Raw genomic sequence first — 72089 nt, 5'->3', positions numbered from 1 at the left:
TTCGAACCTTTGATGGATTGAGGGGAAAGTGACTTTAATTTTTGATCTCATAATATACTAGTTAAAAAAACAAAACAAAAAAAACCCTGTTTTTAGCCTTTCAGTTGACAAGTCTCTATGTTGTTGGGTGGGAAGGAGTTGACAGGCATGTGGAGGCTGCACACACATTTGTAAAACTGTCTTCCAATTATAACAACTTTATTTTGACTGACAATAGCAAAGACACTGGTTTGATTCAACAAGATATTTTGTTTGAGGCTTACCGTACGACAGCCAAAGTGGTTGGTTCTAAATAATGAAGGTTCTGAATTGCTAAAGGGCCACTTATTCAAATTTTATTTGAATCGTGACAAGTTTCGAGATATTAAAATTTCTAATTGTGATTTATCTGAAAGGTAACCAAATCAAGATAGGAGGAGAGAATGCGTAAAGAATTTGAATCTTCCCCATGGCTTTTGTAAAAGTTTGGAGTTCAAATATTTTAGCAATCGTTCAGTTATCCTTTTCGGGAGTGTGAGTAATTCTTAACTAGATTGCTAAAACCGCATGTAAATGGCTTGACTAAGGTCTTTGATTTGTATTGAATTCGTGTATTTTAACTAAAGTCCAATACCATAACATAGGTAAAGCTAGGTAAATTTAGATCATCCAAGTAAACAATCAAATATCTAATAATTTATTCTTGCTTTAATTATCTCATATTTATGCTTAGCTTCAAAATAGTCTTTTACTTTTCAAAAATAATGTTCTAATGTAAAAACCAAATGGAAATTATTTGCTGATAACCACACCTACTCACTGAATAAGGTTGTAAGGAAAGCTCTATTGTTCACCTATAGACATTGTGCTTGATGTCAGCGAAGTTTCTAAGTAAAACAAACGGCTATTTACAAACACAAATCTACAAGATGCACGGTTTACATTAAAAAGCAAAAGAAGCCTAAATTTAGCCTCAGCATTTTTAATACACATTGAAATTGAAGGTTTGTAAAAACCAAACTACAGTCCTTTCATGAAAACCAATCATTTATTCTATATTTTTCCCGGCTGATAAAAAAATCATAGCTATTCTCCAAAATAACCATAATCCACTATGTGGCAACTGAAAGTTTCAAGGGGAAGATTGATCCAGTATTCTCACTGCTGCAGAGAGGAAGAAGTGACTTGGATACCAGACAAACTAACAAGAAGACAGATTCTGGTGTAAGAGACCATGTGTCACTTGACATCAGTATTTCAGAGGAGATGCTGTGTCTTCGATAGAATAATTCAATGAGACTTGATCTCATGACAAAATATCTTGCTAACTTACTTATACTAAAGATATTTGCTGTAAAATTTTAAGCTGAAAAGCTTCCTAAGTCGATATAGGTGACCTAATCAAACTGTTCAAGTTTATTCTATTCTATTATTCTCTCTCTTTCTCTCTCTCTCTTTTTTTTCCCTCTGAGACCAGGCTTCAAAAAATAATGGAATATAAGGCTAATTATAATTACAGAATAACAATGCCAATTATATCTCTCAACTGGAAGACACTCTATTTCCTTTTCATTTGTTAAATTTTACAAAAGAACAAACTTGTATAGCTTCAATGATACTTGAATGAACAGTAATTGAATTTCATGCTCCATCAGCCAGTCAAATTTAAGGATATTACCAATTATTGTCCCAGAGCACAAAGCATGGATTTCATTATATTCAACATAGAACAATGTCCTTTAGCGATGCTAACCTTCTGAGCTTTGAGAAACGGCATAAGGACAATTGCCTTTTAGAATACAGCAAGTCTTCTGATGTTTCATCTAACAGTAGCCTTTGGTAAAATTAAACTCCACCCCAACATTCATCCTTCCGACACTGAAAAAGTTCAGATAAATACCGGTGTATTTTCTGCATTAGCTGTAACTTGAAGATAAAATAGTTTATGCTCTAACCCTCTGACCTTCCAGGCACCCTCTTGTGCTTACTTGCTCACTCGTGCGCGTGCTCTTTCTCTCTCTCTCTCCCCAGAGTGTGTGTTAGAGGTCCCTTCAGCTTTGGTCTATTTCTTGGTTCTCATGATAAGAAAAAATGATTACTGGGATGCCTGGGTGGCTCAGTATGTTAAACATCTGCCTTCAGCTCAGGTCATGATTCCAGGGTCCTGGGATTGAGCCCCCCACATTGGGCTCCTTGCTCTGCAGGGAGCCTACTTCTCTCTCCTCCTCTGCCTGCCCCTCCTGCCATTCATGCTCTCTCTTTCTCTCCCTCTCTCTGTCAGATAAATAGATAAAATCTTTGAAAAGAAGAGAAAAGAAAAGAGAAAAATCACGATCTTCGCTCTTACAAAGAGCCTGCTGGATATCCCACTGTAGAGCAGGGAGGGCACAGTCAAGGTCAGAGGGAAATGAAGGCTCCCCAACTGGAGGACACTAACTGGAATTTATAGGCCGGCTCTGACAGGTAAAACAGTTTAAATGACAAAGGGGTGCCAAAAATGCCCCTTCCCCATCCGAAGTTTCTATAACTGAATACTCATAAGACATGGGGTAAGGTGTGTCTTTGAACCCAGTAAATGCAAATAGTTCAATTCCCATTCCCACTTCTCCATCTCCAAGAGGTGCACTCATCACACTGGAGTCTCCAAGATTTCTTCATCACCAGGGCCTTCAAACCTCTTTACACTTAGATCCAGCCTCCTTTGCTTGAAATGCTCTTCTATCCTGCTTTACACATTAACTTCAAAATCTAGTTGTTACCCTTACCTGTAAGAGCTTTTCCAGCTCTCTCAAGCAGAGCTGGCCATCCTTTCTCTCTCCTCCCTTATCCTTAATAGATGATCTCTTTTCTGTCTCCAGGCATCCTTCAGAGATACTGTGGATTTGGTTCAGACCACACAATAAAGTAAACACCGCAATAAAGCATGTCACGTGAACTTGTTGGTTTCCCAATGCATATGAAAATTATGTTTAGGGGCTCCTGGGTGGCTCAGTGAGTTAAGCACCTGCCTTCAGCTCGGGTCATGATCCCAGAGTCCTTGGATGGAGCCCCACATCGGGCTCCCTGCTCAGTAGAGAGCCTGCTTCCTCCTCTCCTCCTGCCTGCTGCTTTGCCTACTTGTGCACTCTTTCTCTCCCTCTGTCAAATAAATAAATAAAATCTTTTAAAAAATTATATTTATACTATACTGTAGTTTATATTTATGCCATAGTGTAGTCTATTAAGTCTGCAATAGTATTATATTAAAAAAAAACAATTAACACACCTTATTACAGAAAGCTTTATTGCTAAAAAATGCTGACCATCGTCTGTGCTTTCAGTGAGTCATAATGTTGGTGGATGGCTGCTGACTGATGGTTGTTGAAGACTGGGTTGGCTGTGGCAATGTCTTAAAATTCAAAATTGGAGTCAGTCCTCTCAAACCCTGCCATTGCCTTATCAACTAAGATGACCTCATATTCTAAATTCTTTGTGGTCATTTCAACAATCTTCATAGCATCTTCACCAAGAGGACATTCCACTTCAAGAAACCACTTTTTGGCCCCATCCATAAAGAGCAATTCCTCATCTGTCCAACATTTGTCATGAGATTCCAGCAATTCAGCCAGATCTTCAGGCTTCATTTCCAATTCTAGTTCTCTTGCTATTCCCACTACATTTGCAATACTTTCTTCATTTAAGTCTTGAACCTCCAATTTGTTAAAAAAAAAAAAATGTGGTGTCTGTGCAGTGCAGTAAAGTGAAGTGCAATAAAATGAGATATGCCTATATTCTACTTTGAATAGTGGATCCAGATTATTTGAAAACACAAGTGGAATGGTCTAGAGTTCAAGGAGAATCACTCTTAAGGAGAAGAAAGGTATTGTATGATAAAAGAGAGACGTGTGGATTCGAAAATGGAGGAGTTTTTGAAGTTAGAAAAGCTTTTGAATTTTTTGGAGAAATTTTGAATTTCTCTAAGGTCCAGTGAAATTTGTATTAGTTTGGTAGGGCTGCCATAACAAATTACCATAGATTGAGTGGCTCTCAGGAATTTATTTTCTATCAGTTCTAGAAGATAGAAGTCTGATGTCAAGATATGAGTGAAATTGGTTTCTTCTGAGATCCCTCTCTTTGGCTTGTGATAGGACTTTATTTCTCTGTTCTTACTTTGCTGTTTTCCTATATGTTCTTGTTTCCTGGTACTCTTCTTACAAAGACACCAGTCATACTGAATTGGGACCCATCCTAAGGATCCCTTTTAACTTAATCACCTCTTTAAATACCTTGTATTATGGAAATAGGTCTTTAAAGAGGTGATTAAGTAAAAAAACAAACAAACAAAAACCTCACCTATTTCCACATTCAGTTCTAACAGAGGTTAGGACCTCAACATGAGTTTTATGGGGACAGAGTTCAACTCACAACACACTTTGTTGGAGCTCTGTTTCCGGTACAAGGGAAGACATGGGAGTCATAAGAGAGGGGTTTCATGAGAGAATGAAGTCCCTGCAGGACATAGACTAGAACAGGATACAGAAAAGGATCAGCTGTAGAGGACAGACGTTGCTTTAGATAACAGAGGTTGGAAAGTGCATAGATACAGATGAATTTAAGCTTATGGAGAAATCGGAGTCTGATGGCTTTTCTCTATGTAGGGAGAGGAAGTATGGTGATAGTTGACGTAGAGTTTTAAGGAAGATTTGCTGAGAGGGAGAGGCCAGAAAACAGTAACTAGAGGTTGAGACTATTGGCAAGAAGTAAAACCAGGAGCCATAGGGCCGATGCTGGCTGGGGAGGGACGGAAGGTCAGAGGCGTTAATAGGAAGGTATTGACAAGGGTGTTGAGGGCCTAGAGATCTCAGGATTTCGGATTAATTTGAAAAATAAGCTAAAGGATGATGTTATGTTTTTTCTAACTTTCATTATTCTAACTTTCATTATTATCTGTGTTTTATCTTCTCCAAACATCATTAAACTTTCTTGTGTAAGAAAGTTGCCTGTTCTTTCGTAGAGGTTAATATGGTCACTCGGTACATCCTTTGATACCGGGTATAAATATAAATGAATATTAGGCATGTTTATCCTGATGTTTTGAAAGATGATGCCCTTGGGTAAAAGAATATAATAGTTATTTTGAAGGAACAGAACTGAGGGTTGAAGTGTTCATGACTAATAAAATGAGAATTGTTGCTGTAGATTGCAGAGGGCACCAACAAATGGAGGGCAGAAAAATAATTTTGAAAGAAATGTCTGGAAAAGAAAAGAATGGTGTGTGTGTGGGGGGGGGTCAATCTCACTTGTAAGGGCCCCAGATTAAATCAAATGAGAACTGATGAGTGATCACAATTATGTTTGAGTTATAAAGGGTCTATTTTAAGTTCACTGCCTATAGTTTAAAATGTTCAACCATTCCCTATATCATAAATTAGTACTGCACTGTTATTAAAGTCTGTTAAAATTAATATCCTTTAAAGCAAGAAAAGTAACAGGTGAATGTATTAAATATTTAAGTGTCAAAAGTTGCATTCTGTTAAAAAAAAAAGCCTTTATTTTCCAAAAGTAGGTAATGTGTCATGAGATACAAAAAAAATCACCCTGATTATTCTTCACTCCTACCACCTTCCTGTATTGCTCACCACTGCCTTACATGTGATATAAATTCACAAAACTCTGTAGTGAAATATGAAACCTTCTTCAGTCTGTTGACTTCACAGCTCCACTTCTGCTTTAGCTGTTCTACAGCTAAAAAAAAGGAAATAAATTATTTTGATGATTTAAAAATGTAATAAATAAATCATACACATTCATGCTCATTCCAGAGTCTTTCTATCTCAAGGAGTGTCACTTTTTTTTTTTTTTAAATAGATGGTAAACTACACTATTGGCTTTTACACAGTGAAAACCAAGCAGCCTATAGCTCTGATCATTCTCAAAGAGTGTCACTCTTATGTTTTCCACCTTCTTTCAAATCTCTTTCTCCTTCTTTTCTTTGACACCCTTCTTCAGCCTTCCTTAGATGTGACAGTACCACAAATCTGCGGACATGGGCACAGGTGGAATTTGAGCCTCTGAGTTAAATAACTTGTGGGGGGGCGGGCAATGTTTGTTTTAAAAAGTGGGTTTAGGTTTTAGGCCCAGATCAATCTGGACACAACCACATTTGCATTTCGGTGGCTGGTTTGGGCCGGGGCGGGGGTGGGGGGGCAGTTTGCCTTGGGAAAGATGGAGAAAGCCAGCCACAACTCATCTCAGTAAAAGTAGGATGACAAAGGGATCTTCCTAACAGCTTCTTTGGAGGGAACAGATTCTTCATGTCAGAGATTCAGTTCTGAGGCCCAGATAATTTTTTATTCATTTTGAAAGAGTCTAAATGGCACACACATCATGTGCTAGGCATATGCTAGAGGCCAGAAATGCAGAAGAAAACAAGCACCATTCATAACCCTGAAAAGATCATATTCTAGTTGGAGCCATTATTAGATTTGTACTTTACTGGTTGCACGACTCAAACAGTTGTGCAATTGCTGTGGGTCAAAGGTCTCTTGGGAGACGTGGGTAAAGTGCAAGTAACTGTAGGAGAGGTTAGGGAGTTTTCACAAATATGATAAGATTATGATTTTGAAGTTTGTGCAGCTTGGTTTGATATAGAAAAGGGAAAAACTGTTCTAGGCAGAGGGAATAATACAAATAAAAACACACAAGGAAACATTAAACTGCTTAAACACAATTTTACATCTGCTCTAAGTAGGTAAGATATTTTTTTTCCTATGATTTTCTCCAGAAAGGAACAACTAATCCTTATGTGGCTGCTTAGAGACATTTTAAAAATCTATAAGATGATTTGATCTTAAAGAATTAAATCTAGCAGGAAGGGAAAATTGATGGGGACACTATAGCAGACTGGTGGAAATTAATTTAGAATAAAATCAAGCTGAAGAGTCCTTTTCTAGAATAAATTGTGATTTTATTGTATAAATATATAAAATAATATCCATGTATGGAAATCTCTCCTAAATATAAGGAAAAAATGGTCATTAGTACATTTACAGCCCAATCACTTAAATCATATTTATTATAATTATTTTGTTTGTTTCGTAATTAAACTTGGCTGTCAATAAAAGCTACAATTAATCTAAAAGCAATATGGGTGGGGAAATCTAGATTCCATGATTGTGTGAGGGAGGCAATCAAAGAAAATCAGTGTAAATGTAAATTTCACTATTTCACTGATTAGAGTGTCTCTGGCTTATAGTAGCAGCAAGGAATTCTACGTATCTTATGTTATCTATTTCAAGATTTTGAAAAATCAAAGAGCAAATCACTGTTTTGCAAATCTAGAGCTTGTCAGGAGGAAAACAGCTGCTCCACTTTGCATAAACTCCAGGTTGATTTCCCATCTGAAATGCTCATTACTGCTTTCTGTGAAAGTGAGAATTTCCTCAGGAAATTTGTCACCAGGATAGTATCAGAAGAGGAGATCTTTCCAACGGCAGGATGTGGACAATGAAACAGAAGAATCATAGCAGGATGAAAAAAGTAAAACAAACAGAAACCCTGTATTGTTGGTGGCAAAGGGATAATCATAATAAGAATCATGGGAAGAGATTGGATGCAGTTTTACAGTCTGTGCTCTGAGATCCTAAGAACTCCAATATGGAATGAAACAGGAAGACAAGTTCACCTTAAATTTTTTTTTTAAAGGATGATGATGCAATACTTCAATAATTAAAGAAGAATCCACTGATTTGCATTGTAATAACAGACTATTTCCTTTAACTTGGTTTTGTTTTGTTTTGTTTTAAGTTTGATTTATTATTTAAGAGGGGCAAAGGGAGAGGGAGAGAGAGAATCTCAAGCAGACTTCCCACTGAGCACAGAACCTGATGTAGGGCTCATCCCAGGACCCTGAGATTATGATCTGAGTCAAAATCAAGAGTCAGAGGCTTAACCTACCGAGCCTCCTTTGACCTACTTTTGAGAGCAGAGTATTTTCCCTCTTAATTTCTCTTCATCTCGTTCTCTAATGCATCTGATAAATTGAAGATACGTTTCCATTTAATTATCGCATTGCAGCCTCCAGCTTGGTTTCATTGGGTGCCATTCACAGTAATTAGGAAAATGTTCCATCATAACTTTTAATATCATATCTATAAATTGAATCCCATCTCTCATGAATCACCTTAGTTAGGATAGAGTCTCCAGAACTCAGTAGAATAGAGAACAAGAATTATAGAATTGAATAGAGGACTGTTTGATCATTTTCCACCTCTCAGGAATGTCCTCAGTTCATTCCCTTCTGACTCACATCCCTTAACAGTGGAGACAAGATTAGTCTCCCAAAAGCTTTAGTATTCTTGGTTTGGAGGGAAATTTGTAAGGATTACTGTTCCACTCCTAAACCAAACTGACTACGAGCCACTTTATGGTTAATAGTAATATGGAGAATATTTTGAACTTGGTTACTTAAAGGTATTGAATTAAAACCTCCTAAAATTATTAATGCAACACGTCAATAGAAATACAGTATGAATTGTGTACGCATCACCAAAATCTAGTTTTAGAGCCTGTTTTTTCCCCCTAAAAGATCCCCTTCAGCTGTTGTGGGCAGTGCTGCAATGTACATTCACATACAAAGCTTGGGTGGACGTAGCTTTCATTTCTTTAGGAAAATGCCAAGTGGTACAGTTGTTGGGTCTGATGGCTTGTGTTTCACTTTTTTGAGAAACTGCAAATTGTTTTATGAAATGACTGCACTGTGTTACATTCCCATCAGCAACATAGGAGGGGGTCTCATTTCTCCACATTCTCCAACATTTGTTAGGTCTGTCTTTTCAGATATAGCCATTCAAGTTTGTGAAATAATATCTCGTTGTGGTTTTAACTGGAATTTCTCAGATGACTCATGATACTGAACATCTTTTCATGTGTTTATTCACCATTCATATAGCTTTGGTGAAATGTCTATTCAAAATATTCCCCATTTAAAAAATTGGGTCATTGTCTTATCATTGAGTTGTTAGTGTTCTATGTTTTAAAATAAGTCCTTTGTAAATGATATGATTTGCAAATATTTCCTCAGAGTAGGTGGCTTTTTTTCCCATCTTAATGGTGCCTTTTGCAGACTATTGTACTTTTGATATTATATATTCAAGAGCTCTTTGCCTAACCGAAGTTCACGTAGAAGGTCCCAGAAGGTCCTTTGTTTTTCAGTCCGTCTCTTTGGCTGATGACTTTAGACCATTTGTTCTTGGCCTGTTCCTGTCAGGTTAGTTTTTACATCTGTCCTTTATCTTTTTTGTTCTTTAATGTCACCTTGTCAGCAGTGAGAGGATTCATGAGTTGGAAGGATGTTCATAATATTATAAGAGGACAATAATATAAAGGATAATACTATTATCCTCTTCCCTCTTGTTCTTTCCCAAGTGGGCAACGCTGGTTTTTCACAGGCCACATGGCTGATACTGAAGGTAGAACAAGATGTGAGGATCCATTTCTCTTCTCTTAAGTCATATTTAAAGATATTTGCAGAAATATGAAACAATGGTACCCTTAATAGTTTTGGAAAATACATTTTTCATATCAGTGTTCATGTTAACATGGAAGAGACTTGTTTTGTTTTCCGCAGTGACTTATAACACTGCAGGGACTGAGGCCAGGGGATGGGAATTGCTACCCTGCCTCATATGAGATGCACAGTGGGCTTTACGTGCTTCTTTGTTTGAGTCCTGCTCAAGACGACATCTTCTTTGGTGTGAGGGGCCAGAGCTTTCTTCCCTTTCTGGAACAACAACCATGATCTCTTCTGGCAGTGTCTTCCCCTTTGGCCTCATTTTAGTCTTCTGGCCTCTTTACTAGAAATATTTAAACCCTCACGTGCTGTCTTCTGTACCTCTTTATCTCCTCTATAGTTTTCACTTCTGGGTCTCTGTAATATATCTGGAGTGATTTCTTCATGTCTGTTTTGAAATTTATTAACTTACCATTTGTTTTTTCATCATTTCGTCATCTCTTTGTTGAGATGTAATTAAATTAAAAAAACTTTTAAAGTGTATATTTAAGTCATATGTGGGATGGCTTGATATACATATACCTTGTGGAAGAATTACCACAATCAAGCTAATCCATCCATCACCTCACAGTTCCCTTTTGTGTGTATGTGTGTGTGTGTGTGTGTGTGTGTGTGTGTGATGAGAACAATTCATCATGAGTGGGGCTGTATCAAATATGTTGTTTAATTGTTCCACTTGATTTTTAGTGACTGTAGATTCATTTGTAGGAATAATATTAGGTTCTTACAAATATCTGGTTGTTTCGGTAGTGGTCTCTTTTGAGCATTAAAAAAAAACCAAAATTTCAATTGAGTGATTTAAAAAAAAAACCTTAAAAATTTAATTACTTAAATTCTCAAAATATAATCTTTTTATATGTTATATCTATAGCTTGTCTTTTATGGTGGGCAGTTGGAAACTAGGGATCATCTTCTCTAGGACTTAATTTGGAAATACTGCATAGCTGGAATGAGGACTTAACTTGGGGTTACTGTGTGGCTCTGAGGGAGGCTAATTTCATCCTTAGGAGTTTTGCCTTTGCTTCTGCCAAGTCCTCTCCAGTCAAATCCTTATCCAGGGATTACTATTGTGTATATTTTTTGCATTGTTACTGCTGTCAAGTGACTTTAAAACCCAAACTCAAACATAGTCAGGACAGTGGTTCGGAATTCTCAAAGGAGACTTTCTTTCCCCCCACCCCCTTACCTTCCCCGCCAACAATCAGCCCAGGATGCAAAGGACATTTTGTCTTCTGAACCTGATAGACAGAGAGTTTCTAGTTCGTCTTTCACTGAGGGTGAAGGCTTCTAAGACTCTCAGGTGTGGTTTTAAATTGCAGCCTTACGAAGACCCTATCCCTACCAGGATGTGGACATCTGAGCTCTTGGTTCCTGAGATGAGCACAGATGAGCACCACCTCCCCTAATAGACTTTCTTCTTAGTGGTAAGATGGTGTCAGCTCATGTGCTTGTCACTATTCTTTCCAGACCTGCAAAGATTTCCCTGATTCTTTGAAAGGGCTCATGAGACTCCAAAAGGCATATATCTATGTAAGGCTTTTACTTAAAGGCAGAATATGTGGTGTTATAAGAGAAAGAGAATTCAGCGAACATCTGAAGTCCTAGACAGCTCAAGGGCAAGATGTCCAAGGGTCCTATTCACTCCTACAGGGACAGCGCCGTGTCTCCAGGTTGAAGCCAGGATCAATATGAGAAATCATGGCTTTGTGAACGTTCAAAAAGAAGCCTTTCAAGGAGGCTTAAGTCATGAGACCAAGCTTGTCAAAGCAGGTAGGCCATATGCAAAAGCTAGGTAAAGAAGCTGACTCTGGAAGCTACCAGGGAACCTAAACTTGGACATCCTAAATAGTATACCTTAAATTCCACTGCCCTGATCTTGGCTCAGAGTAAAAACCAGACAAGCACACTTCTCTTGAGATAAGTGCAGAGCTTTTCCATTCCAACTGAAAATCAACTTGATCTCCACAAGTTCTCTCTTTCCTTTGGTTCCTGGAAGTCACTCTTACTTTCAGATGAGCTCAGTTATACAATTAAAGGTATGACTGTTGTATTTTATACAGAATTTGTAAGTGATTTTTAATAGGGGACTTTCCAAGTTGTCTTAATGTTACTTAAATCAATAGTCCTCCATTATTTTTAACAATGGGAGTGACCACAGTTCATTAGATTTACTATAATCCCAGTGGGCTACAACCTTTTTCTGAACCTGCATGATTTTTTTTAAAGATTTTATTTTTAAGTAATCTCTACACCCAATATGGGGCTCGAACTCGCAATCCTGAGATCAAGAGTTGCATGCTCTACTGACAGAGCCAGCCAGTCACCCCTGAATCTGCACTTTTTATTGTGTGTCTGATCTTCTCTCTAAGGTTCCTAGATCCTGTTTCTTATCCTTTAGGCCACTGGCTGGATTGCATAACAGAAATGTTTGCCATCTTATTTCATCCATTTTATTCAACTTCTGTTAGCAGAATTTGTCTCAATTATACCTGTTTCCTTTTTTTTTCCTGTTGGGGGAGAGGGTCCTTGTAACCAGAATAGCTCCTTTGGTGCCCCAGCAGTCTCTTGCCTTCATAGGCCACCACTGCTGATATTTGATTCATTGGGCACACTTAATAACAGGGAATTTAAAAATTAAAGTTTCATTGAAAGCAACAAGCATATTTTGATCTGTTCTTTTCCTGTATGAAACAAATGTTTTTCTTCAGTTGCTTATCTTGTTGGAATTAAAAATTCTACTAACAGAGAGATCCCTCCACATAAATATGGAAATAAAACTGATTTCTTGTTGAATAAGCATAATAGAGAACATGAATGTAGGTCGGCCATAAAGACTATAGAGCCAGGATAAAATTCTACACAATTTATATGGCAAAGCAGGTAGAAAGTTCACTTGTGACTTGAGATAGCTATTTGTTTAGTTAGTTGACCTCCTCCAAAAGAATAATAAGACTTCTTTTATCTTCCCAAGAAACTGATTTTTATACCAGGCACTGTGAATTTAAAAATAAGAAAGTGGAATGAGTGGCAACATTTTTCCTAAACTTTCAGTCTTGCCTGAGACTCACAATCACCCAGTGGAGGAGGGAATCACCCCATTTCACAGACCTCAGAGACCTCAAAAGATTGAAGTGACATGTTTCAGAACCTTTGGTCAGTGGTCTAGTGTTCTAACTCCCCTTCCTCCCCGCTCCCGTCCATCTGTCTGTCTGTCCGTCTGTCCTTCCTTCCTTCCTGCCTCCCTCCCTCCCCCACCCTTTCTTCTTCTTTTCTCCGTAAACAGAAAGTTGGAGTTTAATTTTTTCACATTAAAGTAGCACCCTGGGATGTAAGATTGGTAAAAGACTGCATTTGGCCACTCTTCCACTCTTTGGTTTTCTTTTATATCTTCTGTTCTCATGTATAGTCTATGTAGTTAAGTTCATTTTAATTTTCTATGCATGACTAAGCTTTAACATTACTGCAACATGCTTAAGGCTCTCTCTCCTTGGGGCAGTGGCATTTTCCCTGAGGGGAAATTATAATTAACTTGATTACCTTTTATCCAGAAAAATAAAAGAAAATAATATAGAATTGTTTTCTAAGTCAGGTTTTTAAATAAAACTTTCCCACAATTGATTAATTTAAGTAAGATGTTAAGTGTGCTTTGAGCTCACTTTATACATATTCAAAATTATTTTCTTTATAATTTATCAGGAATTTTTTTCTGGTGCTCATTGATTCATTATCTCTTCTATGCATTGTGTATTCATATATACATATAATCTGGAATATGTCAAGCAGAGATTTTGAGTGATAAGACTACAGCAAACAAATAAAGGAAGGCTCAGATTTCAAAGAACTTATACTTCTTTGGGGGGGAGAGATAATACACAATTAAAACATTTAATATTTTAGGTACAATACTCTGCAGCAGTAACAAAGAAGAGCAAGTTACAGCTCTGCAACATAATAGAAATTTAGATAAATTTAGATAAATTCTCAAGTAATGCACAACATTACTGCAGACATAAGGACTTATCACTCTTAAGGGAAACTGCAATGGAAGCTAGTAAGTACCCTCTCTAATAATAGCAATTATTAAGTGCTTATTACCATACACATTTGCAACTCTGAGAATTCTGAAACACAAATCTGATAACGGGACATTTCAACGATGCACTCCCCAATGGCTTCTTGTATCCGAGAACACTCTTCTCAAGCTTTTCCACCAAAGTCCCTCAGTGAGTAAAGCATACAATGAAGGACAAGATAGCCAAGGTTTGAAGGATCGTTGAAGACTGTGAAAGTACTTAAATCTTCTATTTTGATATAAATATACCAACAGATTTACACTCTAGACATAATATGCATACTTTAAAATAATATTTTATTTATAATTATATAGTATAAGGAGAAAACTTAACCATCATCTCATTGATTCATGGGTACAATGTTGGCAAATCTTGCCCATTAGTTTTAGAAAATTGAATTGGAAGTTGACACACTATTTTCATTTCAGTTTAACTGTGATTCTTAGATTTTATATTGCAATATTGTATTAATCTTTATGACCCAAGTTGAGAACATTCATGATAAAGGAAGATATGTGTGACAAAATGCTCCTTTCAAATACCAAGATTTTATTTTATCCTCTTAGCTTTGCAGCCTTTTGAATAAAGACCTTCAAGATAATTTAAAATTCTTTAGCATAGTAGTGTTATTTGAACTAGCTTAGTAATAAAAATAAAAGGAAGGAGGGGGTATTAGAAGAATATTAAGAATATTGGAATAGTTCACAGAGGAAGCATTTTAGAAAATAGAGCCACTCTGTTGCTGGGTGAAGCAGGGAGACACCGGGGCCCTGGAGCCTGGACCCAGCCAGACCCAAAGGAGTCACCAAAGGTTCTTGGTCTTGCCGTGAGAGGGAATAAAAGGACAGACATGCAGTATAGTGGATGAATAACAGAAGCGGAAATGTTTATTAAAGTGAAAATTACACTTTTGAAATATGACAGCAGGTGACTCAAGAGAGCCAGGAAGCCACGTGACCTGGAAGCTGGGTTTCTATCTTTTATTGACAGCAGTTAGTAGGGAGTGGGATATTGATTACATGGGGTGGGGAAATAGTTTCTGGCTTTTTCTAACCAATTTGGTCAGGGGTTTCCTGTCATAAGGCCCACCATCCTGGGCTTTTCTGGTTTGATCTGGTTTCATGTGGAATGCTGCCAGGATAGCTTTTGGATTTTCCAGTAGCTGGCCGTGACTTCCTCATTGCTGACCTCGGAGTCTCCTGTTAGAACCTAATTTCTTCCTCTAACAACTCTAGAGTCCCTCAAGAAACTGAACCAGAAGCTGGTTAGATCCAGAATTTTCTTTTTCTGCCTCTGTTTTTTATGTTCTCTGATAATCAGCTTCATTCACTCTGGCCGATTCGTGTGGCAGAGAACACATTTACCAGCAGTCTAGGGTCAGACACAAATATGTTAGTGAGGTAAAGAGGTCTTTAGCATCTGGTTCAATTAAAAAATTCTTGGGAAAGGGCTCTGATTGTTCTAGCTTGGGTTATATGCTCAACCCCAGATGAATGACAATGGTCATAGGTTGTGAGATTGATCAGGTTTTTGGGTGTATGATTGGCCCTTCAGGACCTATGTGTTCGACACAAAGTGGAACAAAATATCCTACCCCCAAATATGCCTCTTTGGTATAATGACGTTTTGAGGTTGATTATTTTTAAGAAAGAGCAGATCTAGGAGAAGCTCTGAAAACCAGGTAGAAGTTACTCTTTTGTAAGAGACACGCGTATAAAGGTTATCTCCATTTATAAAGTTGTATCCAACTCTGTGCCAGAAAAGGCAGGTGATTAAATCTTTAGAAACTCTTATCAATAAAGAAGGCAGTGATTTAATCTGCATAACAACCATACCTTTGTTTATTGAGCTTCACTGGCAACCCCCACAAATTGTCTCTACTCCCTGTTCCCCCCAACATTGTCTTCTGATTTTAGCTAGAGATGGTATTTGAAGTGGGGGCTTGGGCCATTTGGGAAAATTACTCAGTCTCTCCTGGGTATCTCCCACTGTATACAGGAGGTATGCATGTCATTAAACTTCTTTTCATTGTTTTCCTGTTACTCTGTCTTTTATTATAGCGGTCTCAGCCATAAACCTAGAAGGGTAGAGGGAAAATTATTATTTTTCCTCCCTGACCGACACATCAGTGCAGGTCCTTTGACGAAATCACTGAAGGAATATAAGTAACACTCACTTGGCTATAGTTTATAGGATTAGAAAAAACAAGAGCATAGAGAAGAGATTCAGTCAGGAAGCTACTGAGATATTGTTGGCCACTTAGAAGATGAATGAGACAAAGATGTGATTAAAAGTTGACTCCTCAAAGTGAACCTTGATGTGGCACGTGCTGTAGGTGTCTCAACTCTAGGTTGAGGTCACATCTCTATCACTTCATCTCTCCATGTAACCTAGTATTTAATAGTTAGGACTTTGACATAATTTAGAGGCAAAAAATAAAAGACTATATTTAGTATTTATCCCAAGATTTAAGAACATAGCTTTTATGTTTGTTTGTTTTTTTTTTTTAAGATTTTATTTATTTATTTATTTGACAGAGAGAAATCACAAGTAGATGGAGAGGCAGGCAGAGAGAGAGAGGGAAGCAGGCTCCCTGCTGAGCAGAGAGCCGGATGCGGGACTCGATCCCAGGAACCTGAGATCATGACCTGAGCCGAAGGCAGCGGCTTAACCCACTGAACCACCCAGGCACATCCCCTCCTTTTTTTTTCTTTTGCAATAGGAAATAAGGTATTCTTTCAGTCTTATTTAGTATTAATACAAAAGATGGTACTCTTGGCACTTGACTTTCCCTGGGTCAAGTTTATTTTTTGGTCCTCACAGCAGGAGATTTGAGCTGAGCTGATAGAAATTGCTGAGGTTATTTAATTCACTTTACTTAACACAAAACAGCCATGTACTAAGTTCTTTGCAGTGCACCAGATCAAAATAGAGAGAGCTGAATAAGACACAAAGATGAGTAAGACACAATGCTAATTTACTTCAAGGAACTGATAATGTAGTCAATGATGTAAAATGCATAGAAATAATTATAGCCCAAGATATTTGATAAGCACTTTAAAACAGAATAAAACTTAAAATACTCAATGTTAATACTGAGGAAACAAAATTATTTCATCTTAAGGTATTAAGGACATCAAGGAGTCCTGTAGCAATAAATGGGACTCAAATAATAAAGGAAATTTGGAAAAGGCATATAAAACTGAGTTAGCAGTTTTAGGAGAGCTTAACCTTTAATTCATGCAAGTAAACTTCTACAAGGCATAAATATATTTTGGACATATACACCAGACTCTATCATCTGGTATATATAGATCACACAGGAGGGTACGTGAGTGAGTGTGAATGGGTAGAAGGAACTCTACCTCACCCCCAAAAAACTAGAGAGAGGAGAGATAAATGTACTATGCTCTGCTCTTTCCTAGTTAATCATCACCATCTCTATAAGTTTTCAAGTTTTGTAATATATAAAAGTAGACTCAAACTAATATTTCATTTTTAAATGGTGTTCAATTATGTAAATCTCTATCTTTTATCTTTGTTTTTATTAGCATAGCAGTGCCCAGTGATTATAATGAGAGAGCATTTTTTCAACTATTCAGATGTCATTTATTTAAGAAGCAAAAGTTTTGCATAATACACCTACAAAAGATCAGATAGATAAATAATTCAAAGAATATTTATGAATTTATTCATTTGTTTTGCAAGCTGTCTTTCTTGGTAGGTGAATTAATGTACAAATTAAATATTCATGAGCCAGTTTGTGTTATTGGTTTATTTTGTGATATCCAGATGTTGTTTTTTTTCCCTCTTTGTATTCAGTAATGATCACTTGAGATTCAAATGCAAACTCTAGGCATAGTTGTCATACCTATATATCATTAAAAATGAATAGTAAGGCACCATAAGAAAAAGCATTTTACTTACTGCTTTCTTTTCAATAAGACAATACCATTGGGAATCTTATTTTCTACGTCAGAATAGTTTTATATCTACAACATCTATGCTTATCAAGGCAGCATTTTATAAGATGGTGGTTTTAAAACTTCAGGTCTCAGAATCCCTTTATATGTTTAAGAATTATTGAAAATCCAAAGAATTTGTTTTATCTGGGAGATAACTAGTAACTTTGTATTAGAAATATTATAAATTAAAATTGGAAACTTAAAAAAACTATCAATTTATTTTAAAATAGGTCATTTATTAACAATCATTTTAATTAACATTAATAACATTGTTTTATAAAACTAATCTTATGTTCCAAAACCAAAATAAAAATTGTACCACCATCCATTTGTCCATCCACCAGACTGGCTTCCATTGTTAATATTTCACTGTGACTTGTTTTGGCAACGACAACCAATATTCTCTATACTTGCAAATCCAGCAAGTTTTCCTCACCCTTTCATTCTTCTATTACTGGTTTTCTCTGTTGCATCTGAGGAAAACAGTTGTGTGTGTGTGTGTGTGTGTATACCTCACATGGTTATCACTCCTAACAGTCTTTATTCCTCTGTATAGAGCCAAGTTTGTTTTTTTCTTTAGAACCAAGTTTTTAAAAAATCTTTTTATCATCTTTTTCTTTAGCCTGAAGAACATCCTTAATTTATCTTGTAGTACTGTCATCAAAGTCCCCTTTGTGATGGACAATGTGACATGAAATTCTAGTTAGTGACTGCTTGTTTTCTTTCAGTACTTTAAAAAAGTCTTATTTTGAGTTTATCTTTGTGTATGGTGTTGAGAGAATGGTCAAGTTTCATTCTTCTACCCATAACTGTCCAATTTTCCCAGCACCATTTATTGAAGAGACAATCTTTTTTCCACTGTGTATTTTTTCCTGCTATGTCGAAGATGATTTGACCATAAAGTTGAGGGTCCATATCTGGCTCTCTACTCTGTTACACTGGTCTATGTGTCTGCTTTTGTGCCAGTACCATGCTGCCTTGGTGATCACAGCTTTGTAGTAAAGCTTGAAATCAGGCAACGTGATGCCCCCAGTTTTGTTTTTCTTTTTCAACATTTTCTTAGCAATGCGGGGTCTCTTCTGGTTCCATACAAATTTTAGGATTGTTTGTTCCAGCTCCTTGAAAAATGCCAATGGAATTTTGATTGGGATGGCATTGAAAGTATAGATGGCTCTAGGCAGTATAAATATTTTAACAATGTTTATTCTTCCAATCCATGATCATGGAATGCTCTTCCATCTTTTTGTGTCTTTACTTTCTTTCATGAGTGTTCTGTAGTTCTTTGAGTACAGATAAAAGACCTCAATGTGAGGCAGGAATCTATCAAAATCCTAGAGGAGAACATAGGGAGTAACCTTTTTGACATCAGCCACAGCAACTTCTTTCAAGATATGTTGCCAAAGGCAAAGGAAACAAAAGTGAAAATGAACTTTTGGGACTTCATCAAGATAAAAATCTTCTGCACAGCAAAGGAAATAATCAACAAAACAAAGAGGCAACCCACGAAATGGGAGAAAATATTCCCAAATGACACTACAGACAAAGGTCTGATATCCAAGATCTATAAAGAACTCCTCAAACTCAACACACTTAAAACAAATAATCACGTCAAAAAATGGGCAGAAGACATGAACAGATACTTCTCCAAAGAAGACATACAAATGGCTAACAGACACATGAAAAAATGTTCATCATTATTAGCCATCAGGGAGATTCAAATCAAAACCACATTGAGATACCACCTTACACCAGTTAGAATGGCCAAAATTAACAAGACAGTAAACAACAAGTGTTAGAGAGGATGTGGAGAAAGGGGAACCCTCATATACTGTCAGTGGGAATGCAAGTTTGTGCAGACACTTTGGAAAACAGTGTGGAGATTTCTTAAGAAATTAAAAATAGGGTTACCCTATGACCATGCCATTGCACTACTGGGTATTTACCCCAAAGATACAGATGTAGTGAAAAGAAGGGTCATCTGTACCCCAATGTTCATAGCAGCAGTGGCCACAGTCGCCAAACTGTGGAAGGAACCAAGATGCCCTTCAATGGACAAATGGATAAAGAAGATATGGTCCATATATACAATGGAGTATTATGCCTCCATCAGAAAGGATGAATACCCAACTTTTGTATGTATCAACATGGGTGGAACTGGAAGAGATTATGCTCAGTGAAATAAGTCAAGTGGAGACAATCAATTATCATACGGTTTCACTTACTTGTGGACCATAAGGAATAACATGGAAGACACTGGGAGATGGAGAAGAGAAGTGAGTTGGGGGAGATCGGAGGGGGAGACAAACCATGAGAGACTGTGGGCTCTGAGAAACAAACTGAGGGTTTTGGAGGGTGGGATGGGGTAAGCCTGGTGGTGGGTATTATGGAGGGCACGTATTACATGGAGCATTGGATATGGTGCACAAACAATGAATTTTGGAACACTGAAAAAATATTAAATTTTTTAGAAAGTTTTTGAAACTTTATTTATTTATTTATAGCTCAAGTGAAGGGAGGGGCAGAGGGAGAGTGAGAAAATCTCAAGCAGACTCCTCTCTGAGTGCAGAGCCTAACACAGGGCTCGATCTCAAGAACCTGAGATCATGACCTAAGCTGAAACCAAGAGTACTGACTGAGCCACCCAGGCACCCCTTGCTTTCTGACTTACATTATTTCTGATGAGAAGTCTGGTCATTGTTAACATTAGTTCCCTGTACATAAGGAATCTTTATTTGGATGTTGTAAATTTTTTTAATCAACTACTTTCAGCAATTTGATGTATGTATTCTGATATGATTTTTTTTTTTTCTGTTTATTCACCTTCGGATTTGTAGAGCATTCTGGGATCCGTGTGTTTATTATGTTGATCAAATTTGGAAAATTTTTTAGCCATTATTTCTTCAAATATTTTTCTGCATCTATTCTCTTTCTGGAACTTCAGTTAAGGATATGTTATATTGATATGCTGCACGTATTACTAGATTCTTGTCATATTTTTTCAGCATTTTTTATGCCTGGGCTTCAGTTTGGATAGTTTTTATTGTCCTTTCCTGAAATTCATTAGTCTTATCTTTTTTCTTCTGTTAGGCTGAGCTAGTGAATTTTTCATTTCAGTTCCTTTTTTTCAGTCCTAGAAATTCTATTTTAGTTTTACTGTTTCCATTTATCTTTTCATTATATGCATGCCTTTGTTAAATCCTTGAATATATTTGTAGCAGATGTTCTTTAAAGTCCTTACCTGCTAATTTCATCATCTCTGTTGTTTCTGGTTCTGTTTCTATTAATGATTTTTTTTCCTAGTTGCAAGTCACATTTTTTTTTCTCTACTTCTTTGTATATTTTGTAATTTTTATTGGATTCTGGACATTGTGAATTTTTTGTTCCAGTCTGGAAGGGACCGATTGACTCCAGGCTATATAACCTAGTAAATACTAATACCCTTAGTTCTTAAAAATACCAGAAAGTTTGTTGGTTTAGTTGCCATTTGTTCCATATACATTTCATTCAGTTAATGGATTTATTTGTCTCTGAATAACAACTATCCATAATGAAGATGACACTGTGTAGCTGTTTTATGGTTACATAACTGGGATAAGTTGAGGTTTGCCTTGATTTTCTAAGGCTGCTGAAAGTCAGCATAGATGTTATAGATCTGGCTCAGGCCAGGTTATACTAAAAACCTGTGAATTTCTACTTGGAATTATTTGTCCCTATTAGTCCATATGCTAAAATCATTCTCTGGGGCCTGTGGTTGGTTCAGTTGGCACTAAGTGTCTGAATCTTGGTTTCCGCTCAGGTCACGATCTCAGCTTCATGGGGTTGAGCTCCATGTTGGGCTCTGCACTCAGCAAGGAGTCTGCTTCTCTCTCTCTCCTTTTGTCCCTCCCCTGCTCCCATGCTCTCTCTAAAATAAATAAGCAAATCTTAAAAAAAAAAAATCATTCTTCATATTGCAGGCTTTGAGAAAATGTGGGAACCTTTGAGAAAATATATAAATTACATGTGTCAACAAATAGAATGTGGAGATAAAATGGCAATTCAATTCCCTCAATGTAGTGAGCCATTTAGAAGGGCCTCAACGAACTCAGATAATTGAAAAAATTAATGTTGAAAGCAAAAAATCAGTATTGTTTTACATATTAATATTTTATTTCCAAGTAAAAATATGCATTACCTGAAAACAATTTCAAATTTTGGTAACATCACAGGGTCTATTTACTAAGTCACTAGGTGGATAGGAATAGTTAGTATGTTATATTGTTTTAGCAAAACAAAGAGATTAAGGTTGGAAGATCTAGTTTTTGGTCTGGGGTCAAAACTCTGCCCTGACAATTGCTACTTGTTCTTTGTTGGGCAAACTGTCTTAAGTTTTTGGTAGATTTCTCCACGGTAGGTATTTTGTTAGAATTATATATCTGTATAATGCAAATGATATACAAAAACAAAACAAAACCCTTTTTTTCAACTTTAAAGATCAAGCTAATAAAACAAAAATATCCTGTAATTATCCACAGTAACTACAAAGAACAATATATGGTTTCAAGTATATTATATGAGTGTGATCTTTTCTCCTTTCAATGGGTGTAAACAATAAATTTGCAAGTGCTCATGGGAAAATGAAGGTGAAATGAAAGGTGAATGAGTCACATGAATGTAAAAGACCAGATAAAAGCTCTAGTGATTTGCTCTGTACTCTGTGTATTTAGAATATCATGCTTCATGGTATTGTCGAAAACAATTTCTCAGAGATGAAAAGAAATTCTCCCAGAAGACATCAGCGACTTACAAAACCAGATGAAGTCAAACCTTACAAAGTAAACATGAATCAATATGTCTCTGGGTGTTTAACGAGTTATTATGTCTTTCCGTCCCACAGCTTTAGCTGTTTACTCTATCTTCAAATTTATCTTTCTCTTTGAACCCATATAATCAGAAATTATGTGGAAAAAAAGGCTAATGAATATGACCTAGGTGAAAGGAATGGTGTAACTCTCCTTTGGATATTACACTGTGACTACACGTCATAGAAATGTTTAAAACATTACATGGTATTAAGCACTGTGAAAGTGTGGAAGGAACTGAATTATACTTTTTCTTATCTTCAAAGTTTATATAATCTGAAGTATCTGGAGTATCAACATAGGTAAGTTAAGAAATAAGAAAATATTAGGTAACAATTGTTACAATCTTACATGTTAAACATGTTGAAATTCCAAACATTTTTTATATCATGGTCCAAATGTAACTTTTTCAACTTTAGTAGCTAATAATTGCACAAATGTGGGCAAGGCACATAATCTTTTTGTGCTTCCCTTTCCATATCTGAAAGTTAGTGCCCCAGTGTGTGCACATGGCGTAGATTGTTAATGCCTACCAATATCCATCTCATCTTTGTATTAGTAACCGTAAATCTCTTTTCAGCTCACTTCTTTCCTCCCTTATATACAAAGTGTTAGCAGGGAAGATGTCCATCTAGCAGGAGACTAATTTGTATCCTAACCTCCTAGCAACTCTGTGTGGCTATGTCAGCTCTCTGGTCATGTGACTAAGTTCTGGCCAATAAGACGTGCCTATGTTCTAGATCACACCTCAGGTGATGGTCTGATTTCTCCTCCCGTTCCCCCATTCCTTGGTTTAGAATTCAGATACATTGCTAACGAGCTAGCTTTGTAGTTGAAAAGTGTTTGAAAACAACAGATTTGACCTGCACTGGCCAGTTCAGTGGTTTTCAGCCTCATGCAGCTGTTCAGCATTTAAAATGTGGTTAGTGTGACTGAAGAAATGCATTTTTTATTTTATTGGCTTTAATGAATTTTAAAAATTGATAACTCTAGTTATCAAAGAACTTTTTAAGAATTAATTATTTATTTATTTACTTGAAAGAGGGAGAGAGAGCACAAGCTGGGGCAGGAGCAAAAAGGAGAGGGGGAAGCAGACTCCCCACTGAGGAGGCAGCCCAACCTGGGGCTTGATTCCAGGACCCTGAGATCACAACCTGAGCCAAAAGCAGCTGCTTAAATGACTGAGCCATCCAAGGGCCCCTCGAAGAACTTTTTAAAGTATTTTGAAACACACATAAATTAATCTTTTTAAATATATTTTTAAAAAGATTTTATTTATTTATTTGACAGACAGAGATCAAACGTAGGCAGAGAGGCAGGCAGAGAGAGGGGAAACAGGCTCCCCGCTAAGCAGAGAGCCCGTTGTGGGGCTCGATCCCAGGACCCTGAGATCATGACCCGAGCCGAAGGCAGAGGCTTTAACCCCCTGAGCCACCCAGGCACCCCTTAATCTATTTTTTTAACTGTAGCTTTTATGAACCCTAAATGTGGACCAAGTATTTCTCAATTAACATGTAATTAAACATGCACTTAACATCTAATTGAGATACAATGCATGTCTGAATTATAATATTTTGGATATAGTAGGTTAAGCTGAGTGAATTTTTAAAGTGAATTTTACCTGTTTCTTTTTATTTTTTTTAAATGTGAGTAATAAAAAATTAAAAATTACACATGTGCTTTATATATATTTTTCAGAGAGCACTGGTCTAGGGGGTAGGTTTAGGGAGAGTCACAAGACAGAAGGAACCCTGGTCTTTGGATGATCTCATGGACAGACTAATACAGCAGCCCTGGACCATTTACCAGTTTATACTTCTATGTAGTAGAGCAATAGATCTTGTAATTATCTTACATCACTATTTTCATTTCTGTTAAAGCAGCCATATACTGTTTCAACTAATAAACTACTTCATAGAGTTTGGGAAGAACTAAATGAGTTAATGCTCATTAATGTTTAGAACAGATTGTGCCTCAGACTAAAAGCTCAATGCCTATAAATTATTATCATCATTATTATATCTCTCAGTTTCAATGAAATTTTCTACCCCCTTATAATTCTATATCATTTTATGTATTTGTATTTTATAGTACCATCATCACTATCAATTTCATGCATTTTTTAAAAGATTTTATGTACTTATTTGAGAGAGTAAGCAAGAGAGAGGAGGAGCGGAGGGAGAGGCAGACAGAGGGAGAAGCAGACTCCCACTGAGCAGGGAGCCCAAAATGGGCTCGAACCCAGGACTCCAGGATCATAGCCTGAGCGGAAAGCAGACCTTAACCAACTAAGCCACCCAGGTGCCCCTCAATTTCATGTATTTAAATTAGAATTCACTTTGGAAAATTTCTCAGAAGTTCCTGTTCTATTATCTGTTAATCTCAAAGATGATAAACAGCTCTTGCTCAGAGTTTTACTAATATACTTATTATGTTCAGTCACCATCCACTCACCACCGTTTCTACAACCATAAGGAAACTACAGTCATGTCACTGCACAACTCAAACCTTCTCTGGTTTTCTGTTGCTCTAAGGATAAGCACCAAACACATTCACATGTTTTTCCCAACTGCCCAGGATTAATTTTCCCTGTTGGTTTTCTGGGGTGTCCCCTACTCTGATTTTCTCTTATTTCTTCAATTGACATATCAAACTCTTTTTTTTTTTTAAGATTTTATTTATTTATTTGACAGAGGGAGAAATCACAAGTAGGCAGAGAGGCAGGCAGAGAGAGAAGAGGAAGCAGGCTCCCCGCCAAGCAGAGAGCCTGATGTGGGGCTCGATCCCAGGACCCTGAGATCATGACCTGAGCCAAAGGCAGCGGCTTAACCCACTGAGCCACCCAGGTGCCCCCATGACATTTTAAATTCTTGTGCATTTGTTTGATTCTTCCTTGAATATGTTCTCGTCCCTCAACACATAGTTAGGTGATGCTTAACCTTCATGTTTAAGGGCACATGTTGTCCTCTGAAGAGAGGTCTTCCATGTTCATCTCCTGCTAAATTTTCACAGAGCACCTTGATGGAAGCTTCCTGTACCACTCTGTCCCATCTCTTCTAGAATCTATGATTATCATTCTTATGATAAGTGTATTTATAATATATTTTTAATAATACATTCCCATTAGTAAGATATGACACTTGCCTGTCCTTTACTCACTTTTCTGCTAAGTTGTAGCTTCCATAAGGGCAATATTTAAGGTACATTTTGAACTTCCCCTCCCACATCAAGACAGAACTTCTTTTGTTTTTCTTTAATGTAAGCTCTACACCCAACGTGGGGCTTGAACTCATAACCCTGAGTTTAAGAGTCTCATGCTCTACTGGCTGAGGCAGCTGGGTGCCCCGAGACACAACTTCTAATAAATGCATTAAACTGCCAAATAAACTATATAAAAATTGACCAATATTTGGTGTGATAATACAGAGAAAAATAAAGATCCCTTCAGCTCAGTGATGGAGATAAGAATATATTTGTGGTGCTACTAAGATGTGAGTTGGCCCTTCTAAGATAGAATTCAGGATAGGGTTAAGAGAGTGGATTCTAGAACCGGAATACCTGGTATTAGCAATGTGATTCTTAGCAAATAACATGAATTCTCAGTGCTTTAGTTTCTTCATCTGTAAAATGGAGAAAGTAAGCAGCAGGGTTTCTCATAAGGTTTCAGGGAGAATTAAATGAGTTAATACAAATGTAGCTTAGAAGAATGGCATATAAGTAATGCTTGATAAATATGTGTTAAATGTGACCTTTGGATTAGAAGAAAGGAGGAAGGAAGGCATTTAAAACAGAAGAAACTTCACAAACTGTAATGAGGGGAAGTAAGAAAAAGAGTGAATGAACTTACTTTTGAGATGCAGAAAATTTCTGTAAATGAGTAGTAAGTGGTAGCAAAAGGAAAATGTCCGTAAAGGTCTCTACCATGTAATGGTTGGGAAGTCAGTACACACTTCTGGTCAGAGCAAGTGGCATTCTCAAAATTACTTTTTGTTTGTTTTTGTCTGTCAGGATTGCCAGAGAAAAGAGTGACATGAGGAATTAATGTTAGCAGACCTTAAGAGGCATTATCTTTTGATACCACAAAGCCATGAGCGTATATTAGTATCATGCCCACTTTGATGACGCAACTGAGGTAAGGGGACATGTGAAACAGAACAAGATAATTACAATACCAAAATCATAGAACTCCTTTGAAGATTCAACATATGAAAAATATTTAGCACTGTACAAAATACACCAGGGATCCAGTGAAAGAAATCTATAGGCGTTAATATTGATATTACTGTCAATTCAGAAGGGGAAGTATTGTCTGTCCTCTTTTTCCCCCTCTGTAGTTCTATATAATGTCGTGTAATATAAGAAAGATTTCACTTGCTTTGTAGAGACAAATTGTGGGTTTTAATTTCATTTATCTATGTTTACAAATGTATAAAATTAGGGTAAAAGGAAACAAACAGCATTCCTTTCCCCTTGGGCTGGGGAAGGTTCTGTTTCAGCATGTCTACAAACAAGTCTATTTGTCAACAGCAAGGACAGGAAAAGGAAGAAATGAGTGGTAGCGAGAGAGTAATTTATGGCTCAAAACCCATTTCCTCAGAATTGGGATTGTTTGAGTCTTGATCATAGATTGCTGGTAGTTTTTATGTGTGAGAAAGGAAGGGGCAGGTGAGGAGCTTTGGGGATGAACTTGGGATGTGAGAGATAACTCACTTCACAGGAGTGGGCGATCGTGGGTGGCCTTATTGACAGAGATGGGGGCAAGTCAAGGAGTGCTGAGAAGGGCTCATCTTTGTAGAATGAAGATAATGGGACAATCTTCTTTAATGGATGTCACCACACTATTAGAGCAAAGAAGCTCTGCAGATCATTGAAAGAAGTTGAAAGACAGCTATGAACTCCCTGGAGTTTATTTTTTCAATTTTCCCACATTGATGCTACTTCTGCCACCGTCAGTTCCACTGGAAAGCAATGAAAGGGGGAAATGGTTTTCAAATCATCAAATATATATTTGTTTGTTACAAGCTCTAAACGCACTCCGTAATGAGGAAAAAGTTGCAGTAACTATCTCAAATTGCTTTGGAAGTTGTAAATGGCTTTTGACAAACCACAATGTTTTTTTCCATTATTATTAGAATAAATTAAGAGTTACTTCATCATTTTATAAATTGCACCCAAATGCCTAGGATAGAGAATAATGTATTCCAGGTGATTTTCTTATGCGAATCATCAGTGTTTTCCTGCTCTCTTTCATTAACATGCTTAAACTTGTTTAATAAAGAAAAATAATGTTGACCAGCACGTTATTGGATAGTTTTAAATCCCAAAGGATAAGTGGACAGTTGATTAATTCTGGAGAAAATATATACTTGGAAATGAGGCTCAGAAGTGATGTCCATTATGCATTTTTGGATTATTTAAAATCTTAAGGTTGTCCGGCACCTGGGTGGCTCAGTTAAGGTTAAGCAGCTGCCTTCAGCTCAAGTCATGATCTCAGTGTCCTGGATCAAGTCCCACATTGGGCTCCCTGCTCAGCAGGGTGTCTGCTTCTCCCTCTTCCTCTGCCTCTCTCCTCTGCTTGAACACTCTTTCTCTCTAGCTCTCAAATAAACAAGTAAAACATTTTTAAAATTTTAATTAATTAAATGAAATAAAAAAGTTTTTCAAACCAAAGGCAAAATGTAATACCCGTGTTACAAGGGTGTGAATTGTATCGTTAACATACCCATCCATTTTTTTCATTTCTACCCTAGAATGTTAGGTACCTAATGCTTCACTCTGCAGATAAAAGTAAGTTGCTTTCTTTTTTTTAAATTTTTTAATTAACATATAATGTATTATTAGCCCCAGGTCTGTGAATCGCCAGGTTTACACACTTCACAGTACTCACCATAGCACATACCTTCCCCAATGTCCATAAGGGAAGTTGATTTCTGAAGGAATTTTCACCATGTTTTCCAAAGTGGCTGCACCAACTTGCATTCCCACCAGCAGTGTAAGAGGGTTCCCCTTTCTCCACATCCTCTCCAACACTTGATATTTACTGTCTTGTTAATTTGGCCATTCTAACTGGTATAAGGTGGCATCTCAATGTGTGTGTGTGTTTTTTTAAAGATTTTATTTATTTATTTGACAGACAGAGATCACAAGTAGCAGAGAGGCAGGCAGAGGGAGAAAAGGGAGGAGCAGACTCTCCACTGAGCAGAGATCCCTTGACCCTGGGATCATGACCTGAACCAAAGGCTGAGGCTTAACTCAGTGAGCCACCCAGGTGCCCACCTCCATGTGGTCTTGATTTGACTCTCCCTGATGACTAATGATGATGAACATTTTTTCACATGTCTTTAGGAGAAGTGATTTGGGGGAAATCAGAGGGGGAGATGAAACATGAGAGACTGTGAACTCTGAAAAACAAACTGAGGGTTTTGGAGGGGAGGTGGGTGGGGAGAAGGGTTAGCTTGGTGGTGGGTATTAAGGAGGGCACATATTTCATGGAGCACTGGGTGTGGTGCATAAACAATGAATCTTGGAACACTGGAAGAAAAAATAAAATTAAAAAAAAAAAAGGGAAGTTGAAACCCATTCCTTTTTTGACATGAAATCATACTCTTAAAAAGCTATGTTTAAACACAAATACACTGCAATCATCTTTTGTTTAATTCACTAAACAAATAAAAGCATTGTATCCCTGAACTTTTTACAAATAATGAAATTGCTTCAGATTTCTGTGCCATCAATAAAAAGGACTCTAAGAGAGTCTATGTTATAAATTAGAGCAGTCAACACAACTTTCATGGTCAGCTTCTTTCCTATCACATAAAAAGCACACTCTGGCTCCAGGGAGTCTTTGAAAGCAGGTACGATTTTCTCACAGAACATGGATGTCAAGAAGTGTGGATGTAGCCTGACAAGTAAGTTGAAATTTTGTGCTAAGTGGGAATTCAATGGCAATTATTAACTGAAAGAGTAGGATTTTGAGTGTTACTTGTCAAAAAGTGCAGACTGTCAAAAAAAAGTCTTACTTATTTTATATGGTTATTAATCACAATCATCTATCACTTATTTTGACAAAAACTTATTAGCAATTTTTGTCTTACATATTTAAAATGGTCATTTTGTTATTAAATATAAATTTAACACAGTTTTAGGTTGTAGATTCAATGTGTAGTTGAACTAATAAGGGAGGATAATTCTTAGACAAATATATCAGATCTTTTGGTTTTTACATAATTTCTCTATAAACATTTGTAATATCATTCCATGTGTAGATTTTTTAAATTTTTACTTTTTCTTGTAATTGCTGTTTCCACTAATCATTTAAAAGGAGGTATGCTTCTAAAACTTTAGTTACTTTAGAACTTATGTTATGAATTATTATTCACTTGGTATGACAGGGGAACTTTAAAAAGCATTTTTCCTCTAGAAAAAAATTTTACAAAGAATTAACCCAATATATTTCTGTCTACAGAGTCAACGTGTAATACGGAAATTTGTTTTTCAGTATGCTGTATGCTTTATAAATCGTCCCACGTTTCTGTTTTTTCATGTATCAGGTTTTTGGTCTTTATGAGAAAAAGCTGTAAAAGAACATTTTTATCTGTCATACATAAACACTTTAAAATGTTTAAGCATTAATCAAAACAATTTAAAAGTGATTTTGCTATAGTCTAAAAATGCAATCTGAAATATATAGGGAATGGCTTATTTTATTTTAAGAAAAATCCGTTAGAACTAGAAGCATTTAATACCACTAAGCTTATTATAAAGCCAAAACTACAAAATTTGGCTAGAAACTATTTTCTGATTACTTCATATTTTCTTTCTGCCTAGCTGTAGGCAAACAACTTGATGTTATAAATTCCAACCTCTTCCACAATGCCCAGAACATTAAAACATACTTAAGAATGACTTACTTGTTGAATTGAATGTTTGGTTTAATATTTTTATTGAAGAGGACCACAGGACTTACTGTTTTTAAATACTGATTTTTAAAAGATGGTCTTTGGATTCAAACATCTGTCGATAAATCCTAACTGTATCGTTAAGCTATTTTTGTTAATAATAGCATCTATATCATAATCCTGTGTTATGAGGATTAAGTAGTACAATACATGTGAGATTTTAGAATTATTTAGAATTATTTAGATTTAGGATTATTACTATAACTTAACTTCTTTAAATTTGTTTCTTTATCTACATACTGGGAAAAATGGGATTATGTTGTAGGATTATTATGAGGATTAAAATGTGTGCAAAGCACTTAGAGCTCTTAATATATGGTAGACATTATCACATATAGTTAAATATTAACAGCAGGATCTTATCATGAAGTAGTCATTTTTATGTATAATTAAGCATGATAGGTCTTAATTACTAAATTTCTAATCTTGTACACAAGACTGATATGAAACTAACAACCACAAATTGTATCATCTGTTCTCTATATGGTTATAAAAGAGACTTACATAATTTTGGTAGTATTAATGCTTCTCTCCAGTTTATACCTACCCACCAGAGATCACATGTGGATATAAATAAAAATTCAGTGATTATAAGTTTCTTGAAAGCATCTATTTACAGATAAAAGCACTAAATACATATTATGAGCATGCTTTAATAATCACAAAACACTTCCTTCTCTAACTTAGATAAGGAACAGATGAGAAAAAAGTCTGGTCCTACTTTTCAATCAATTGAGAAAAATGTGACAGAAGATGCTCAGACTGAGAATGTAATGACTAATTTATCAAATGCTTATGCTTCAGGTATGGGTGTCCATAACAAATGCTATTCTTTTTTGTCATCTACATATTTATTGAAGCAACTGTAATTTCCTTAAGTTTTGATGCTATAACTTTTTTTTTTTTTTTTGAGAGAGAGAGAGAGTAAGAGCAGGTGCAGGGAGGGACAGATGGAGGGAGAGAGAGAAAGAGAGAAAATCTCAAGCAGGTTCCACAGCCAGCACAGAGCCCGACACCAGGCTCGATCTCACAACCCTGAGATCATGACAAGAGCTGAAATCAAGAATCGGCTGCTTAACCCACTGAGCCACCCAGGCGCCCCTCTATGCTTTAATTTACTTCTAAACGTACAATGACCAGCTCATTTTTTGACAACACAATATAATAAGGTGCCACCTGGGGGATCTAGAAGGTTCAGTTACTCTAATGGCATTAATCTAAAATGGCTGTGTGTGTGTGTGTGTGTGTGTGTGTGTGTGTGTGTGTGTGAAAATTGTTATCCAGTGGGACTTTGAATGAAGATTATAAGTAAGATTTGGACAAATGTTACTTGTTATTTGACATGGACTTTTAGTATCTTTAATTGCCAATTATCAAAACTCTATCCCCATGGTGATTTTCTTTGGTACTCTAGTCACTGACCTGGCTGTTTCTCTTTTTTTCTCTCTAGATTTGTTGCCATCCAAGGACGGTAAAGATTTAGCAAAATGTTTTTTGCTACAAGTGGTAAACATTCTTCTGCATTACATCAAAAAAAGTTTTGATGTTAAGAGTAAAATACTGGACTTCCATCATCCTCATCGACTTCTTGAAGGTTTGGATGGGTTTAACTTGGAACTGTCTGACCACCCTGAATCTTTGGAGCAGTTACTTGTTGACTGTACAGATACCTTAAAGTACAGTGTTAAAACAGGTGATTTTCAGATCGATGAGCTTGAGCTGGAGAAGGGTTGAATAGTCTTAAGTTATGTGTATGTTGACGATGGTCCAGTTTTGTTTGTTTTTATTTAAAACATTTTTCTAGTTTACTTTCAAATTGGTGTTATCCCATTGAATTGTTTATTAATTAAGAAAGAAAAGTAGAAATAGTTTTGGTTTGGGGAGTTTCATCGCAAGGGCAACTAAATGTACCATCTTAACTTCTTTTCATTTATCTATTTCATTTGGTCAAATTCATTATTGATGCTCAATTGGTTATCCTTTTACATCAATAAACTATAGAGAGATAATATTATGTATGTATGATTATGTATATATACATCCTATATTTTAGAAATTGTTTTCCGATTAACTTTATTGTAACTTTATTCTTAGCCAATTAAAACAATGGTACTTCCAGGAGCTAACACTGTTCAAATAGGCTGTATGGTCCTCTTTTTCTAAAAGTCTTAACTGTATACTAAATAATGTATTGGAAACAACATAGTCTTTGAGAAGAGAAACACACAAAAAGGGTCCAAATACAACCTATATCCCTGGGTTTATTATCCATTTCTTATTATGTGATCTGTAAAATATTTCATGGATATTTTAATAACTGGAAATCATTTGTGTATGATGACTGGCTTTATATTTGATAGACATAAAATAGACACTTAAAATAATGTATTTTTGACATCCCAGAAACTTTACCCATCACAAATATTTAATCTTCAGAGCAAACTGATCAACCATGCCACCAAGGGAAAATGACTTCTATTAAAAATGCTCATTTCTACATTAATTTCAATAACAAAACCCCAAAAAAGTATACTCATTTTGACATTTATTTTATATAAACTGGATATCCTTTGAGAGGATACTATACCATGTTACCATTTGAAGTCCTAGGAAAGTCATGGGGAATTTCTCACAGAATTTTAATTATTATAAGAAAACTACCACAAAGTAATATGCTCAATATGATTTCAATCATGTTTATATTTTAAACTCTTTGAAAGTGTATATATGTATATATACACACATAAAACTACCTATTTATGAAAACATATTTTTAAGTTGTACCTTCCAAATGTATTTATTATAAATATTTGGATATTTATAATATCCAAATTATAATATCCAAAACTATGTAGATAATTTATCTACATCTATGCATAAAAATTACTATTCTGTATGTATTATTTTCTATTCTATGCATTTCTATAACATGTAGTGTATTTACAACTAAAAAAAAAAATGACTGAATAAGGAGAAAAGAAAGCCTCATAGGATTCCGAAATAAAAGGCACGTTTTAGGACTAAGTTCAACCATATAAAGAAAATGTGAAGTAGAGATAAGTTTTCATTGGAAATAAAAATAGCAAAAGAAGTTCTGAAAAGCAGCAGGGCAATGGGAAAGCACTCTGACAGATGTAAATCAAGTTGTATTTCCTTCCCTCCTTCGGCATTGCAAATGCGGAAGAGTCTCTAGGGGCCCATTCCCTACCTTTGCATTGCCCTGTATCAAGCACTGAGGGAAAAGTCAAAGATGCTGAGAAAGCGAAGAGTAAATAAGAGAAAGAAACAGATGGCAACTAAGCCAGACATTCCATTCCTTCCACTGTAATGAACATGTACTGAGCACCTACAGGTTACAAACGATGCAGGTGCTTTGGAGGGGGGCGCTGCAGGTGAGGGGAAGCGAGGGAAAAGAGGTTTGCGGAGAGCCGTGATGGACTTCATCCTCCGGATAGGTCATCAAAGAAGTGCAAAGACGCTAAGGAGGAAATTAATTTAAACGGAGTTGACTATAGAATATTCAATGTGGCAACAAGGCTTGGTGATTCTTTATTAATATAAATCCTCAAAATATCATTCTAATATCTGTCCAAAAAATGTGGAAGCAGCTTTTGAGAGAAAAAAAAAATTATTTAATTTGATTTAGATGGTTCCTTCCCCACCTTCCCCATGTGTGGTTTCACACACCCCAGCCTGGGTCTTTCTATTTTAGATCCAGGATGGCTTCCTTCTCCTCAGGCTTAGGAGATCTTCCTCAACCCAGTGACTTCTCAAAGCTGCTTCTCCTACCCATGATGCATCTCCTCCACTCTCTGTCTGGAAGCTAACTTTAGCTCTTACCAGAAAGGTCACTTCCTCCATGAAGTTCTCTCTAAAGATTGCCTCTCCTTGCTCCCCTGACCGCCTTAAGCCCCTGAGGCATGGTCTTATGGTCTTAAAACGACCCAATCTTTTCCTTTGTGGTACTTTTCACAATTGCAGTGAAACACATGGGTGTTTTCTTCCACTGGTCAGTAGGAACTGCACAGTAGTGCCTCTGTCCACCTGTTTGCTACCGTGTTCCCCGTGCTGAGCGCTGTCGCTGCCTATGATGGCTCTCCATAGTGTTTATTGAATGAAATAATTCGTTTATGTGTGTTTGATCCCTGAATACCTGTTCACTGAGAAACTGCTAGAAATTGAAATGCTTTTTAGCCCCGTGTTTTTGGTACTTTTCACAATTGCAGTGAAACACATGGGTGTTTTCTTTCACTGGTCAGTAGGATCTGCACAGTAGTGCCTCTGTCCACCTGTTTGCTACCGTGTTCCCCATGCTGAACGCTGTCGCTGCCTATGATGGCTCTCCATAGTGTTTATTGAATGAAATAATTCGTTTATGTGTGTTTGATCCCTGAATACCTGTTCACTGAGAAACTGCTAGAAATTGAAATGCTTTTTAGCCCCGTGTTTTTGTTGTGGCTCATTTGTAGTTTTGTCTGTTGTCTAGGACATCCTCGCTATTTTAACCAGCTCTCCAGTAGGCTAGATGTGGTTGGACTTGCCGGGGAGTGGCTGACCGCCACTGCCAATACCAACATGTGAGTATCCTTCTGGGCTCAGAACACACATAAATAAGAGCGAAGATGTAGATTGTATATTTTTGCTGGATATGATGCTTGCCATGTCCGAACCAAATAGTCCATACCCTGAGAGAAATGCAAAGCAGCTGCTCCATGTTCCCTGGGTAAACTGTTCAAGGTTTATCCAGTCCTCAGGACAGGCTCTAGAAACTTCCAAGATCTTAATGCCTTCGTAAGGAGTAAAGGTTACTTGACGAGTCTGGGTTAGTGGTGTGCCAACTCTGAGTCTGGTTCTAGGGTTGGAATCATTTAAGCACTCCCCCCAAAGAACCCACAGCGTACAATAGTCTAAAAAGACACACACACGTGTATGGGAAGTCACCTGAATATAAATTAGAACCTGAATCTGATCGAAGGTGAAGCAAGTAAACTTCTAAAGGAAATCAAAATCCAACTCCAGTGTGATTCTTTAAAAATTTGACCTTTGCCACAGCAAACCTGTTGGTCCTATAAAAATTAGATCTACTGCCGCAGTGTTTTGAAGCAAAGCTGATTTTAGGGCAATATTTTTCAAGGTTAAAAGGACAGGGAAATGATTGGGTATGAAATTGAAAGGAACAGACTGTGTCCAATGTTAATATAATTTAACCAGCAATCAAAAGAGAGAGCTGGTAGGAATTTAAACTTTAAAACCAGGAACTAAATGTTTATGAGGAGAGACTGCTTTGTGATGTGGAAAAAGTAAGTTTATTTTAACTGTTTGTTATCATTGGGGTTTTAATGATGCATGGCTCACGGTAGTAATCAGCATTTTGTAGGTATGAAACGCAAACCTAAATGGCTTACACAAGCTACTGCTATTTTTAATTTTCATTGCTTGATTATGGCCTTTGAAACATGCACAGAGTTCTATGTTACCTAAAATAACTTTATCTTCAGAGAGAATATGTTTCTTTGCTCTATAAATGATGACATAAAACTCAATTTATAAATCCTACTCCATTGTTAGGAGACTTAATCATTCTGTACTGAGGAAAATACAGAAGAAGAGCTCCTTTTTAATGAATGGAGATCTCTTAGCATACTCTGAGACAGTGGGAACAAGAAGAAACAAATTCCAGTCCTACCAGCCTCTCCAGTGCTGGGAAGTTTAGTGAGTCTCTGAAAATAATGGCATGGCAATAAGAGCAGAAGGGTGGTGTGTGTAGATGCTGAAGCTGGCTTGGCATGTGCTGGCAGAAAACGAGCCGGTAGAAATACCAGCGTATAAAGCTTGCTTCTTACATGGTGTCTCATGGAACAAGAGTCTTAATTCTCGGAGGCAGTGGGTTTCCCTGCTGGGTCTCTGTGCGGGGCCCCTGGGCAAAAGTGTTTGCCCGACTACTTTATCAGGCCACGCCATCCTGAAGAACAGGGTTGAGGAAAGACGAAGGGAGTCAGGACGGGGCAGAAGAGCTTCTTGAGGGCGATGATAGACCTGCTTATACCATTAGTATAAGCAGTAGCGAATGTTCCATCGTCTGGGATACAGTGCCCTCCTGTCAGCAGCTGCTTCAAAGAGCAGCCCATCTGTAGGGAACAAGGGCAAGGAACTGACTTTCAGCCAGGTCTCTTATGGCCAAAGGACTTCACTGTGGGATGTTAACTCCCCCATGGTTGGACATTCCTGGGACTCCCAGAAGATTCCATGACTTGCCATGCCTGGATACGAATGGCAATCCCTGGGCTGGAGGTCAGTGCCTGTTTGTAGGTGGGAGGCAAGTCTCTGTTGGGTTTGAGTGTGTCTCAGTGGAAGTGGTTACAGCAGTGGCTGGGCCTGAATAATGTCGGGAAGCTTTAGAGACAGAGCGAGCTGAGAGCAACTCAAGTCGCACGTAAATGGTGTCCAATACTGGTATCTCTATACAAGAACAGTTACAGTGGTCTTTAAAAGGGTTTTGAGGACAAACAGAAGAATTCCTTGAAAATAACTGAACCAACTCTTTGATTTCTGAATGCATGGTAAGTACTTCATTGCTGACTGTATATGGTGTGTAAAGACAAAAGCTTATAGCCTTCTTTTTTATCTTAGCCCCTTCTTTTTGTGGAAGGGACTCTAATCTCATGGTGTGACTCCGAGGAGAGTCCCTGTTGCCATGTTTTCTGAATTCTTGTTCACGAATCGCATACTGTTCTTGCCTTGTACCATCTGCTTACTTCGAGCTATTACTGAAAACACAATAGCATTTCGCCCTTTTTTGGTGTGCTCATCCAAAGTACAATGTTTAGGTAGAAAATCATTATCAATCGATTTTGAGAAAAGGCTTTTCCACCTATTTCATGTTCTGCACAGTATTGTCTGTAGCTCTAGATCTCTTTCTGACTGGCCACATAGATATGAAACTGGGCATTTTCTGGATGTAACAGTATTGTGTATGTAGGGGTTACTAACCAAATTCCCAGTGACTGCACAAAACAATGGCGTCCACGATACTGTCTTTGTAGAACTTTGTAGAACTAATATACTCTTAATCTGGAAGGGGGAGTTGAGAGCATATAAGTTTTAACTATTTCTTTTACAGTCTTCTATAGAATACCAAAAAAAATGTTTATAACCTTATCTAGCACATGATTTTTATCTATCCTTTTCCCTTTTATATGATTCACAGTAGAAATCTATGTATGTAATATAGGTTTACCTATGAAATAGCTCCAGTATTTACTGTCATGGAAATGATTCTTCTTAAGAAAATGTATGAAATTATTGGCTGGCAAGAAACAGAAGCAGACGGAGTATTTGTATCTGGTAAGAAAAAGCAAGAAATCATTTCTCTAAACTAAATAAAATATCTACTAGGAGACACTCACAATATATTTCAACAAATACTATTATTTTTGAGAGATAAATGTTCATGCATCATTGTGTTAGTTAAAATTATGAACAAAATTTCCATAAATATTAAAGTTATGAATTGTGGTATTTGACATTTCTCTCTACACTTCCAAGGAAAGACATTTTTAAAATAATGTTGGTGCAGGATGCCTAGGTGACTTCGTCTGTTAAGGGTCTGCCTTCTCCTCAGGTCATGATCCCATGGTTCTGGGATCGAGCAAGGCCTCCTTGCTCAGTGGGGAGTCTGCTTCTCCTTTTGTCTGCCATTCCCCCTACTTGTGCATGCTCTCTCTCTCTCCAGTAAATAAATAAAGTCTTTAAATAAAAAATAAGATACAATAATGTTGGTGATTTGGCACCATTTTCGTTTCAGAAAGCTCTCAAATTATGATTTCAATAAACATTTCTGATATTTGAAATTAGGTTAACATTAGTATTTCTCTTGCATAGGTGGAAGTATAGCCAACCTCTACGGTATATTACTAGCCCGTTATAAGCAATATCCAGAGATAAAAAGACAAGGCATGACCGCACTCCCAAGTATCGTGTTATTGGTTTCTGAACAAGTAAGTATCAATTCTAGGTTTTTACAACTTTTAAGAGTCTTCTGGGATGAACTGTAAAGTAATTGGAAGTCAGAGAATATTAGCTTCACTCTAACAATATAAAGATTCAGTAATCTCTGTGTCTGGGTCTGCATATCGATATTAGAAAAAAAAACACTCTCCATTCAACATGGACTCTAGAGATTAGCAATACAGATAATTCAGGATTAAAATTTAATTTCAAAATATGAGAAACTGACAAAAATGGGATTATAAATATAAAGCATTGTTCTCTTTACAAAAAAATCAATCTATAAAAAGTTTAAAGACTTAATGATTCTCTTTATCATTGAATGTAGAGAAAAATGTGATTGATGTTTTATTTTTCCAGTGAGGATCAAAGGAATCAGTTAAAGAGAAAGGCTTATTTTTATAGACTAGGTCCTCAGCCAAATGTTTCTGATATTGACAGTGTATCCACTGATGTCTCCTTTTGTTTGTGTTCCAATCTTGTGCACAGCATCAACGCTTCTTTTTAAAAAAATCAATTCATCCCTTTAATAAATATGGTCACATTTTCTTTTCCACCTCAGCAACATTTGTGACATTAAAATATAATAGTTGTCCCAGTTTGAGAATTCCATGTAAAAGTGCCTGGAAACACACGGTTTTCTTTGAAATGTCTCTGTGTATGCAATATGCGTCTATGACCAAACTCAAACTGGCATATATAGAGGCATATTATCAAGTTGGAGACCACTGCTGCATGATTAGTGTCATTTACTGTAAAACATAAGATGCTGGCTTACAAATGTCATTTTCATCATTTGACATGTTTTTGGGTTTTTTGTGGGTTTTTTGTTTTGTTTTGTTTTTGCATAGAAGGAGTAAATATGCTGAATTCCCATAATGTAGATTTAAAAAGTCGTTTTCCTATTTAATTGGTGCATTCTCCATGGAAATGAAGCATAGTTAGGGTTTTAAATTTCTTTATTTTTTTTCTTTCATATATCTGGTCTTTTCCTGACAACTAAAAATAACCGGGTCCAAGTTTAGATCTTGAGCTGCTAATACCTCCATCTTACTGATATTATTTACACCAGGCAGAATGATACAAAGAAATAGTTATTTAGAAGGCAAGAAGTCAAAGTTGGTGTCAAAGTCAAGATTAAGAATTACAGGTATCAGAGGAATCAATGGATTTCTCCAAGCCTAATGCATATTTTATATACTACACACACACACACATATATACCATATATATATATATGGTATATATGTTTGTAATGCAAGAGTTTCACTGTCTGGAAAATGTGAGGATTTTATCTCTAGAGAATATTATTACTAGATTTATGAGTGACATGACATTCTATGTGTATGGAGAACTAGAATACTGAAACTCCCACTGCTTGTGAAGAGTTGTGTGATGGTGCCTTCTAAAAGGGGTGTCGCAACCTCCTTCATCTGAACAAATGTCATGATGAGGGTCTGGAAATATGCCTTGAGACCCGTACGTGTGTATATAGAAGTGTGCGTGCGCAAACCCATTCAAAGCTACATGTTCACGCTCCCAAATGCACTTGTGTGAATCAGCATGGAATGCAGAGAAATGAATGCCTTTTCTATTTTCATTTTTGCCCAAGGGTCATTATTCAGTTAAAAAAGCTGCAGCAGGGACGCCTGGGTGGCTCAGTTGGTTAAGTGGCTGCCTTCTGCTCAGGTCATGATCCCAGCGTCCTGGGATGGAGTCCCGCATCGGGCTCCTTGCTCGGCAGGGAGCCTGCTTCTCCCTCTGCCTCTAGCCTGCCACTCTGTCTGCCTGTGCTTGCGCTCTGTCTCTCTCTCTCTCTCTCTCTCTAGCAAATAAATAAAATATTTTTTTAAAAAAAGCTGCAGCAATCCTTGGTATTGGAACTGACAATGTAATTGAAGTAAAATGCGATGAAAGGTATGTTTCTAACACAGTCTCAAAAATCGTTATCGTTATGCTTTGTAGATTAAAATCCTATTTCCTATTCCAGTTTTTAGCAAGAATACTCTCCCAGTTTCAATAAATTTTAACTGCCATTAGTATGAAAGAAGCATCAAAGTCATCCTATCCTATTCTTAACATTTCTTTACTAAATATAGTCTTATATAAGTGGAACTATCTTCCCATTTTAAGTGTATTGAATTATATGTAATATAAATACACATAAAAATATAATAATATTTGTAGATAAAAATTCAACTGCTTCAGCAATCTACAAAGTAAAAGTGTATTTCTGTTTTCCTTGAATGCCATGTTTCAGAAATAAATAATATGACAACTATAACATATATTCTGAGGATCATTTTTATGCATATCAGACATACTCATACATCAATTCTGTGTGTATTCTATAACTTGCTTTCATAGATTTTTTTTGGTTTTAGGATATGTTTTATAAATCTTACCCCATTAATTCATGCAGACCTTATTCTTTTTTAATTACTTCAGAGTTTTGCACTTTATAAATGCTACAGAATTCAGAAATCTTATTTTAAAAGACACTTCAGTGTTTCCCCCTAGATGTTAGTGTTTAAGAACAATGATTAAATGAATATCATTATATAAAATTATTTGAGAGTCTGTGTTTGAATGTCTCACATGAATTCCTAGAAACTGAATTATTGATTCAAAGGATGTCTGGATTTAAAATTTCATAAAGATTTTTTTTTTTACCCTTCAAACATTTTTAAGTTAATTGATGCTCTTATCTACAGTGCCAACCCTGAATATTAACAATACTTTTTTTTTCTTTTTTCTTTTTTTTTTTTTATTGAAACATTCTGACCAGAAATTGTGTATAACCATGATTTGTCTATTCATGTGCTTTGCCCATTTTTCATTGGTTGTTTATTATTTGATATTGGCTTATAAGGAGACTTTATGTATTTAGAAAATCTGAAACATAAAATAAATGAATATAAAGTTTCTTGCAGATGTGTTTTATAAGTGTATTATTCAGTACTTTGTCATAAGTTGTTTGATTTTCTTTATGTATTCTAGGTACATTTCCTGAGAATCACCCCTGCCCAAGATACTTTACATTTTTTTTTATTATTATGAATGGGATATTCTATTATTTATTCACAACAATTTGTTTATATAAATAGGAATATGATTTACTCATGTAAGCACCCAGTTGCTCAACATTCTTATTATTTTCATAGGTTTTTTAATACATAATTTTAGATATTCCTGGTATACTGCCATATGTACTCCCATTAGGGGTTTTTTTCCTCTTTCCTTTTTTCTTCTCTTTTCTTTGTTCTTCTCTTCTCCTTCCTTCCTTCCTTCCTTTCTTTCTTTTTCTTTCTATCATACATTTAAATAATAGATAATTTCTTCAGAGAAAAATGCTATGATACTGATGGTAGTGAGCGTCCTGACATTAGTGGGAATGCTTCTAGTGAATCACCAGTAGGCATGCTGGGTTTCAGTCTGATACCCGGATCGAGTAGATGAGTCTTGACTTGTTTCCCTCAGGTATTTGCTGTGAAGAAGCGTGAAGGCCATCTGAAATTTGCCACCCTTTTTCCTTCCTTCCCAATTGGATACCTGATTTTTATACCTTGATGTCAAGAGGCTTTTACTTTTTTTTTTTTAAGTTTTTATTTAAATTCCAGTTACTTAACATACAGTGTAATATTAGGTACTGGTGTACAATATAGTGATTCAACACTACCGTGCAACACCAGCGTTCTTCACAACTAGAGCTTTCCTTCATCCGCATCACCTGTTTCACCCATCCCCCACACACCTCCTGTCTGGTGACCATCAGTTTGTTCTCTGGAGCTGAAAGTCTGTTTCATTGTTTGCCTCTCTCCCCATTTGCTCATTTGTTTTTTTTTTCCTAAATTCTGCATATGAGTGAAATAGTATGGTATTTGTCTTTCTCTGACTGACTTACTTTGCTTAGCATAATACCCTTTAGCTCCATCCACGTCATTGCAAATGGCAGAATTTCTTTCTTTTTTATGGCTGCGTAATAGTCCATTGTGTATATATACCCTATCTTTTTATTCCCCCCCCTCAGATCTTGGGTTACGTTAGGGTTACAGCCAGGGAAAGGGTGAGGGTATGTGCTAGAGAAGAGGTTTTTACTTTAAACTGCTCAGTAGGGAGCCTGCTTCTCTCTCTCCCTCTTCCCCTCCCCCTGCTTATATGTTTGTTCTCTCTCTCTCTCTCTGATAAATAAAAAATAAATAAATAAGTCTTTAGACATAAAATATAATAAGTTGAAATTTAATCACTTGAAAGATTATCATTCTACATCTTTCTTAGAAAGCTTAAGTAATGCAAATTTTAAGATGACTGAATAGCACACTAAACATTCTTTAATTCAACAGGATATTTACTATTAGTTTTTGGGAACTGAACATTTACCCAGTATCTGTTTATGGACATATAAATGCCTTAGGGAGACACTAAAAACTAATAGTTTTTAGTCTTATGTATCATTTATTCTTCTCATTGGTAGAACTGGTATGCGTATTCAAATACTCATAATAAATCAGTGTGTATTTGTATTTTTAAGGGGAAAGATGATTCCAGCTAAGTTAGAGAAAAATATATTACAAGCTAAAACAAAGGTATGTTCTATAGCTCCATACTTAACATGTAAATTCATTTTTATTTTCTTTACCTATTTTCATTGGTGGAAAACAACTGGTAAGGTAATTACCAGGAGAAATAAGATAATCCCTAAATGTAGGAAATTCCTTATAAAATTAAAATGAAATAATTAAGATTGTGCTATTTCTCTCCATAATTTTCTGTCAGATATCCGATGAAAAGTTATCAGGACATGGACTACATAAAGGAATTTGGACATCTCCATTTTCATGGTATTATTTTGCAAAAATAAATTTGGAGAGAAATATAATAACTAAAACTTAGAGGCAGTGATATGAGTTCCTTTTATGGTTACACTACTTCGTCCAATCCTGGAGATACCTCAGAATATTTGAAATTGTTAGGTACTTAGGGTTTGTATCCAAGTCTTCCAGCTTCCTGATGCCAGGAGTGTAGTGGTAAAGTGACAGGACTATTCCTATGCCTCCCGAGGCCATGCCTACAACTTAGTTTGTGTCATCACCAGGGTCAGACTCCTTTCTGTGTCACAGCCACAGCCGGCACCACAGTGTTTGGGGCCTTCAACCCTCTCCACAACATCACTGATATTTGTGAGGCGCACGGACTCTGGATGCATGTGGATGTGAGTCCCCTCCTTTAGTCTGACTCAAAACTACTGCTTTAAAAAATGTGTCCTATGAGCAGTCCTTAGAATCACTTCATTGGCATTGCAGGCCCGATGAAGTTTTCTCTGGAAACTCATTTTTATAATGAACAAAATAGACTTAATATATTAGCCCGGAAAGAGCTACAAATGTATCAGTGTTTTTAAAGAGCCCAAACCTCTCCTCAATGTGTGCGAGTAGGGGAAGGAGCAGAGGGAGTGGAAGAGAATTTCAAGCTGACTCCACACTGAGCGTAGAACCCAATGTGGGGCTCAACTTCAGGACCCTGAGATCGTGACCTGAGCCAAAATCAAGAGTCGGGCGCTTAACCAACCGAGCCACCCTGGTGCCCTTAAACCTGACTTTAATAAATCAAAAGAAGATTTAGTCCATTACTCTAATAAACATTTCAAAATTAATACCTATTAAAGAAATAACAATTTTTGATGCTATTAATTTAGTACAATGACTTTGGGCAAAACTCTTCAGCTTTGTTAAGAGTTAGACAAATTTAAAGTTATACAATCTGGTAGAGATGTTAATTTTTCTGTGGTATTGCAAAATTTGGTGCCAACCTTTTTATGTGTCTCTGGAAATTATACAGAAGGTGTTTGAATTAATTAGAAACCTTTATAAAGCTTTATCATGACACGAATAGGCAATGAGAATTCATAGGAGGAAATTTTAAAATGCATTGTTCTTATAAGGAGTATAACGATAGTCAAGTTTATAATTATCTAGCATAGCAATTAAAGCTTCATCAACTTTTGAAATCAATTTAACATGGGAAAAAGTCACCAATGCTATTTAAAAAGAAAGAATTAATAGAACAACGAATATCTTCTGTACCTGTAGGCAGCCTGGGGAGGTGGACTGTTGCTGTCCAGAAACCACGCCCATAAACTCAGTGGCATTGAAAGGTAAGACCTGCGCCATTACTTGTGAAAACAAAATAACCTGTTTAGACTTCTATTCTCTTTCATTAGACCTTGAGCGCTGATTGAAGCTATTTTATCACCTAGGGCCAACTCTGTGAGCTGGAATCCACATAAACTCATGGGTGTCCCCCTTCAGTGCTCTGCTATCCTGATCCGGGAAAAAGTAAATGATTTCTTTCTTTCTTTTTTTTTTATATTTTATTTATTTATTTGACAGAGAGAGAGAGAGAGATCACAAGTAGGCAGAGAGGCAGGCAGAGAAAGGGGGAAGCAGGCTCCCCGCCAAGCAGAGAGCCCGATGCGGGGCTTGATCCCATGATCCCATGACCCCGGGATCATGACCCGAGCCGAAGGCAGAGGCCCTAACTCACTGAACCATCCAGGCACCCCACTTTTTTTTCTTTTTTTTTTTTTTTTTTGAGAGAGAATGACAGTGAAAGAGGGAATACAAGCAGGGGGAGTGGGAGAGGAAGAAGCAGGCTTCCCACAGAGCGGGGAGCCTGATGTGGGGCTCAATCCCAGGACCCTGGTATCATGACCGAAGGCAAATGCTTAACAACTAAGCCACCCAAGCACCCAGTGATTTCTGTTTTTAATTAGTGCGGTGATGGATGTCTTGTCTAGCTTCATTGTGAATGTTTAAAACCAAAATAATTATGGCCTCGGTGAATTAGCACAGTGCAGCACAATTTGCCCTCCTAAACTGATCCTTCCCCCTTGATCTTTAAGTAGCAGTCACTGGGCCATTTAGGTGCCACAAGACCAAATGAGTGTAAGGACAGGTGTTAACTCCATGTGTGGATAAGATCTGGGATCACACAATGGGTGGTGATAGGGTCTACAGAAAACCTGATCGCTCATGCCCCACTTATTAAAAACATCACAAACAAACGAAATGTCTCTTAGAGATCACGTTTGGCCCACTGGAGTCACTTGTTATTTCAGAGTGTAGGGCCAAAAATGTCGCTTATTTTAAATGCAGATAAGTAGGAGTAACTGCAATATATTTAGCATAGCACAAATTTATGGGTTGTATGAAATTATTATCTCCTTATACGTTTTTGTGTTTTATCTCCAGTAGTAAACCTAATGTTACACAAAGAGATAAGCCCATGATCTCCTCCAAGGAGGGATGCAGTGATAAAATGCAGCTTAGGAATTCTTATCTCCATGTCATTGTCAGAAATGCAAATTCGTCTTGTGTAGTATCATTTATAGCTTTGTTTTCTTTCCTACTCAACAGCAATCCAAAGACTTTTGGATGTAAAAATAAAGTGTCTGTGTTCTTAAAACAAACTGCATTAACTTTAAGGCAGTCCTCAGTCTGTTTTAAAAAAATTATTTTAATTTATTTTTAAAAAGTATTTAAATTCCAGTTAGTTAACATACAGTGTACAATATAGAGCTTCAATATGTTTATGCAACACCCGGTGCTCCTCCCAAGTGCCCTCCTTAATCCCCATCACCTATGTTGTCCATCTGTCCCACTGCTCCCCTCTGAGGACCATCCGTTTGTCCTCTGTAGTTAAGAGTGTGTTCCTTGATTTACCTCTCTCTCTCAGCCATAAAAAAGAATGAAATTTTGCCTTTTACAACAACGTGAATGGAGCTAGATGGCATCTTGCTTCAGCAAAGTAAGGCGGTGAAAGAAAGATAAATACCATATGATCTCACTTCTGTGTGGAATTTAAGAAACTCCCTCTTGAGTACTCAGTGCCCACTTTGTCTCTTCTTTTTTTTTTTTTTTAAGATTTTATTTATTTGTCAGAGAGAGAGCACAAGCTGGGGGAGCAGAAGGCAGAGTGGGCAGAGGGAGAAGCAGGCTCCTTGATGAATAAGGAGCCCCATGCGGGATTTGATCGCAGGACCCTGAGATCATGACCTGAGCCGAGGGCAAAAGCTTAACCACCTGAGTCACCCAGGCACCCCAACCACTTTGCCTCTTCTGAGAGAGTCTTTGTTCTTTCTCAGAAGTGCAGGCTGGCACTTTGAGATCTGCTTCAGACTGTGAAGTTGGCCACATGGCAGCCATAGTCTTTCCATATCCCATCAATAAAAGGGCGGCTGCCTTGTGTTTGAAGCCTGCAGGTTAATAAGCTACTCCTTCCTGTCTGTTCCTGTGTGTCCCATACCCAGGAATGACAGTTTGACTACATTTGTTTTCTTGAAGAAGCTTCGGAGTTTGCTCCCTCTTCCTGTTGCTGACAGGTCTGTCCTCAACGTTCAGATTTCTGATACCTTTATGTTTAGGACTCAAAAACAAATGTTGGGCCATCTTCCCTGATTTCTTCACCCATAATGAGTATACTGAAATAGTACATTTTATTCTCATACCACATATCATGTGTTTCTCAAATAAGTTCAGTTTCTGTTTTCTTGTTTTATACTCCTTTTTATCTTTTCCTAAAGACAGACAGATTGTCAGTGGAGGGAGAACAGAACCCCCAAACTACTAAAGCTCTCACTATTTTTAAGGTCATCTCTGGAAAATAAGCCTATTGTGGTGTATCCTTAAATTAAGAGGAGCATTTGATTCTTATCTATTAAACGATCTGAGTGCCTAAGGTTTCACATTAGACCATTTTGACTCATGCCTTAATGAGCCACTTAAACCAAGTATATTCAATATTAATGTATTTTCTGATGCTCAAAAGGCACTATAAGTATATATATTTTGCTGTAACTCTACATAAAATACAATTAAAACTAATTTTCAATTTCTTTTATGTAATCATGTAAGGGAAAGGAAGTGCCATGTGTTTTTGAAACGAAGTGCTAATCACGTCAATCTCTTTCATCCAGAAGGGCCTTTTCATAATGCAAAACTGAAACCCATTCCGTGGCTCCTCATTGCTTTTAGGATGGGGATTGAAATCCCAGACGCGGCCTCCAAGGCCTGGGAGGTACAGCCCCGTGCCCTTCTCCACTCTCCCATTCATCTTGTGCTTCCTTTTGCTTTCTGCCCTTGATATCCCTTGACCTGCCCTCACTTCCACGAGGGAGCCATGCAGCTCGGCCCCTGTGACCTTGGCAGGAGTTTCTCCTCCTACCTATCCAGGGGTGATGGCAGGACCCTGAGATCTGACCTGATCATGACCTCCACTTTGTCTCCCACACCTTCCCCCAGCATCTTCCTCGTTTAGCTCCTACTGAACTTGAAAATGACTTTTCGCTGGAAGCCTTCCTAGACCTTCTGACGAATTGAAATCCTTGACCCTTAAAGCAGAATATCCCAATACTGTGAAATTCCTTCCTAACATTTATCCTGGGAACAATTTCACATCCACGTATGCCACATTTTGTTCAACCCACCCACCCCCCAGCAGCACAGGTTGTAAGGTCAGTGGGGCAGGGCATGTCCACCCTTGCTCGCCGCAACTCCATGGCCCTGCACAGTGCGAGACAGTTGGGGGTAACCATGACTAACTGTAGCTTACTCATCACGTCAGGAGAGTAGATAAAGCCTATACTGATTATATGTTTTAAAGTATTTTAAATAGTCTCCAGCTCTTGCTAACATAACATTAAAAAGGGAGTTTGAAATAGACTAAAGAGAAAATATTCTCACTTGTGAGGAGGATTCCCAACATGTAGACACTAAGGCACTCTTTGCAAGGTATCATTTCTGTTTCTTTTCCCCTAACTACTTCAGTTCTTGCCACCACATTGTGCACCTTTGCCTAGATCCACAAGCCCATCCTAAACAAAGGAGTGTGAGATTTTTCCGTTGAAGTTAGCCTTCCACAAACTCCAAGAAAGATCCCAGATCGATCACTGTTAGGTTATGTGACCTTGAAAATTGCTCAATATGTTGATGTATCCGTTTCCTCAGTCTGCAAAAATGATACACAATAGTACCTCAGCTGTGAGTTTGCTGTGAGGCTCAAATGATGTACTAGTTGTGAAAAGGTCAGTTATAATAAACACATAATAAATATATTGTTATTTGCTTCTTGTACGAAAGTAGAGCTTCATGTCTACTTAAACAGTACCCCGTCTGCGCATGTGTGTTTGCCTGGGTCGTGCTCTCTCTGAACACACCCTTTAAAGAGAAAAGCCCCTCTTTAACTGGGGGACGGGAAGCATACCTTTTCTCTAGTGATTACTTCTTCTTCTTTTTTTTTTTTCAAAGATTTTATTTATTTATCAGAGAGAGAGAGGGGGAGAGAGTGAGCACAGGCAGACAGAATGGCAGGCAGAGGCAGAGGGAGAAGCAGGCTCCCTGCTGAGCAAGGAGCCCAATGTGGGACTCGATCCCAGGACGCTGGGATCATGACCTGAGCCGAAGGCAGCTGCTTAACCAACTGAGCCACCCAGGCGTCCCTTCTTCTTTTTTTTTTTTAAGATTTTATTTATTCCTTTGACAGAGATCACAAGTAGGCAGAGAGGCAGGCCGAGAGAGAGGGGGAAGCAGGCTCCCCACTGAACAGAGAGCCCGATGCGGGGCTCGATCCCAGAACCCTGAAATCATGACCTGAGCCAAAGGCAGAGGCTTAACCCACTGAGTCACCCAGGTGCCCCTCTAGTGATTACTTCTTAACCATCCAAAGCAAATGTTTCTCCATTCTTTCAACATCTTTTACGAGAGAAGCACAAAATTAAATGAATGGGTTACTTTATTCTCCACCGACTGTGACTCTCAGAGTACTTTGCTGATAGGAACCCAAACTGCTGATTCATGGGATAGTTTAGTGCAAGTGAACGAGGTCCTCAGTTCTCATTAACTTCAATACACAGTAGCAAGTAGTTTCAAAAAAGCAGCAAAACCTCAAGAACTCTGAGAAAAGTTAGAGAGAAATAGAGAAATCGTGTTACTCCAATTATACAATCTGTTGTTCCAGATAAACCCAAAGAACAACTAGATGCACTAAAATCCTAGAAAAGTAGCATTTTTTATATAAAATAAACAAAATTCTCTTTAAAAGTGCATGTACTGAGTAACATACAGAATTGTCCAATCACTACATTGCACACCTGAAACAAATATAACACCATATGTTAACTTTACTGTAATTAAAATACAAAAGTTCCTAAAATTTTAAAAAATAAAATAAATGAAGGTAACCCCCCCCCCAAAAAAGTGCAGGTAGAGTAGAAATGCTAAGTTAATTGAAATAAATAGTGGTGGTTTCTTATTGAAATGTATATAACCTGCATATAGATATATTATTCCTTCTTTAGCGTCTTCTGGAAGCATGCAACCAGATGAGAGCTGGCTATCTTTTCCAGCCAGATAAACTCTACAATGTGGACGATGCTGGAGGTAAAACTATTCAGTGCGGCCGACATGTTGATGTCTTTAAACTGTGGTTAATGTGGAAGGCAAAGGTAGGAATTTGTCGTCCCTTTTATTAGGTCCTCTTCATTTGGATAAAGAGTATAGACAATTCCATTCTTTTTAGAGTTCTGTTTGGGTGTCTTTTCCAAAGCTTTAGCCTCCTTATTTTCCTAAACATCTCTCAAGGAAACCTCTGTATTTCTAATTACAGATGACAAGTTGGCTTCTCAGGTCTAATTTCTAACTGAGGTAGAAAAAAATTTGGCATGTTCCACTGTCGCTATATACTCTACCGAACTGGAGGAATAAAAATCTGTTAAGAATATAAACTTGTCTGCAACTTTTTAAAAATAAATGATTTTCCCTCCTACTCGTTGGAATTGTTAATAGTCAGGTAGACTTGAAGTCAACATAGATTCTCAGACGTGAACCCTTACTTATTACATGGGTGTGCAGTCTGCCTTGGAGTCAAGGTCAGCAGATGGTCTCTCCGAAGATTATGACCATAGCAGGACATGTTCTGTACCCTTCGCCTGCCCCTTATTTGTAAGTTTTCACTGAAACAATTGGCATGCTTTGAGAAGCTCTTTCTATCACTCCATTCCCAGTCCTCCATAGAAAGATGGACACTGGGTTCTGTGCAGAAAGTTCTGACATGAGCTAACGCCATCTATAATGTATTACCAACGCTGCTGTTTAAGTTGAAGTCTTTTTTGTAGTTGTTGTTGTTGTTAGAAATCTATTAGCACAAAACCAGAGGCACCTCTTTTCACAGAAGTCACCCAGCAGTAACCTAATGTATAGTCGGCACTCTCATACAAGATCATTAGTTACTCGGGAAGACAATCAGGCGTTAGTTCGTCTTGGAGGTTCACTGATAATTTTCAATATTTGAATATAGGCATTCTCTAAGTTCTTTTTCTGAAGATTTTTAGATATCCACTTCGGAAATTTTGTTAGAACTTCCTTTATTCTAAGTTCAAATTTTTGAAAACATGAAGCCCAAAATTTTGTGTAGCTCTCTCAGACACTGGAAAATCCAAATACTCCTCAATCTGACTCTGTATAGATTTTATTTATGTAAATATTCTCCTGGGCCTCCTGAATTCTATAAGACATTGCTGGTTCTGTCAAAGCTTAGCTGTCAGTCACGGCATATACCTTGACTTACCTTAAACAAGTATATACCCCTAGATACTGGCCAACAGGTTTATCTTTGAACTAGCAACTGCTCAATATGTACCAAAATATTTAAAAAGGAAATTATGTATATAAGGGATTATGAAAAGGATCATATAGTTCATCTATACCTTTATACAATAAAGGAGTTTAACCTTTATTTATTTAACCTTTATACAATAAAGGCATTTAACCTTGTTAATGCAATCCATAGTAAGAACTACATTTTATGTTGTGGCCCAATAATTGTATATACACACATAATTAAAACAGAAGTTTCAAGAAAATACCTTATAATATGAAATTCTCTAATATTTTTTATCCTACTCTTTCTCTTTGAAAGAAAAGCTGGTATGACCCACTTAACTGGTTCTATTACCTGCTAATGGCCTATCACCTGCGGTTCAAAAGGTACAGATGAGCACGTTTGGTCTGGATTAAGCCAGACCATCAGAGAATTGTGTACTTGGGCCACTTTGGCCTTCTACAAAGCAGATATGACCAATGAATACTTAGTTTCTATATTTATGTACTTCATCATTCCTGTAAACACAGTTTTCTGAATCAGAGGAAGATCAACTATTTACTTAGAGAATATCTCAGTGTCAATTTCCCACACCCCGGTGCCCCTCAGGACAACACGGCTAGGCCGTAGCACATCTAAATGTGCAAAGGAGATTTCTACCATAGGCAGAGACCTGCAATTAGGAAACTGGAATCTTGTACATGAGCTGGCACACCCACACTGAGAGAGAGGGAGGGAGGAGAGAGAGCTCATGTTAACGTCCTGAGTGCTCAGGAATCTTCTTTTGGTGGAGAAAAGGAAGTCTCTATTCCATTCTACCCCAGCATGAAAAGTATTTGACTCCTGGGGAGATAAAGGTTTTATTACCCTTTCAGTGGGCGCAGATGATTACATAAAAACTCAGTATACACTGGAATGGAAATGCTTTTCCCATGAAAAAACCACTTCTCACTCTGGAAATCAACTTCAGGAAATATCCACGGCAGGTTGGAAAGAGAGTTGACTTGCAAGTTTGAAAAATTCTGTTTTGTCCTCCTTTGCTCTAATTGTGCAATGAATTCTTCATTGATGGCAGAAAGAGGAGCCATTGTTAATGAAATTCATATTTCCTATAACATACTCTGATAGGTTATAAAAATAAGGAGAAAATCATATAATAATATAAGATGCTACAAACATTAACTATATATGCAAAAGCAAATATAACACAAAAGCTTCCTTTTACATCAATTTCTCTCCATGAGTTGGACTGGTTTTGGATTCATAAAATGAATCTGTTTTGGCCATGAGAATGCTATAGGGAGTTTAATTGTCCAAAAGCCCCATCTGCTTCTCTTAAATTCATAATTATGTTTGCCCAGGAGCTGTTTCCTGGAGCTTTCTCCCAGCCAGTGACTGAGCTTGTCAGGGATGCTAAGGCATTCCCCTTCCCGAGGGGTATAAGTCTCTGCTGACGGCTGACTTGCTGTGAGACCTCCCCAGTGGCCTTTCTGAATTTTCCTCAGACTTCATGGTTGTCTAGCGAGCTCCCCCCACTTAGCTTCCCTTTCCCCTTCACTTAGGGCCCGACTTCTGCACAGTCTAACCAGCTCCTCCTACTCTTCCTCTCAGTACTGCCACCAATAAAACCCTGGTACCTTTAATCTCATCATGATGTCTGCTTTTTGGAGAACATGGGCTAACAGGGACCAATAAAACTTAAATTACAAGTGCCATTGCCTTTAATATTCAGCTTTTATAGATTTTTTTCACAGAGCTTAAAGATGCATTCATAATATGGACACACACCTTGATATTTTTCAGTGGCAGCTCAGTACGCATGAATGCCACCAAAAGCTCTATATGCACAAGTCCTGGAGAGAAGTCAACCGTACAGTGATCACTTCGGTGATCCTCGGCCTCATTTACTCAGAATCAAAAGTGGGAACATTCTTCATCAGTAAATTTCTGTTAACTTTTCTCCTTCCCTTCTTAACTGTTTATAGCTTCCCCAGAAAACCAGACTGTCCTCAAGAATTTCTGGCATATCAGATGAAACGTGGTTATCACAAGAAATGAGTCCATTGATAGTGAATCATTCCTATTCTTAAGCATTTCAGATCTAACAATGCCTTTTCCAAATGTTTCTGCAAAATTTTGAGAGTTGGTTCTAACTACATATTTATATAATTACATTTTTTACATATATGTTGTATATATAAAACATACCCATTATACATATTACACAAACTATACATGTATATTTCCTGTGGAGAAAGACACTGAAGGCATTGAAAAGGATAAGGAGTGAAGGGAACAAAGTCTATTGGAAACAAGGTCTGGTTTGAGCATGAAGTGTGGTTTCTTTCTTTCTTTCTTTCTTTCTTTCTTCCTTTTTTTTTTTTTTTAGATTTTATTTATTTATTTGACAGAGAGAACACAAGTAGGCAGAGAGGCAGGCAGAGGGAGAGGGAGAAACAGGCTCACCACCGAGCAGAGAGCCCAACATGGGGCTTGATCCCAAGACCCTGGGACCATGACCCGAGACGAAGACAGCTAGCTGCCCCACCAACTGAGCCACCCAGGCGCCCCTGAAGTGTGGTCTCTTAGGGCTCTTAGCATCCCTGATGGCTCAGTTGTGTTCACCTGTACTTTCACTGAGAGTCACGGAGCTCCATACAGCACTGGGCTGGTAGAATTATCTTTCATTGAACATGGCAAAAGCTGTGTGCGACTAGGGTGTCAGGTCATGGAAATTGCGTGTATCTCCTCAGCTCACATGCATGGTCCATGGTCTCATTAAGGACATTTTCCTTACTCTACCTACAAACACAAGCCCAAGACAAAATTTTAAAGAATTTCAGAACAGCAATGGCAGAGAAATAAATTAAGCACAAAACCCTTCTGAGTATAGGGCCTGTGTGACTGTGCAGGTTGTATACCCATGAAGCCAGCTCTGATGATAAAGGCTTATGTGTTCTACCATTTCATATGATTGTAAAGCCAGAATAACCATGAATGCATATCCTCAGCTTAGGCTGTAGGTGTGTGCACAGACGCAAAGAGATTAGTTGGGAAGCAATTTCAATAATGGGGGAGAGACCGACGGGGCCAGCAGTAGCAGGTTAAGGTATATTAGATTCTAATTACATTTTGAAGGTAAACCTGATGAAATTTACCAAAATGTTATATGTGGACTAGGAGAAAAAGCAGATCAAGGATACAAGAGCTTTCAAGTTTTGGGCTTTAGCAACTAGAGGATCAACTTAATACATTATTGACATTGGAAAGACTGTGGGAGAAACAAGTTTGTGTAGAAAGATCAGGAGCTGAGTCTTGGACATGTCATTCTGAGGTGTTCATTAGTCATTTCAGTGGAGATTTCAATAAGCAGTTGAATATTTAAGTCTGAGATTCAGAGAGAAGTTCTCAGAGGAAAACATAAGTGGGAAAGTCACCCCTTTTGTGGTGCTTAGTACCATGAGACAAGCAGAAATCACAAAAGGAAGAAGGTGGATGGAGACACGTTGGACAATTCTGTGCCTCAGTTGCGCACCTCATAGGGTTCTTCTAAGAGTAAATTTAACCAAGTGTGTCAAGCGTTGAACTACATGCCTGTGAGGTAGCAGAAGCTCAACAGTCATTAATTTTGAAATATATTCTGCTGGCAAGTATGCAAAGGGCTTTCTTTGTAGTATTTCCTCCCCTGTTGTAACAGTATATGTCATTTTAAAAAATTTCCTCTACATACTAGACAGATGAAAATTACATGTCAAAATATTTAGCAAACATGTAGATCTAGACACTGGGGCATGGAAGGCTAAGTAACTGGCCTGAAGTTCCCAGACAGTAGGGATCAAAGTGGGATGAGGAGCTGGCGATAAAAATGAAGTGATAATGGAGAACACCTACCAGGAGTAGGATAATAATCACATTATGAATCAAGTACATTTATTTGTTTATTTATTTATTTATTTATTTATTCATTGAAATGTACATTTAACTGTAATCAATTTCAGGAACTTTTTCAATGTAATTTAAAGGGACTTACTTTTGAATGGAAACTTTGATTTTGTTTTTCTTATAGGGAACCCATGGCTTCGAGGCACAGATCAACAGATACATGGAACTTGCAAAATACTTCTATAAGGTTTTGAAGAAAAAAGATAACTTTAAGCTTGTGTTCAATGCAGAGGTAAGGATGTCTTTTTTTTTTAATAATTTACTGGATTTATATTTTGTTCTCTAAGTATTCTTACCTGATTCTTACATGAGATAATTTTTAAAGTATACTTAGCAATTATTGTAAATATTTTATCTTATCTAAATGCATACCATTTAGGTTTTAAAAACTGTTTCATTTAAGTTTTATGTCTTATAAGTCAAGGGCCCAAAAGACTTTTATTTGATAATTATACTCAATATTTTAATTTTTAAGACAATTTAAGCTGTTTGGTTATAATTGCTTTTCTGATTTCTCTGGCACAGAATAAGAGTAATTTAATTGTTTCTGGCTTTTTTCTCATATGTTATAATATGCAGCTGGGTTTCTGGACAGTAGGTCATAGGAGAAGGTGGACTTTGAATTATGATAATCTTTGGTAGATCATTATTAAGCCATTAAGTAGATATTAAGGAAAAAATTGAGATTTTTTGCCAGAATTATGTCCATTTTCCTCTCCAAGGCCCACTCAACCATCCAATGGCATGAAACCATTTTAATAAGAACAACTGTTAGGGAAAAAAAAAAGGACTTTGTCTGTCTTTGAAATTGTCTTCCTCTGACTGTATTATTATCTTAATTTTTATGACTCTCTTGCAGTCTTAAGTGGAAACTAGAAGTAAAGGAGTCTGGGTTTTTTTAATTTAATTTAATTTTTAAATTTTTCTAGAGAGAGAGAGAGAGGAGAGAGAAAGAGAGAGAAAGAATCTTAAGCAGGCTCCAGTGGGACCCCACATGGGGCTGGATCTCACAACCCTGAGATCAAGACCTGAGTTGAAGTCAAGGATCAGATGCTCAACCATTTGAGCCACTCAGGTGCCCAAAACGCTGTTGTTTTTTTGTTTGTTTGTTTGTTTGTTTTGTTTTTTTAATACTATACATCCTCTACTAGTTTGTTTTCCTCTCTGGAATGAGCTTAAATTTAAGTAAAGTTCTCTTACATTTTTTATCTATGTGAAAGACATCCAGTCACTGAAACCAGAAAATTTGAATTCATCTTGAAAAGCTAACAGAGAGAGCTTAATTATTTCTGTTGAAGATTTTGAAAATATAAACCCTCCTATCTGTACCCACAGCCACTGCTTTAGTGAAGTCTTCTCCATTCCCTCCTGACTTACAATCAGAGCCTAATATTCTAATATCTAATATTCTTCCCTCTTTGCTTGTTCTCTTCTCTAATCCATTATCCATATTTCAATCCAAAGAACCTTTCTCAAATATGAAACTGGAACTAGCATTATTGTGTAAAATATTTTGAGGAATGGTCATGGAGTGGGTGGTTGATGATCTCGGAGGGAACTGACAGACCAGAGCACACCGAGGATGACCTGGCTGGAGAGGAAAACCATCAAGAATTGTGGTAGGAGAGGTTTTTGAAAAAGACAGCAAGAGCCTGTGACAGACTGAGCACTCTATGAGGACAGTGACCATTTTTGTTGTCCCTGTGTCTAGAGTCCGACATGTATTAGGTCCTTAAAAACTATTTTTAAATATACTAATAATGAAATTCATTATATTACCTCAGAAATACTTAAGGAATTAGGTATGATTTTAAGGATATTTATATAATTTTTATGTTTGATTTAGCCTGAGCTCACCAATGTCTGCTTTTGGTATTTTCCACCAAGACTTAAACATATCCCAAAAGATTCTGAAAGAGATCAAGAACTCCAAAAGGTAAATGTGTGTGTGTGTGTGTGTGTGTGTGTGTGTGTGTGTGTTGTTTTTAATTTTAATATTGCCTTTTAAATAACGTGTCTATATGTTAGTTTGATTGGCTAGTATGTGGTATTCATGTGGTCCCAAGCCATTAATTTAATACTTGTATAGAGATGCGCTTGATCTCAACATGTCATTAATTTTGCAAATTAATTCAGTCATAACTTATATAATTGAAAAATATTTACTGAGTGCTTGATATGCAATATGCTGTGTTTCCTACTCTTTGCTTAATCTATTCATCAATTAATATATATCAGATGTTCCAGTAGGAGTTAGAGGTATGAAATGAATTAGACAGAATCCCAGTTGGCCAGAACAACCCAGAATCCTCGGTTGGCCAAGAAAGCTTAGTAGGAGAGAAGACAAGAATATAAATAATCATAACACTGAACAGCAACAGAAGAGGTAGTTGGAGAAGTGTTACCAAATTTGAAATACTCATCAAAAGACCATCTGAGCAAGAATGTGAGATTTTATTATTATATTTATTATATTTCATTTTTACCTTAATTATATATGTTAAAATAAAGAGGATCACCACCAGTGTATGTAATTATCGCATATATTTATTGTAAGTTCTTAACCAACCTTAAGCATGCACCATGGATAGACATTTTACTTAGAGTTATGCCAAAGTCATGACCACTTATGTTGGGTCATATGTTGGCCCCCATACACCTAACACAAACTATCTGATTTGGGTGTTTAAGACCTTCTGCTTCTTCTGTCATCAAAATTGTACTGGGCTTGGAAGTTCTAAGTGAAAATAAAGATTGTTTTTTTGGCTGTTTGCTTCTCCTGATACCACTTGTTTAATTATTTTATGCTTTGAGGAAAGTTAAGTGAAACCCTTCACAGTTTTCTAAATCTGTACGCGTGATCTTCCGTGAGGGCAGTGACCACTGGCTGAGAGCCTGTGTATGCAGACTGGCAAGCTGGCCCCCGAGGTGCGCACCGCTCACTTGCCAGAGAGCTGTCTCTCTTCGGGGCATGTTCCTGGATGGAAGGCAAAGGGAAGACCGTGACACAATTCCATACAATATTGCAAGCAATACTGATATCTATTATTTTATGATCATCTTGGTTAACTATAATATTCCATAGGGAAGGACACTACATTTGTCTTGACTACATTATTTGGTCCTGACTACATAAATGTCCAACTATAACGGTGATAAGTATATATATTTGATTCTACACAGCCATTACGTCAGACTTATGGGAAGTTAAGTCATGAATAGCATCTGCAGCATTTTAAAAGTGAACTGTGTGCAGAAGCTGAAGTTTTGAGAAGAGGAGCAAGTTGGGGAGTTCTAGAATGCCCTCCTCTGTCTTTCCCAAGCCCTAGTGCCACTTTGCCCTCTAATAATAACCCAAGATCACTAATGCGATCGGGTCTCATGCGTGCGCTGTCGTTGGAAGAGCCGTGCAGGACAGTTACGCAGACGGAATTTGTTCCTGTGAAATTTACAAAGTAACTATGTTTTTGCTGCAAAATAGTGACCTTGTAGAAAAACTCAACATGTAATATAATAACTCAAATAATGAAAGTGACAATGCCAAAATATTTTTTCCCATTTCCTGTTTCTTCTCACATCTTTCTCAGATCCTTCTATTTGAATTGCCATATAAATGCAAGCAAAATGTCATAAAACCTTCTTTAATGCATTCTAGCACATTTGTATTATTTTAAGTGTTTGGTCATTGTGAATCATGAAGTAATGAGAGCAGCAGTATGAATATAGAACATGCTGGGTGTATTTTTTTTCCCTATACTAAGCCTCTTCTTAAAAATTATCCCTGATTGGGGCACCTGGGTGGCTCAGTGGGTTAAAGCCTCTGCCTTCGGCTCAGGTTACGATCCCAGGGTCGTGGGATCAAGCCCTGCATCGGGCTCTCTGCTCAGCAGAGAGCCTGCTTCCCTTCTTCTCTCTCTGCCTGCCTCTCTGCCTACTTGTGATCTGTCTGTCAAATAAATAAATAAAATCTTTTTTAAAAAATTATCCCTGATAGTTTTAAATTGCCTGCTATTTACTCTGAACTAATTATAGTTATGTAAGCCATCTAGAATGTGGGAGAGCATGTACTTGTAAAATTACCTTCTAATAATATTTACATTTACACACAGATTGCTCCGAAGATTAAAGCACAGATGGTAGAGGCCGGCACAGCTATGATAAACTACCAGCCATGTGGGGACAAAGTAAATTTTTTTCGAATGGTTTTTTCTAACCCTGCCACGAGACGAGCAGATGTTGACTATCTTATTGATGAAATTGAAAGACTTGGAAAGGATTTATGAGACTTTAATATGAGCTTGGATACAAGTGTGAACAGCAACTTTAAAAAAATCTGCTGCTAAAGATAACAAGAGAGGAATCCTGTAAGTGGTATATCCTCTTTTAGAACTCAAGATTCTCTTTTATCCTTTGCTATCTAAGATGATGAAAGGGAAGCCTGTTCACTGAAGATAAATAAGCTCAAGTTCATTCATGTATTTGTTATTTTCATTAATGTGATCGGAAGTATTGAAAATCTGTTCAATGTCAGTTACTTTTCTTGGTGTGTTCAGAGTACACCAGTGGGTGAGAAAGACAAAAATCCCTCCATTAGAGGATTTTTGTAAAGGAAGTTCCATTGTGGGCATTCAGTAACTTGGCATGTATTTACATGTTGGAATTAACTGAATAAAGATTTCTTGAATTGAAATCATTTTCAATATCACTTGGTAGTATTCTGTCTCCGTAAAAAAATAAAACCATACACAGCACGTTTCTCTTTTTCAAACAGATCACATGAATAAGGTATTCTGTATTTTGGAGTCTAGAGTCAGGAATGACAGCAGCTGACATCTCTTTCTTTCGATTCTTGCCTTTGTATTTAGAAGGGACTGTGTCCCCCATCCAAGTACTAACCAGGCCAGACCCTGCTTAGCTTCCGAGATCAGATGAGATCGGGCTCATTCAGGGTGGTATGGCCGTAGAAGGGACTGTGATTCTACCATGTTTCTATGCAATAATTTAATTCATTTTCTGTCTGCAACACCATTTTTAATGTCTCTAACGATCAATGGCAGTAACATCTTTTACAGTTCTCCAAATCATATCAGCCATGTTTTCTACAATGGAATCAGGCAGCTCCATATTGATGATATCATTAGCGTTTTCCAACTCCACTTTGGAGATAATAATAGCTAACATTAATTGAGCGCTTACTGTATATCAGATGGTATCCTAAGCATTTCAGCTTGCACAGTCTCATTCAGTTCTCTTTAATGCTGTGATTTAAGTGATTTATTATCTCCATTTCACGAATGAGAAGATGAAGATTTAAAGAGTTTAAATAATGTGTTTAACACCATGCTGCTGGTAAGTAATGAAACCAAAATTTGAAGCGAGGTAGGTTTCTTCTCAAGTGTGCATGACGAAGAATCTGTCAAGTACCTTGCGGCAATTAACATTCATTACCCAGCAGTTGAGCCGTTTGTCAAATCACCTGACTCAAGCAGATCTCTGCTCATCTCTGAGATAGGAATAATAATGATGCCCAAGCTACAGGTTTTTGTTAGAATAAAGTAGTTATGTTAAATATTTTTTTAAAAACTGTGTCAGTTTTTTTTCTTTTACAATGCATACGTATATCAAGACATCATGATGTACACTTTAAATATCTTACAGCTTTGTCAATTATATCACAATCGAGCTGGAAAAATAAAAAAGATATTTTCTGGATATAGAAAAACATCAAATGATTCTGTAACTTCAAAGGAAGCTGAAAACTTAAAACTTAATATATGTACTGGGAAAAGTGGATGGAAATATAGGGTTAAATCTAGAGAAAATATAAAGAGGGAAAAAATTTAACATAGTGTATATGTAACTTCTTCTTTGTTGCTTGTTGACAATTTACTTTCCCCCAATAGACAAAGGAGCTGGAAGAGACCTACAGTGTTGGCTGTGTATAGGCTCGGTGCATAATTAATGTTAGTATTGCATATTTCATTTTTTAGTATGTCAACTAGAACCAGAGACTTAAAAATATATACTAAGTTTTAAAAAATTACCATAAAAATAAAGTTCCACAACATTAATTTTATCTTTATTAATCCTTCAGGTTTATAATCAAATACTGTCATGTTTCTTTACTACAGAGGACATTGCACCCTTCTGTTTTCCAAGCTGTGTTGCCTTCATTCAAGTTAAATGTGTAAGAACTTCTATATTTTAGAAAGAAAAAACACATGAATTGGGATAGAGATTTTTTTTTTCCAATTGTTTTTCTACCAAATAAATAAGACATTTCAGATCCAAAGTTTTCCTCAGAGGAAACATAAAATTGATTACGCTACAGACTTTGATAGGCGGTGTCTTTGTGAGATATAGGGAATGGCAGTTTAATTATCTAAGTGCAATGTAGCCCTTGATAAGAATTACTGCTCTAGACAGGAAGGTTTGTTCCAAATGCGATCGGGTTTGTCAGGCTTAGAAACATAAATCTGTTTCTTCCCTATGCATTATGCATGATTGCCTATCATTACATAAAGGTTATCAAAGAGAGATTAAACATTTCCCTTTCAAAAGTGTACCTCAAGTTTCTTTGTCCCTATATTCACAATTGTAGATACTGGTATTATTTCTTAATAAACATTTGGAAATAAGAACATAGTAAATAATAATATTACTTCAATGGAATGTGCATATTGTGTGGGTTATATCAACAACTTGAATTAAGTAAATATTTCTGTAGCATTTCTAAAAATCTACAATCTGAGTTTTTCAGTAGTTCCCTACTGAACTACTAGTAGTTAATAACAATGAACCTAATAAGAATTGTTCTGTTATTTTGAGGTATGCAACATTTTCAATTATCTGAATACCTCTTTTATACAGTGTTGAAAATTTGTAACATTTAAATTAAAGAATAATATTAATTAACATATGTCACCCCTTACCTTGACCTTGGATTATTATTTATTTACGGGTCAATCAAAATTATCTTAGCCAGAGAACACTTAACCACTTTTCCCATGGCAATTTTCTCTCAAACAAGTATCTGGCATTAGCCTTGGATTACATGAAATTACCTTCCATAACTTACAGAAATGCTATAGAAAGGCCCCTTTCTTGCTGCTAAGAGATTTAGTTTGACATGAAATTCTTAGAAGAGTATTACCAAGTTTATTTTTTTGAGCTTCTACTAAACATAATATAATATGTTTTTAAACAATGAATGTCATTCATTTAATCAACAGAGATGACTACCAGAGAGACTGTATCTTTGGAATTTAGAGTACAGTGTTGTAGACTGAATAAAGTAGTTAATGTATTTCTTAAAATTACATTCAATTCAAAGTGCCGCTATAGGATCATGTGCAACATATAGGCATTTATTCTGATGGCAGTTTCAAGGATGCATTAGAGGAGGTACAAGCCTTGAGCTCAGTACCCTAGTTTTAGAGGCTATTGCAATAAGCCAAGGAAGGATAAGAGTCTAGCAGTGCCAGCCGATAGGGAATTGAGAGCCATTTAGGAAGTAAAATTACCAAAATGCATCGGGAAGAGAAAAATTCAAAGAGCCTGCAGTTTAGTTCCCAGGTTGAAAGCTTAGATCTTAGTAGCACAGAAATCCAAAAAGGAGAGCCTTATCAGCACAACATCATCGATCTGTTTGGCTTGCATACAGAAAATAAACTGGAATTTATAAATTTAGAGGGTTTAGCTCTCTAGAAAATATCACATAAACTTTGTAACTCTGAGTATAAAATGAATATGTTTCACGATTGAGTAAGCTCCCTTCTGTGTAATTAATGTAGAATCATACATTACTTCAAGTCTTTATATGTTAATGCAGGTCACAGAGCATCCTGAACCAGCACGAAAGAATCTGAGAAACCACTGGATAATTCCATACCTCTTCCTACTTTGTGCTTCATAATTACCTCTGTCCTAGAGCGTCTTAGTAAGGTTTCATATAGACAAGATCTCTGGTTCGTTTGAGTCTGATTTGACAGTTGGATCCCTTGTATTATCTGAGTGATTATCTGACCCAGGAGAATGAGGAGAAATATTTGAAGATCCTGGTCTAGTTAACTCTTAAGCATTTCCAGTGTAGCCACGAAGGGTTGGGCCTGGACAGGGAAATGCCACTGAGGTCCTAGAATCTCTCTCTTGCTGAATCATGTTACTCTATATCTTTGCATTCTTCAGTTTTCTGTCTGGCTTTTGTTTCAGCTGAGTCAGTCTTTTAACTCCCTTGGACTGAAGGGTCAGGTTTGGGTTTTTTTTTTCCCCTCCCCCCTTCAAATGTCTGACTTTGACATTAATCCTTTGTCTAGGTCAACCACTCAGAATGGGCTGTTTCTCTTCATGAGCTGTTTATCAGACCCCTAACTCCCACCCACACAAAGGCTCAGGAATACCAACCCCGACCAGTGTCTGTGCCTCACTTGGCACCGTCCTGGTTCACTTTCATTGTAAAGGGACCTAGTTCTTTTCATCAAAATTGTACCACTCCTGCAAGGTTCAGCCGAAGGTATCTCCTCCTGAGTCTTTTTCCTGGTCCAGACCCTCCAGTATGGAATGTGAGTACAAATTCAACAAGTATTTTACAAGAATATTGGAATCTATTCCTCCAGGCTCGCGTGAGATGTGTTAGCTCTAGGTCACCATTATGGTTTTCCTTTTTCACAAATATATTAGTTGGTGGACATTAAATCTTTCTGTTCTTCACTCCCACATGGAATGTCCTCTTACCTAGGAAAAAATTTTGCAAAAGCTTTCTTGATACAGCAATGATAGCAGATGTGCCAATGTTATTCAAACTCTATATAGAAATAATAGATACCCCATTAAGCCATATCTATATACTCTCAAATTAATGAGCCATTTAAAAGGAACATAGATATGCCTTCAATTCTATACTGCACTGCATATCTCAGTCTTATCATCTCCCAACTTCCACCCAGCATTCTGAAATTTCCTGTTAAAAATAACTTTTAATTTCCTTGAAAAAGTAATTCTGGTACATCTAGTTGCAAATCTTACCATGTTTTTAATTATAAAATAATTAAATTAGCTTTTGTCAATATATTCTAACAGAACTGTAGGCTATGGTTCTTTAGAAGGCATGATTATTTTGCTATTCTTACTTCAGTAAAAACAAATAATCTAACCAGGTTCTGTAACTGCCTAATTCAAATCACTCGTAAATTGTGTTATAAAAGTCCAATAGGACTACATCAAAATAAATAAGCTTTTGTACAACAAAGAGAACCGTCAGTGAAACAAAAAGACAACCTACTAAATGGGAGAATATGTCTGCAAATGATATATCTGATAAGGAGGTACTATTCATAACATACTAAGAACTTACACAACTCAACACCAAAAAACCAAACAGTCCAATGAACAAAATGGACAGAGGACCTGAATGGACATTTTCCCAAAGAAGACGTACAGATGGCCAGCAAATAAAAAAGATGCTGAACATCATGCATTGTCAGAGAAATGTACATCAAAACCATAACGAAATATCACCTTCATAGCTTAAATACAAAAGATAAGCAACAAGCGTTGGCAAGGATGTGGAAGAAAAGGACCCTCCTTGTTCACTGTGGGTGGGGATGTAAATTGGTACAGCCATTATGGCAAGCAGCATGGAGGTTACCTTAAAAAGGTATAAATAGAAATATCATACGATCCAGTAATTCCATTATTGGGTATTTACTCAAAGAAACTCAAAGAAAATACGAATTTTGAAAAGATACATGCACCCCTATATTTACTGCAGCATATTTACAATAGCCAAGATATGGAAGCAATGTAAGGGTCCACCAGTGGGTGAATGGATAAGGAAGAGGTGGTCTGTAATCACAGTGGAATAGTATGTAGCCATAAAAAAAGATAAAATTGTGCCATTTGAGACAACATGGATGGACCCAGAGGGTACTATGCTAAGTGAAATAAGTCAAATTCAGAAAGGTGAATACCATGTTATTTCATTAATATGTGGAATCTAAACAGAACAAAACATTAAATAGATAAAACAAAAAGCAGAATCAGACCTGTAAATACAGAGGATAAACTGGTAGTTGTCAGAGAGAATGGGGCTAAGGGTTGGGCAAAATTCATGAAGGGGAGTCAGAGATACAGGCTTCCAGTTAGGGAATGAGTAAGTCATGGGAATAAAAAGCACAGCATAAGGAATACAGTCAGTGATATTTTAATAGCAAGATAGGACATATGGGGACAGATGGTAGCTACACTTGTGAACAGAGCATAACATGAACGTATGGAATCACTAAGCTGTACATCTGACACTAATGTAACATTGTGATTCAACTCTATACAAATAAAAAGCAACAAATGTGAACATTTGTTGAAAATGTGATAATAGGTGATAAAATAATACCTAATCTTTGATAGCCATTTTCCAGTTTAAAATCACATTGGCATTACATATTTTATTTTAGCTGAGTGTGTTTTCTGAGGAAGGCATGGTCACAAAATCTGTGAAAATAAAGAGTATAACAAAGAGATTAAGAGCATGGATGCTGGAACCAGGCTTCCAGGGATCAAATCCTAGCTCTGTCCCTTAGGAGCAAGGCAAATCAGGCTAGTTCCCTGCTTTGTCTGTATTCACTTTCCCCATCTCTTTGCTAAGTATAGTAGTACTTCCTCACAGGTTGTATAAAAATTACATGAGTTACTTTCCATATGTTATATACTTTAAACAGCCTGGCATATAATTAGCCTTCAACACATGTTAATATTAATACGAGAAACACAAGCTTTATGAGTGTTCTTGTTTATTTGTTTTTTCTTTTTTTTTTCTTTTTTTTTTTCTTTCAGGTAGGTTTCAAATTCACTATTCTCTTTCAAAACTCAAATTCTTTCTAGTTTGCTGTGCTGCCATTCCATGTGCAAAAACTTGTGTAAAAGGCATGATATAGAACAATCTGTACTTGGGCCTGGAAGCCTCAGTAGGAATGTGGCAGATCGCAGTGTCAAGAAAGGTATGATCTGAAAGAAGTTAGATGGAAAGACATAAAGATTAGGAATCTGTTAGTTAAGTGAGAGGTATCTCAAATAATTCAACAACATCCCCAAACGGAAACACTTTTCAACTGTACTCTGATTCTACGATTTTATTTCCGAGGTGCCAAGAATACCACCTTTCTGATAAAATGACCAGGCTTTATCAGAAAATGTTAATTTCCTCCAGAAGGAATAAGTACGAGGGCTAAAATTCTGGTAAAATTTCTTTCCCCAAGATATTCTTGATCCATGGTGCGTTTGCCGATTACTTTCGGTTGCTCTGTGAGCTTAGTGTCCACCTGTCTGAGACAAGAGCAAGAGTAAAGGCTATTTTTGAGACTCCTACTCCCAAGGTTACCAATATAAAGAGATATATGAGATATTTATGAGAGACTCAGGGATTTTTTTTCTTACCAATTTAAAACATTTTATTTCTTTTTAAAAACTTCTATTTAAATTCTAGTTAGTTAACATACAGTGCAATATTGCTTTCAGGAGTAAAATTCAGCGGTTCATCACTTACATACAGCACCCAATGCTCATCACAGCAGATGCCCTCCTTAATCCCAATCACCCATCTAGCCCATCCCCCATTTATCCCCCTCCATTAACCCTCAGCTGTTCTCTATCATTGAGAGTCCCTTATGGTTTGCTTCCCTTTCCCTCTTTTCTTTTTCCCCTTCCCATATGTTCATCTGTTTTGTTTCTTAAATATAACTCATCTTCTTTATCCATTTATCAGTCAAATGATATTTGGGCTCTTTCCATAGTTTGACTATTGTGGACATTGCTGCTATAAACATCGGCATGCTCATACACTTTCAAATATGAATTTTTGTATTCTTTGGGTAAATATCTAGGGTGTAATTGCTGGATCATAAGGTAGTTTTATTTTTAACTTTCTGAGAAAATGCCATACTGTTTTCCAGAGTGGCTGCACCAGTTTGCATTCCCACCAACAGTGTGCAAGTGATCCCCTTTCTCTGAATCCTCGCCAACACCTGTTGTTTGTTGTGTTGTTAGTTTTAGCCATTCTGACAGGTGTGAGGTGGTATCTCATCATAGTTTTGATTTGTATTTCCCTAATGATGAGTGATGTTGAGCATCTTTTCATGTGAGCCCCAGGGATTTTTGAGACAGCAAGAAACACACTAGGATCAAAACAATCAATGTTACATTTGTGGAGGTTGGTCTTGTATTCCCAGGCAGACCATATAATCTTGGTTACAGAGACCTCAAAGGTATTTGGAGCTTGTACTTGGAACTGACCCATGATTTCAGATTTTCTCTTGGCAACCCTGACGTCCAGTCTGGGAGCATTTTGCCTCTGCAGTCCCTTGGGAATATTTCATGCCACGGCTAATTTTTCACAGATAGTAAACACAGTATTTTCAAGTCTCAGCACCCTTATTCCCATTCGTCAAATCATTTAAAAGTAAATAGAAATGGGAATGAAGCCATACCCAAATTATCCTTGGCTTAGTCAAGAGCTAGAGGTATGACACGATTCATAGTTTATGTTAATTCCCTTTTCCCAGACCACATATCTCAGGAAATAATTGGCATAATTAAAAGTGCAACAACCACATTCACCACGTTAACTTTAGAATGTGCACTCTATTTCAGTGATTTATGGTTAATTTTGAAAGTCAACATTACTCAGCCCTCTCAAATCCTATGGATTGATTTTTGTATAATTATAGCAAAAGCATTCAGTAGCTGTGTGATAAATTAAAATTTCCTTAGAACAGATGACTTATTATGATAATTCAACAGTTCCAGATTTTTTCTACAATAACTGTATTGAAATGTTAAATGCCCCCGGGAAGTAGGATGACTAAAATGTGAAAATGCCAACTATATAGAGTTATTTTGTAGCTTCGTCAAATTTGGTCTCTACTTCTTCCTTGATTTCCAAAGTGAAGAACATTTCTATGTTTTTGTTTTTCTCTTAGGTGAGAAGTATAATTTTGTATCATTTTTCTTTTCATTTTATGCTTACCGTTCACCTCCTAACTCCAAGACAATGAAAGATGGAGACTTCCTGGTTGAGTATTGTGAGACCGGGCTCAGGCTAGGACAAATTTTCCTTCTGCTTTAATTTGTTCTGGGGGTGGTCTTAGTTAGGGGTAGAAATACTGTATTATGCTGCTCTGGGGAATGATTGATATGCTGTACTCTACTGCTCATTCCATTCCATCTAGCTTCCTCTGTCTTGCATTGGCAAGTAAGGTTAATGCCCTCACCATGACATGACTTCAGCTATTGGGAGCTCCATAATTCTGTACTCTTGTATCCATTCAGCACACACAGACCTCTTGGGACATGGAAAAATCCACTGCTTTTCCCACACCACATTAGGGATGTTGGACTCTCTAGGAGAATTGAAACATAACAAGATATGTCTGTTCTCTACATTGCCATACTACTTGTGCAAGACAAGAATGTAGACAGACTATAACTCTCAGAGTTTGTTCTGGGAATGCAAAATAGAGCAGTCATGTTGGAAAACATGGACTTTTTTTGTATAAGGTGAAACACAGACTCAGCAAAAGACCCAGCAAATTCCACTCCTAAGTATTTATCTTAACTGGCATAAAAACTTACATTCTTGATGATGTTCCAAAAGTTCATTTTTGTTTCTGTTTTTTTTGCCTTTAGAGATGTATCTTGAAAGAAGTTGTTGTGGCTGACGTCAAAGAGGTTACTGTCCATGTTCTCCTCTAGGGTTTTGATAGATTCCTGCCTCATGTGGAAGACTTTCATCCATTTCAAGTTTATTTTTGTGTATGGTGTGAGCGAATGGTTGAGTTTCATTCTTCTATATGTAGCTGTTCAATTTTCCCAACACCATTTATAAAAGCTTCTGTACAGCAAAGGAAACAGTCAACAAAACAGAGGAAACCCACGGAATGGGAGAAGATATTCGCAAATGACACTATAGACAAAGGCCTGATATCCAAGATCTAGAAAGAACTCCTCAAACTCAACACCCAAAAAACAGGTAATCTGTCAAAAAATGGGCAGAAGACATGACACGAACAGACACTTCTACAAAGAAGACCTACAAGTGGCTAACAGACACATGAAAAAATGTTCATCATCACTAGCCATCAGGGAGATTCAAATCAAAACCACATTGAGATACCACCTTACACCAGTCAGAATGTCCAAAATCAACAGGATGGGAAACAACAAGTGTTGGAGAGGATGTGGAGAAAGGGGAACTCTCTTACACTGTTGGTGGGAATGCAAGTTGGTGCAGCCACTTTGGAAAACTGTGTGGAGATTCCTTAAGAAATGAAAAACAGAGCTACCCTATGACCCTGCAATTGTACTACTTGGTATTTATCCCAAAGATACAGACGTAGTGAGAAGAAGGGCAACCTGTACCCCAATGTTCATAGTGGCAATACCCACAGTCACCAAACTGTGGAAAGAGCCGAGATGCCCTTCAACAGACAAATGGGTAAAGAAGATGTGGTCCATATATACAATGGAACATTATGCAGCCATCAGAAAGGATGAATACCCAACTTTTGTATCAACATGAGTAGGACTGGAGGAGATTATGCTGAGTGAAATAAGTCAAGCAGAGAAGGTCAATTAAAGGGTTTCACTTACTTGTGGAGCATAAAGAATAACATGGAGGACATTAGGAGAAGGAAAGGAAGAGTGAATTGGGGGAAATTGGAGGGGGGGGATGAGAGACTTTGGACTCTGAGAAACAAACAGGGTTTTGGAGGGGAGTAGGGTGAGGATAAGGGTGAGCCTGGTGGGGGGTATTAAGGAGGGCATGTATTGCAGGGAGCACTGAGTGTAGTGCATAAACAATGAATCTTGGAACACTGGAAAAAAATAAAATTAAGATTTAAAAAAAAAAAACAAACTTACATTCTTATAAATCCTACAAATGTTTATTTATAACAGCTTTATTTCTTTATTTCACCAAAAAAGCTAGAAACCACCCAAATTCCCTTCAACCAGTAGATGGACAAACTGTGGAACATAGCCCATTTGTACTCTCTGAGCAAGAAAGAGGAACAAACTCTTGATTCTGTTAATAACACAGATGACTCTCAAATCCATTTTGCCAAGTGAAAGAAGATATATATGAGTTGTTTAAAAAAAAAAAAAAAGGCAGAATTATGGAGATGAGAGATCAGATGAGTGGTTCCCAGAAGCTGAAGGCTGGGGGAGGGGTTGTCTCTAAAGGAGCAGCATGGGGGAATTTGGCAACGAAACTCTTCTGTGTCATGAAGATGGTGGCGGACACATTACTCCATGCCTTTATCACAACCCAAAGAACTGTGTACCACAAAATGTAAACTTTGAAAAAGCCTATATTTCACAACTAGAGTCACATGACAAATTCCTACTTTGGTGGAAGATCTGAACATCTACTTTGACAGATGATCTGAAGTATGAAAATAACCGTGAGTCACAAGAATTTGGGAGAGATTGGAGCTGAACAGGATCCCGAATACTGGGCTTCTGAGTGATTCCGCTTGGCCAAAGGAAAACAGAGACATTTGCTCAAGTTTCTCTCCTTAAGTTCAAATGACTGATCCCTGAACCCTCAGTGGGTCTTTTACATTTGTTGCCATGACAATGAGCTATGGTAAAAGAGCCACTAACTATGGCTCTTCAGAAACTACATGCTTGGTCAGATGATGTAACTCATAAAAAATGATAGCTCAACATACCACTCCGTAGGCTCAGTCTGGTTCTCTTCTGGTGCAAGCTGTCTTCCTAACTATCCCATCAATTTTTATGGTCACAAAGCCTGGTGAATTTACCCTTGACCCAATGATCCCCATAGGCTGTGGTGCCATCAGACCACATCGATTCCCACAGTCTCCTCAGCTGAAGAAGGTACTCTTGTGCCCAGTGCACAATGTTTACTAGCTTGATAATTTTCCTGAAGCTCGCTCATTGGCAGCAGAAGAGAAAGTCGTTGCTCAACTGACCTGTGGAGAAAATCTACAGAGTTGACTTCTAACTCCAGCTTTACAGATATCTCCCCACTGCAGGTGTTGGTGACTCACAGGAAATTTTCCCCCAATAATATCTCATTTTATAATAGATCCGTCTTCTATTCAGTTAGATGATTAGCTCTACAAGGACAGGGACTATCTCTTGAATCCCATTTTGTAACCAGTGCTAATGACATAAATGGAAGAACACAATTAATATATGGTAACCGACTACTAACACTGAATATGTTACATTGAAATGATATGCTTGGCAAACCAGCTCTCTCACTGGACAGCAACATCTTCTAGGTCAGGGATGATGTCCTATTCTAGTCCTGGGAAATAATGGGAATACACTGATGCCTAGTGTATCAATGGGTGTCATGCACTCATATGGACATAAGAAATGTTTCAGGATTTTGATAATACCAGAGGATGGTGGAATTTGGAATTGTTGTCTATATTTTTTTCTACAACATGTATCATTTCTCGTTCCCTGTTCACAGTAGAGAAATGATAGAGGTGTGTAGAATAATTTAATGTATAGGGCATATATGACATCAACTATGGATATATAAAACTACATAAAATCAGGAGTTAATTCTTTCATTACCTGGAGGTGGCACTAAATAAGTCATGTAATATCTTGAATTCCAAGGCTTCCAGTGTGTGTATCACAGGGAAGCAGAATCAGAATTTGTAAATATAATGATTTTATCTGATTATTTGCCACACATTATCATGCCATGATTGTTATGGCATTCTCCCAATCCTTAAGCAGATTTCTACAGTACACTATTAGAGAAGGATTACTTGGCTGGAATTCAGTGTTTTGGGTGTTTGAACACTGTATTGTTTTTATAGTTCTTTTACTCCACGTCATGAACCCTGCATGTTGGTCTAATCCATGTGATTAAAAAGGGGAGCTTTTTAAAATAATAAAAATGCATGGAATTACCCCAGATAAATAAATCAGAATTTCTGAAGTTGTGATCAGAATAGTGGTGGTGGTTGCTGTTGTTGTTTTAAAGCATTCCTAGTGATTCTAAAATGCAGTTAAAGTTGAATCACTGGTTTATAAGCTAATAAAGTTCAATAGAAAAGTGTGACCTCAGTGGGTTCTTTCCC

At 37.1% G+C, this 72089-nt stretch overlaps 1 protein-coding gene across 1 annotated transcript; it reads left to right on the top strand.

Annotated features, from left to right (window-relative positions):
- Positions 1–26055: 26055 nt before the first annotated feature.
- Positions 26056–59282, top strand: LOC116572341 (glutamate decarboxylase 1-like). The gene is given in 16 exon segments (XM_032311266.1): positions 26056–26229; positions 26417–26540; positions 31054–31170; positions 31817–32059; positions 34853–34943; positions 37598–37710; positions 38248–38367; positions 40203–40290; positions 42905–42959; positions 43469–43585; positions 44463–44527; positions 44630–44708; positions 49727–49873; positions 55094–55201; positions 56816–56905; positions 59079–59282. Coding segments are annotated over 14 exon segments (1596 nt in total). The 5' UTR covers positions 26056–26229; positions 26417–26540; positions 31054–31064; the 3' UTR covers positions 59253–59282.
- The last annotated feature ends 12807 nt before the right edge of the window (positions 59283–72089 follow it).

The sequence above is a fragment of the Mustela erminea genome, chromosome 13, assembly GCF_009829155.1.
Source record: "Mustela erminea isolate mMusErm1 chromosome 13, mMusErm1.Pri, whole genome shotgun sequence".
Taxonomy (NCBI): domain Eukaryota; kingdom Metazoa; phylum Chordata; class Mammalia; order Carnivora; family Mustelidae; genus Mustela; species Mustela erminea.
This window is presented reverse-complemented; position numbering and strand designations above follow the sequence as displayed.